Source organism: Peromyscus maniculatus, chromosome 1 (assembly GCF_049852395.1).
Source record: "Peromyscus maniculatus bairdii isolate BWxNUB_F1_BW_parent chromosome 1, HU_Pman_BW_mat_3.1, whole genome shotgun sequence".
Lineage (NCBI taxonomy): Eukaryota > Metazoa > Chordata > Mammalia > Rodentia > Cricetidae > Peromyscus > Peromyscus maniculatus.
In genome coordinates, this window is record NC_134852.1 from 202,492,711 (window position 1) to 202,564,799 (window position 72,089).

The window sequence follows — 72,089 nt, forward strand, 5'->3', positions numbered from 1 at the left end:
TTCTATTGGTGGTTTTTATAAAATATACAAAGCAAACATTCCTAAAAAAATAAATACTAAGGTTACTTTCTGCCTTCACAATTTGCTTATTCAACTCGTGCTTAATCAAACTCAGTTATTAATATTCAGATATATAGGTTCTAAAACAACACAAAGTTAACTCTATTTTTTGGGAGAAGATAGTTTTGGATAAAACAGAGCTTCAGTATTTTTTTGTTAATGGGAGCATCTTGTTCATTATTCTTGTGATGTAACTGCAATGTTGAAATGGAATGCATCATGGTTCTGGAGATAGCTAGCTTGAGGCCAGTTTTATACTCTATAAAACATGTACTGTACTTGACTACAAAATGGTCAATTGAAAAAAATAAAAGTTTAAAAAATAATTTCTTAATTAATATTAGAATTACCATTTACATATATCAGTGTCCAATATTTGCTTCCCGCAGAGTCTTTGTTTTCCTCTTAACATTCAGCAGCTTTGATTTTTTTTCTCAGTGGAAAATATTTGAGTGCAAAGAATTTTCAGTAATTATAAATAAGTCAATGCCATTGTGGTTTATGTCCTATTTTGTGCATCATAAAAGGAGAATAAATAAACTCAGATGAACTTTCCCCTCAAATTGAGATGAAAAACTCTCGCAACTTTGTATAGCTATTTGTCCTATAAATATGCCTTAGTGTTTGTCCCTGATACGTGTGCTCCAGGTCCTCTCACTCCTGGGTAAGCACATAAAAACATTGGAGAAGCTGCTTTGGTTAAGATGAATATTTCAGTCATCTTGCTACTTCCTCTCCATCTCTGTACATCTCTTCCGTGAAGTGATCCTTCATCTCTTCACAGTCATCAATCTCTTTCCATTTAAATCCTGAATAATTTTGCCTACATAATTAAACCCTTAATTACATAATGTCATGCTTGCCCTCTAATGGTTTTACATGTGTTACTGTGATTTTTCCACTATCATTATGAATAGTGATTACATGCTTAGCTTTTCCTAAGTCTTTCTAAAGATTCATCATATGCCCCAATGACTAATGATTCATAAATATTTTGAAGTCATGGTTAGGAGGAATTTGAAGCATGGCAGGCCTTTAGTGGAGGTCTTCTCTGTAGAATACCAGTATGCATTTAAATTACCATGTGTAGTCAGATGTTAGAGATATAAAATATGTTGTCAAGAAGTCTATATGGAGACAATAACAGCATGCAAGAGTGAATAAACACTGAGGGGCCACCCTTGAGAAGGAGAGGATATTCTGTGCAGAAGGGGCCTAGAATAGAGAATGCTGCTAGGTTATTTGAAAAATCATGTACTCAGGGCAGCAGAAATGCTTATGAGTAGGTGAGCCTTGTGTTGCCATTGCAGAAGATAGTATTTAAATTCAGGTTGTAAAGAATGGATTTTTGTCTTGAAAAATAACTGACATCAAGCTACATAGATTTATCTATTTTAATCTTCCTCTCTTGTTCCTTCAAATGCTACCAATGAAGTTCCTCTTCTGGTGTTCTGCTCAAGGTTACTATTGCTACAATGCAACACTAATACCAAAAGCAAATTGAGGAAGAAAGGGTTTATTTGGCTTACACTTCCACTGAACTGTTCATCAAAGGAAGTCAGAACAGGAACTCAGACGGGGAAGGAACTTGGAGGCCGGAACTGATGCAGAAGCTGTGGAGAGGTGCTGCTTATTGGCTTGCTCCTTATGGCTTGCTTGCTTGGCCTACTTTCTTTTAGAAACTAAACCACCAGCCCAGGTGTGCTACCACCCATAATGGGTTGGATCCAGCCACATCGATCACTAATTAAGAAAATGCTTTATAAGCTTAACTACAACCCAATCTTTTGGAGGTATTTTCTCAACTGAGGTTCCCATCTCTCAGATGACTATGGTTTGTGTCAAGTTGACATAAAACTAGCACATATAACTTAAGTGAAATATACGGATAACCATCTATATAACTAGTCTAAGTTTCTACATAAATTATAACTTGGCGTGGTGGAGTGAAATCAGTTCACTTTACATGAAGACTACTTGTGGTTTCCTAGTTCATGTCAACTTGAGAACAGTCCCTTTGAAAGCATCCACAGCAAGAGGACCCTGGCCTAGGTATTCTGTGTCATGTAATTCCCTCACGATAAGATAGTCAAATACAACTTTCCCAGACTGCCAAAGTTATTTTAAATTTATTTGGAGGAGCATATGGGTGCCACTGTGTGAAAGTCAGAAGAAAATTTGTGGGAGTCAGTTCTCTCTTTCCAGTATGTTTGCCCCAGGAATAAAACTCTGGCTTCAGACTTTGCAGACCAGCATTTTTACCTCCTGCTGAGCCATCTCACCTGCACACCAAAGATGTTTTACTCCTTGTAGATTACTGTTTTGAAAGTCCTTACAATCTTACAGTCACAATAATATGCAAGAGTACCAAGTCTAACTCTCTTCTGAGAGTCTGGGTAATGTCAAAAGGCTGTATATTTCCAATACCAATGCTATATCTCTCTGCTTCCTGACTACAATTGCTCAAGTGTCCATGAGTTCATCGTGGTCAGGAAGATGTGGTGGTGACAGTGAGTCTAGCTGTGATTGCAGACATGTGAGTCACACTGCAATGGCAGCAGGAAGCAGAAAGACGAATGCTAGTGTCCAGTCTGCTTTCTTCTCCCCTTTTATTCATCTTGGGATCCTGGACCATGGAAAGCTGACATACATATTTATTCTGAATCTTCTACCCTCTGTCAGACTTCTCTGGAGATCGCCTTAAGCATAATCTTCAGATGTGTGTCTCCTAGGTGGTTAAAAGTCCAGTAGATTTGACAATAAAGGTTAACTATTACATACTACAGTAAATAAAATATTGAAGCCACAAGAACCCTTGATCCAAACTGAAAAAAAAATGGTGGTATGAAGGACTAAAATCTTAATTCTGAGCTGAACGGTGGTAGCACACACCTTTAATCCCAGCACTTGGGAGGCAGAGGCAGGTGGATCTCTGTAAGTTCGAGGCCAGCCTGGGCTACAGAGTGAGTTCCAGGACAGGCTCCAAAGATACACAGATAAATCCTGTCTCGAGAAACAAAAACAAACAAACAAAAATCTTAGTTCTGAAGTATGCTAGGAGGCTGAAATAATTTCTTGTGTGGTCATCCACAGAAGAATGTGTTTGATAGACAGGAAAGAGAACCCTCCCGGAGTCCCAGAGTCACTGGGCCCAGTCACATCTTTCACCAGGACCCATAAACTGAATCGGCAAGCCAGTGAAGATTCTTCTAAGAACAGAGTAATGATTGATTTTTTCTTTTTAAAAATATATCATTTGTTTGTGATAGAAAATTTTGAAAACTAAAAAAAAACCTACAAAAAATATTTTAAAAAATCTTATGGCCACATAATTTGGAATTATATTACATGATGCTGTTTGAAACTGGACTTTTTCTATTAACTAATAGTTTTGGAGAGCTTTCTGCCATGCACACTTTTCAAAAGAAGTTTCCTGTCTTGAAAATATTGCCTGTATGGTATGATGTTGTATTAATGCACCATATCATTCTCAATGGACTGGGACCACTTTTAAATATCTCTGGCTTTGCAACAAAGAGTAAACCACTGTGTTCTCTAAATCTGGCTACACTGAAGGTCATTATTAATCGAAAAATATCAAAAACTACTTAGCCAAATCATGAGTGAACCTCAAGCTCCTTGAAAGTTAATGGAAAATATTTATATATAATTCTTTGTTTTTTCCATTTGTATTCCAAAGCATCCACAAACAAATTACATAATTAGAACATGAGTTGACATATGTGTCCTTCTGCACTGAAAAAAAAAAAACCTGTTAATTCAGTTTCTTTCAAAGGCAATGTAATGCTCAGTCTTACTGGTAAGAGACAAAATCTAGAATCATCTGGCATACACATACCTCGGCATGCCTGTGGGAAATACTAGAAGAACCACTGCCATTGGAGGCAGGACCATTCCCTGGGCAGACTGTGTGAAATAGAGAAAATGAGCTGAACACTAGCAAGCATGCTTCTCACACTCTCTGTTTCCCAACTCTGAGTACAATGAGATTAGCTCCCTCAGATTTCTGCTGCTGGGATTCCCTTGCCATGATGGACTGTGTGTACCCTGGAACTGTGAGCTAGAGAAACCCTTTTGCCCTTACATTGCTTTTGTCAAAATTTTTACTATAGCAACATGGAAAAGAAATAAACTAAGACTGACAAGCAGTTTAAAGCATAAACTTTCTTAAAGAGGCAGTAACTTATTTTGTATAAATTACTAGCTGTATTTCCATAGTGGATGGCAGTGTTGCAGGAAAATAAAGTCACCAGACTCTGACAAACCTTTCTTAGTGACGTCAATCTCCCTCATTTTCATTTTCTTTGCTAAAAAGAAGCACATTTTAGAGTTGTGGGGTAGGTAGCATCACCCAATGCTGAGGTCTATTGCATATGTAGGTTTCTTAAGTTATGCTTTGGTCTCACATAAATCCAAGCTAGGCATGGTAATATATGCTTGTGATACTAGGCAGAGGCATCAGGATGGCTGGCTTGGACTACAAAGCCAGTTTATGTCTTGAAAGGGGAAAAAGTAGTCCTGGTGACAATTTATCAAATGTGGATAATATCCATGTTGAATAATTAATATGGGTTTCCCAAAGTAGTAGTGATAGTATCATCAACAACTCACCCTTAAAATTAATGAGGGAAACATAACAATATATTATTCTAGAATACAATGTTAGCAATGTGATGTGCTTGATTCATATACTTTAAGTGGAATAAAATATTATTTCTATCTGCAAGTGGAGAATTACAAAGCATATTTGTAGATAGAATAGGTCAATAAAAGGCCACATGAAGATCTAACCAGAAATTTACTCATATAATAGAATTTATGACTCATTTAAAGTTCTAAGTTGTAATCCTCTATATCTTATAAAGATATATAAATATAGATATAAACATATAGATATAGACACAACTATAAAAAATTGAGTGTGTTGTCACAAGCCAAAAAATGTACTGTTTCATGTGCATTTTGCTCATTTAATTTAGTAACCCAAGGAACATTCCTCTATCTTTCCTTCTTTGTTGAAGAACCAAGGATTGTCATTGATATTATGTATAGCCAGCCTACCTAAAACTAGAGTATGCATGCACTGAAGTGTCATGGCTGATGCTGTTAGTGGCAGCACTGATACTGTATCTACCCCCATCACTCTATCATCACCATTTATTACATATTAACATCTACGTTCTGAGTGTATTATTTATGTTGTATGTACACACACACACACACACACACTATATATATATATATATATATATATATATATATATACATATACATATATATATATATATAAACATACTTCATTTCTGTGGCACCATGAGACTGATATAATGAGAATCTTTTAATCTTTTATTTAATTGTTGATGTTTAATTAATTTTTTTCTTTATGTTGAGAGTTTCTTGGTCTATAAAACACATTTCATGTGGAACTGCCAATCAAAGTTTCCTGGTATTCTTTATACAAGAATAGAAATGAGACCAAAAATAGCACAATATTCTCTCTCTAAGGAATACAAATCTTAATAACATACATAAAAGAAGCACACTTGAATATAGTTGGAATTGAAGCATTTGCTGAGGAATGTCCAATTCTTTTATGGCAATTAGTGTTCCCCAAACGCACATTTGCTCAATTGTCTCCTTTGATGCTGTGAAATACAATATAATTATTTTGCATTGCATCTTTTAAACAAAATTATTTTCAAATATCAATTAGTTATTCTGATATGTGTTGCTTGATTTGTTGTACTATCCTCCAGTTAACAGATAAAGTAACTAAGATTCAGAACTAAAATCACTGTAGCAGAACTTAAGTAAGAAAATTACAAATATTCACTTACATGTGGCTCTCCTAACTTCATCTCTAGTCTTCTTCTGGAAGTCCATCACAGAACCCAAGAATTTGTACGTTTGGGAGACCAGTGAACTCTGTAGCTGTGCCCTATTTGTATTAGAAACAAGTCTAATGTAATCTTTAGAATCAGTTCATGTGACCATAACTGCTGTCATATATATAGATATAGATATAGTATAGATACAGATAGATAGATAGATAGATAGATAGATAGATAGATAGATAGATAGATAGATAGATGCTGTAACAGAGGTTTAAAGACCATTTATAGGACTTGTCGCAAACAGGGACCTAGGGAAACCAATAGATTACAGGAAAAAGCCCAGATGGTCAGGGTGACTTGAAATTAGGAGATTCCAGAAATGAGAATAAACCAATCACTGTGGAAATGATTATTTAAATTTATTTTTAAACCTCAATTCTGGCTATTTTAGTACATATTGGTATTAAAAAATGGTGTTTTAAAGTATATTTACCAGAAGAATGATACTGAAGCACACCAGACTAGGGTGAATAAGAACTTGTACTCACATGCACAAAGGAAGATGTATACAATCCTATCTCTTCGTTCCTATAATTGTCAGAGAGCACATGAGAGGCAGCATGGTAGAGCCTCTACCAGTGTTCTGAGCACCAAGTCTGTATTCTGTTCCACACTTTGATTGGAATGGTGTGAAAATCTACAGAAAGGTCTTTGTCATTGTGAAACAATGGGTTCAAAGCTGTTAAAAGAAAGAAAATGCCACACTAATTTTCCAATGACTAAATATAAGCACACCCACTCCACTGGATCATGTTTGTGCCTGCGATTACAGCAAATTTTATTGATAAAAGATCTGGCCAAGGAGAGAAATCTTTGCCCCATGAAGGATAGCCCTGGATAGACTCACCTAAGCCTTTTTTTCCAGGGGTGGATTTATGGTAGGGAAGAGGCCCATGAGGGTGGGTAGAAACTTCCAGAGTCATTTCTTCCTGAAACACTTCTGTCATAAGAAACAGAATATACTGTTTGGGACAATCCCAGGAACTGGAGAGATGGTTCATTTGCTAAGTGCTTGCAGCACAAACATGGAAACCCCAGCATGGTCCCTAGCACTGGCACAACCATGTAATTCTACTGTGGCAAGGAAGAGACAGGCAAATTCCTGGAGCTTAAGGACCAGTAAGTCTCTGGATGAATTGGTGAGTTTAAGGTTAGGTGAAAGACCCAGTCTCACATAAATAGGGTAGCAACCAATTGAGAAAGATACTGGAAGTAAACTCCTAGTTTACACACACACATGTGCACATGGACTTGTTCACACACAGAAACGTGTACATAACACATACAACACACAGGGAAAAAAAGAAAATATGTCTTCCTAAGAATATCTGCATCTTTTCTGTTTCACAGATCCTTGGTAAAAGAAAGCACATTTATGTTTGCATTCTGCATGTACATGGTTACATAACGTAAGGTACCTTCTAGTGTCTGCATCCTGTGTGGCATATGCTGAGTTCCTCCATGCCTAATTAAAGCAGAAAAGGCAGATTTGCATCCCCTTTCTCCTCCTCACCAATTTCTCTCTTGGAAATAATAAATGTCTTGTTCTTCCATGAGGCTCTGCATGAGTTCCCACTATTACATGTGATTTACTTCCATAAAATTAACAAGAGTCAGAGAATCAAGAAGATGAACGGAACCTGAGGGGACAGCATACAACAAGATGTGTGTCCAGACAACTTCATTGCTTTAATTACTTAAAACTACAAATAGTGTGGCAGAGTACAAATCTCATTCCTCAGCCTAAAACATAATAGCAGCTGGGCAAGGTAATCTGGATCCTGTCACTTACAGGTTACCCTGATTTTTCTCTATGAATAGAGTCAAACCCACTGATCTTTATGTGTATATATTACATGCCCTTGAAGTCTGCCTTTAATCCACTAATGAGTTGGGAATGAATATTAGTTACTAGCGGGAGACTATGTGCCACTTTTTCCATCCCGTGAACAGTTTTCAGATATGTACTATATGTGTGATGGGCTTTTCTAGACAACAAACTATCATAATAAGAAACCAAAACCTTGCTTTCCTGTTAGAACCTTGCATAGAACTGGCAAAGGAGAACATAATCAAAAACAATTCCAAGAACACAGTATTTCTAAATGTTCATACAGAGAGATCTATAGTGAAATGGGGCACAGCAGTCCAAGGAGATAAACGAGAATGCAAAAATGTCCTCAACACTGCATTTTGATAGCTTTTGGCTTTATGTAATGATCTTCATTTGTCACAAAGAGATGTTTCCATGATGAGGGGGAGGACTGCACTAAAATCCGAGCATAAGGACAAATATTTAGAGAGGATTTAGGGGTTAGCTAGTTTAGTTAAGTGGTGATTGTGTGTTCTACCCATAAAGTCTCATCAACATGACTGCCTAAACATGATCGAAACAAAGACAACAACAATAGACATGCCAAAGTGGATCAGGGAAAGCTGACAAAGCCTCAACCCTATGTGAAGATCTACTTTCTGTCATTTAAACCAAAATAAATGATACAGTCTTTGATATTGTCATTGATTTGCGACATCTCACAACATCTATGATACACAACTTTCCAAAGTGATCCTTTAGTCTCTTCATGTATTTTTCCTCCCTCCCTCCCTCCCTCCCTCCCTCCCTCCCTCCCTCCCTCCCTCCCTCTCTCCCTCCCTCCCTCCCTCCCTCTTTTCTTTTCTCTCCTCTTCACTCCTTTTCTTTTCTGAGGTAGGGTCTTACTATACAGCTCAGGCTGACCTAGAACTCTAGGTACTCCAGACTTAGCTTCTCAGGTGTTAGGATTATAGGTGTAACTCCTGAAAGGATTACCTGAGGTAGAAGATCCTCACCCAGAGTGGACAGCACCTTCCAGCAGTAGTCCAAATATAGAGTCTTGGGGGAGAAATAAGTACATTTTGCCTGCCCACCTTTGCCTGCTCACCATTGCTTCTTGCTGGTGAGTACATGTTCTCTGTGTCTGCCACTGCTGCTGTCTCCCTCTGACAAAGGATTCCAGCCTTTTTTGACTTTCCGATGTGGACTAAAGGAATTCTCCCTGTTTTCAGTGTTTCAGTGGTCCTCTTGATGCGTCTAGTGTCATGGCCTTAGAAGATGTCACGTTCTCAGCATCCCCAACATGCAGACAGCCATTTTTCAGTTTCTGTCATGCAAGCCATTTGAATTCACTTTTACAATGTATACACATTCTGTTACTCTAGGAACCCTAACTCACACACTTGGCTTATTGCCATTTTAACATACTTATTTCAAAATATTTCACTAAAATATTTATTTTTTAATTAAGTGTATGTGTGAGAGAGAACATGCATGTGTATGTGTTGTACTTGTGTATGCATATGCCTATAGGTGCCAGAAGAAGGTGTTCTATATCCTGGAACTAGATTACTGGCAGTTGTAAGCTACCAGACATGGGTGGGGGGCAACTTAACTTTGGTTCTATGGAAGAACTGTACTTGTTCTTAACTACCGAGTAATCTCCTCAGCCTTCTGAAAGTTTTTATGCATATAAAAATACTGTTCTTCACTAACAGTCTTCACAGTAAACATTAATAATATTAGAAATCTTGTTCTCATCTGAGACTTCAGCCAGACTCTTAAATGATGAGCTCCCCTCCCCCAATGTCCTCAGGATTTCCATGTCTTTCTATTCTTCCTCATAGTTAGGTCTCTGGCTGGTTGCAGGTCTTGAGTTGTAGATCTCTCAATACTATATTCTCCATGACACTTACCTAAGTAAGTCTGATTTGAATGCTCAATAAATGTTTTTTCACTCAGTGGATAAATTTTAAAAAGTTAAGGTTTCAGGTATATGCAGGTTATGAGTACAGTGATGCTTGATAGAGGGGACCTGAAAAACCATATCTTGTTCAGTCAGTACCTGTCTCATCAACGTGATATAGCCATAAGCAGAAGGACATGCCAATTAGAGAGCTAGATCTTTTTCGATTTTACTGGGGCATTTGCAAAAAGGGGTTGTCTATCTCATCTATTTTTCACCAGCTAAATGATAAAATATTTATCTAGACTCACAATTAATCCTTATAAGCAGACGGAACTTTTAATTATTCAGTCACATCTCTCTGTGGTCTTGTTTGTTCCATCCCCATGGCCAGCTACAACTGCTTTCTGAAAAAGATGGAGACTACTTCTACCCGAGTGCATCAGCTCAGCCTCCTATAATTACAAATCACGGCAAATATTAGCTCACTCTAAGTGCTTAGTCTCCCTCCCACAGCACTTCTGAAGCAGAGGATAGGCCACTCTTCTCCCTCCATGCTCTCTTGGAATCTGTTTTCTTTTGTACGTTCATCAGATACTTTCTTATTTTGATTTCTAATTAGCTCTGACACTGCTTGAGTTACAAAATACACAATAGCTTTGAGGATTGAGATGTAACCTGATGTGCAGATAGTCTCTCACTGCACAAGAAGCACACAGAGTGACAGAAGCTCAGCCTCTGTCATCACCTGTTTGGAGAAACAATGGCTCCCTATTGGGCCCCAATTTCCTAATTTCAAAATGTTGGACCCTTCAAGAAGCTTTCAATTTCAATAACTAAACTGCTTGATTCCAAGTCCTTTTGTTCTACTCTTTCAGCCATTTAAGTCTGAAATTCATTGCAAATACGTTGAAAAGTAATAGAAACAATAAGTTAACACAAAAATGGTCTCATTTTTGTATTATAGAAATGAGGCTCAATATGAGGCTGTCACATTCCTGTTGGCTTAATGATTTCTCAGATCTGGTGTTTGTTTCTAATGTTAATAAATTCTTGTCCATGCCATGGGTGCTCATGTAATCACATGGGCGACATTTCTTTCAATTGAGTTGATAATCTATGTATTTTGCTGACAGGATCCATGGGGAAAAGAGCACACAGCATGGCTTAATCCTTCATGTATACAATCTTTACCCAAGATTGATGATTACAGAATAGGGTCTTGGCAGGAATATGAGGAATGATTTTAAATAAGGACTTTAGACTTGAGTTTAAAATGTACTGTAAATGAAGCAGATAGAATTTTCTGTCTTTCCCCCTCCAAGTTTCTTGAAAGTTCTGTGGTTTCTTTACTTCTTTCCCCTATTTTATTATTTGTTTTCATTCATTGGTTCCTCTCTCCTATTCTCATATAGATTCTAAATTCCATGCGATAACTTATGGTCATGATGCAGTAACACCTAAGTCTGAGTCCTCCTTGGTTACTAAGATTATCAGAATTCAACTGCAACTCAACTTCAATGTCAACATGCACTTATAAACTGAAAGTCTTCAGTCTTACTTTCACAATTGCCTTAATCCATTACATGTACTGATAGTCCTGATATTTTTGCTCTTTTTTCTTGTAAAGTATAAATTATAATTTTCAATAAGTAATCTCAAATACATTTTGAGTTCTTAGTATTATGTTATTGTGAGACATTTCCTTAGGTAATCTATAGCATTAAGTAATACATTTAGGAAAAATTCACATGGGAAAAGATAAAGGCTCAGACACAGTCATTGTGCCTGTTAACTTCCTGGAAAAGATACCAACATATTTAAGCAATAATCATGGGCACATCATATTTAAAATGCCAAAAAGAATTGTCATTGCAGTGTATCATTTTAAATCTGTAACACATACCAAAATGGAAGGAAAAAACGCTTACTTTTACAATGAAAAGGAACGGGGGTGGTTATCTCTCTAGTCTTACACAATGGTCCAGAAGTAGACACTATGATGGTTATTTGTGCCTCTCTCTCACTTACACTATAATTCATATATTAACATCTAAGCCTGTGTTTCATGGTATTTAAAAACGACACTTCGTGAAACATTACTAGAGCTACAAGGAAAAACAGCCATGAATATGATTAGCACCATAATAAAACAGACCCCAGAAAAGTCCTTCATTCCTTCTGTCAATTGACGGTACAGTGAGAAGCCTGGCATCTATAAATAAAAAATGGGGTCTTCACCTGTTATCATATTTGCTTGTGCTATGACATTGGACTTTCCAGCTTCCAGAACTGTGCAGAATGAATTGCTGTATTCAGAAGTCACCCACTCTGTGATATCTTGTTGTAAAAGATCAGATGAATGAAGACATGAAGGTTTAAAGACTGGATCTCATACTTCTTTGCTTCTTCAAGTTTTCTCAAATAATGTTTCATAATAATTTCTGTAGTCTAGTGATCATACTATCTAGTATGTCTGTCTCTTGAGAAGTAAGCTAAGATTAAATAATCCAGCCTGGAGTTCTGCCACCTAAACTTTTCATGAATCCTATTCCTCTCCTGTCCACCTGGAATGTCCCCTTGCCCTATAGCACTCAGTAACCACTGAGCAGAAGTCTTGGCATAGCAGCTAGAGGTACTGACATGGACTGTGGACAGAGTATTGTGAATTATAAGACTGTAGGGTCTGGAGCACAAAGTTAGAGACATGCTTAGCATGTGAATGTTTGTGGATTAATTTTCTAGCAATGTAAATGATGATGATGATGATGATATGTCTATGGGAGGTGGAAGCATGACTCAGAGGTTAAGAATACTTCTGTTTTTGCTAAGGACCCAGCTTCAATCCCCAGCTGCTACATGGTGGCACACAGCCATCTGTAACTCCATTTTTACAGGGTCTGAGCCCTTTTCTGGCCTCTGTGAGCACTGCAGACCTGTGGTAAAGAGACATTCATGCAGATAAAACACCAATACCAATGATATAAAAAATAAAATAAAAATCCTGGGAAAAAGAATACATGGCTTTTGTCTTCTAGGAAAAAAAGAAATAATATTTATAAGATGTTTAAGTGGTAGCTTGAATATCTTTCTGAAGAACTAACTAGCCCAGTAGTCTTGGATATAAAATATTGCTTCAGTAATACATGTCTGTGGTCAACTCATTCTGGATGTTACATAATCCCTGAACTTTTTTTTTTTTTTTTTTAGCAAAATAAGGATAATGGAGCTGGGGAGAAAAAAAACGGTTGCACAAGCATAAGAATATAAGTTTGAAAAGAGTCCATGTAAATCTGATGACAAACAGAAACAGGATAATCTCTGGAATCACATAGGCCAGGCAGTGTGCATATGCCATGGTGAACAACAAGAGACACTATTTTAAACAACATTTGAAGAGAAGGAACACTGAAGGTAGTCCTCTGACTCCATATGTATATAGATATGTATACACACACACACACACACACACACACACACACACACACACACACACACAAATGAAGATGATAGATTTCTTATGCAATTGCTCCAAAAGCTAAAAGAAAAGCTTGACAGAAAAATGCCTGACATGGATTATTAATTGGGTTATTATTATTGTTATCCTTATTTCCATCTGCAGTGGCCTCTGCCATATTGGCACTTACATAGGCATTAATGCCTTCTGCAAGAATTATTGGTGCTTGTTTTGTTCATGATGACAAATGAAGGTCATTGATCTTTTCACAAAACTTCCCAAATTCTTGTCAGCCCTTCATCCAGCACTGACCTTCTCAGCAGTTGCCACATTGACCTTGCAAATGGTAAGAGATGGATAATTAGCCATGCCCTTAACTCATTCCAATCATCCCACCAGTCACATTAATGTGGGGTGATAAAATTTGTAATTTTTATGAGGCTTACCCTGCAGATCCAAACTATAAAACATGTGTGGAAAGATAGTGGATAGCTGGAAAAGTACTACCTGAGGTTTATAAAATATGACACGAACAAATGCAGATTAATCTCGCTAGCCGTGCTTCAGAATCAAGGAGAATGGGCATCTTCAACAATTATAGCATGTTCAGGAAGACGTCTTCTCCTTTTCCCTTTAGACACTTCTATTTTAAAACCTGGCTCTTATCAATAATTGTAAATATCATTGGGATCTGTCACTCTGTGTTCTGTAAAACAGTGTATACACAATGAACTGTTTAGTATCAATAATATATAGAGTCTATCATCAAATTAAATCAGCTTTTCAAAAATATTGATTTTGTTTCTCTGTCTTTCTGTCCCTGTCTCTCTGTCTCTTTTTCTCTGTTTATCTGTCTGACTATCCATCTTGGTGTGTGTGTGTGTGTGTGTGTGTGTGTGTGTGTGTCTGCATGTGGGCATGTGCACAAAACTTCAGGTTCCTGATGATTCCAGTAGGAGGCATCAGATCCTTCTAGAATTACAGTTACAAACTGTTATGAGCCACTCTATATGAGCATTGGGAATAGAATGTAGTCCTCTGGAAGTGCAGTGATCATTTCAACTCATGAGATATCTCTACAGAACCCTTAGAACAGCTTTTATGAGGGTGGGCTAAAGCAAAGAACCAAGACACCTAAATATTCTATAGTTACATTTTCTGGAATTTTCAGTTTTCAAGTCAAACTCTCCTCTACCATCATACAGAGTTTTCATTCATCTGTACACAATTACAATCACTGGGTTGATTTGTCCTATTGCCATCTCTGTATCATCTGGAGATTAAAATTCACCCCAGTTATGCTTCATCCTGTGATACTCTCCTATAAGGAGTGTATTATTCATTAAAATCACATCAGCAGCTATGCTTCAGGAAGACAAAGGTAAACTAAATACTGCAGAGGAGTTAGAAAGCTATCTGTAAAAGAATGTACTTATCCAAATTCTACTTTTTTTCTAGTTTATTTTTTTTAATTTAAGAAAATTTTTATTCATTTTACATACAAACCACAGATCCTCCATTCATCCCTCCTCTGGCTCCCCTCCAGCCTTCCCCTCCTCCAACTCTCACCTCAGAAAGGATAAGGTCTCCCATGAGGAGTCAGCAAAGCCTGGTACATTCAGTTGAGGAAGAACCAAGCCCTTCTCCCTGCATCAAGGCTGAGCAAGACATCTCACCATAGGTAATGGGCTTCAAAAAGCCAAATCATGCACCAGGGATAGATCCTAATCTCACTGCCAGGGGCCCTTCAAACAGATCAAGCTACACAACTGTCTCCTGTATGCAGAGGGCTAGTCCAGTCCCATGCAGGTTCCACAGCTGTTGGTCTAAAGTTCCATAACCAAGCACCAGGCTGATCCCGCAAGTCCAGTCAAAGAGAGGGAAGAAGGATTATATGAGCAATAGGGGTCAAGATCATGATGGAGAAATCTACAGAGACAACTGAACCAAATTCTACTTCTCTATGAGAATTCTTTCTGTTCTTCTTGATAAAAGATGTATAAGTGCTGGAAATCTAAATGAACATTCAGGGTGATCTGGAGCGGTGTCTCAGATTTTCATGAGTATAGACTCCTTTCCAATTGATAGAACAAAGCAAACAAACACATAGATGCACTTGTTGGTTATTCAGCTATTAATTGCCTCTGAAGATAAATTCTTGTGTCTGCACAAATAAGCTCAAGGCAATTCCTAGATACAAAGTTAAGATAACTTTAATAACCACTCAACCAAGCCAGTGCTCCACCTTCTGGCAAAGAGGTGTTCTTTTCAAAAGACACATAACCTTTCTGTTGCATTTGGCTTTTGGCTCCCAGATTTGATAACATAAGACAATGATTCACAAAATGCATGCACTTTGAACACGTCGCTCTTTTTCTGAAGAAATCTTTCCTAATGTAGATCAACTCCTCCTGCTAAGAATTAGGACTATGATCCAAAAGCATCAGTATTACCTGAGAGTCTATGAGAACTTCAGAATTTCAAACTCCATCCCAGACAACTGAATCAAAATCTGAATCTTAAGAGCTCTGGATGAACTGTATAGACACTTGGAAATGCATATGAGGGCTGTTATACATCTTAGTCAGTAATACTTGCTTCCCAAACATGCAGACCTGGGTTTGATCTGTATAGCCAAGGTTAAAAAACAAATGCAAACTTTAGTATCTTGTGCTTGTAATCCCAGTGTGGGAATGGCAGAATAAAAAGAAATGTGGAGATAGCAAGCTTTACCTACTTGCTTGGATCCAGGACAGTGACAGACCCTGTCTCAAAAAACATGGTGGATGGCATTTAAAAAAACTGATACCCTGTGGTGGTAATCTAATTGTACTGAATTATTATTTTGATTGTATGTTAATAAATAAAGTTGTCTGGGAGTCAGAGCTATTAGAGCCATAGCAAGAGTGTGGCGGTGGTGGCACACGCCTTTAATCCCATAAGATCTCTGTGTGTTCAGGGATACAGTCAGCATTGGAGACATATGCCTTTAAGACCTAGGGGGCTGTATATTCAGACAGTGACGAGGCAGTCATGTGTTTGGGTTTGCAACCAATGAGAAGGCAGAACAACATACTATAAAAAAAAACGAACCGACAAGAAGTAGGTCTCTTTTCACGAAGCTGGGACAGCAGGAGGAAGGGTGAGATTTTAGCTCTGAGCTCTGACTTCTCGGCTCTCTCTTTTACATTGTTTCTGTGTTTCTTATTTAATAAGACGGTTGGTTACATCTACAATACCCTGGCTATATTCTGGCCTCTACATACATGTGTACACATATGCATTGAACTGTATACACACACACACACACACACACACACACACACACACACACACACACACACGAACACATACAAATTAAATCCACCCTCAAAAGAAGAATATATGGCTTGGTTCCATAATGAGAAAAATCTCTACTTTTTTGTGATGAGGCTTGGGTAGTGTTTCTCAAAGTCTTGTTCCTGGACAGGTGTCAGCATCACTCAGAATGGGAGATCCACAGTATTACATGAGATAATGCAGATAGCAATCTTCATTTAACAATTTAACAATGTGTATGTTTCATACCATCATCTGTACACTGTCAATGTGTGTGTGTGTGTGTGTGTGTGTGTGTGTGTGTGTGTGTATGAAAATACACAGTTTACTACACCATATATTCTGAATCAGAAAACTTGATGTGCATCTCACTAATATGGTTTTAACTATATGATGCAAGTTGCTGAGGCATGGTCTTTCTGTATGTTGTATATATATGTTGCTTCCATTGGTTAATAAAGAAGCTTCTTGGCCTATGGCAAGACAGGTTATAGCCAGGCGGGGAATCCAAGCAAAGATACAGGGAGAAGAAAGGAGGAGTGTGGGGGGGAATTCTGTGGGCTGCTGGGGGAGCAAGATATAATAGAACACAGGTAAAGCCACAAGACACATGGCAATACACAGATTAATAGAAATAGGTTAATTTAAGATTAAAGAACTAGTTAGCAATCAGCCTGAGCCATTGACCACACAGTCTGTAGTTAATATAAACCTCTGTGTGTTTATTTGTGACCAAGCAGCTGTGGGACAAAGGAAAACTTCAGGCTACAGAAAGTTATTCTGCTGATACTAAAAACTGAAAATACTTGCTCTGGAGACTAATCCAAATTCATCATTGCACTTATACTCTAACTCCTACAGCTTATGGGCCAGACTCAGCTAAGAGACAGCACCTATACAATTTAAAGCATCGGGGATATTGATGCATTAAGCAATTTACTGAAACAAAGATTTCTCTTGTCTGTATATGAGCCAAGAAATGTGCAGCACAGGAACAATGCCAACTTTCTGCCAACATTAGTGAGGCCAACTGAGAAGTTAAACTCTATTCTTCGTGGCATATGTGCCAGCTGTTCTGGAAGCATGCCTCACTTCCCCCTGTCTTGCATTTTCACAAGCTAATGAGCTCCCTTATAAGGTAATTTGAATAGGCTCAACTTCTTTGAAATGTATGAAGTTCTGGTGTTCAGGCACTGTGTGTGCTTGGTAGAAAACCAAATGATCATACTCTGATGGGACATTGCATGATATGTGTTTCCAAATTTCCAGGACTAGAATCCCACCTTTGTCAGTGACAACATTTTCCAACCTAGAAGATTATTATTAAAAATCTCCTACTTATATCAAGCTGAATCCAGAAAAGTTTCTATTTATAATTATCTCACATGCTGGATTTTCCCATCACATAACAACCCTGTGAATGTAAGAAAGTACATCTGGTGCAAATCCCCATTTCTCTTCTTTAAGTAAAGGTCTAGATAACACTGACATTATGAAATGACTCCTCACACCCTCTACATGCTGGTCACTTGGCCTAGAATGTTGGAACTGTATGAATTTCTCTTAATTCGTGCCTAAGAGATAGATTCTATATAGCTTCTGAATATATTCTATATTCTGATCCATGTAGAGAACACACCAAAATTACTTTTCCTTAAAATATTAGATTGAATAGACTTATTTAAAATACTCCCACAACTTTCCCTCCAATACAGATTAGTAAAACTACAAGTCTCAGTTGGTGAGAAGGGTTTTCAAAATCCTTGTGCAAGCATTGATTTTCTTCCCCCAATTTTATACGATGGCCTCAACACTTCGGATTGCTATTCTTGGACTGAACATCAAAGAACTTTTCATATATTGTATACCCTAGTTCTGACACTGAGAATCTTGTCAAACCAATTCATTACATATTCATTGTATGGTTATTAATAACTCTATAGAATGTTAACACAAATGATTCAGTTCTCTTATTTTTAGCTGCCCTACTCCTTAGCATCAGCTCTCTTTACCTATAGATACTACAACCCTTCTGTTTGTGAATGATATACATATTAATAATGTGGACATAAGATAATTAGTTTCAATGTCTGGTGTATATGCAATGCTCAATAAAATCTTGGCTTAAAATAATGATGATACACAGGATTTTCCTATTCTGACTGTATGTACATTACCTATCATCTGCTCTTTCTACCCCTTTATCCACATTTCAACCAGGTTTCATATCCACAAGATGCTGACTTTCTCTTGAGTGTGTGTGTGTGTGTGTGGGGGGGGTGTGTTTGTGTGTGTGTGTGTGTGTAACTGTGTGTTGTGTGCAGATGTACATTTAGTCTTATAGAGGCCAGAATTCAGCCTGATGTTATTGTTCCTTATATACTATCCACCTTGTTTCTTGTCAAGGTCACTCTGGCCTGGAACTCCCTTAATTACACTAGCCTGTCTGGACAGTGAGCCATACATATCTTTCTCTTCCTGTTATTCCACTGTGGGATTATTAATGGACCCCATCACACTCACACATTTACATAACTGCTTAAAAGGTAAGTACTTCATGGACTGAATTATTTTCCCAGCCTCAGATTTGCTCTTTGATGATATTGTTTACAGTCAAATGGAACATTATGGCTCCTTACACATATTTCCATCTATGACTTCCAAATTATATCCTTCTGCTACGTTACTATGCACAATAAGATAGTATTTTATAATCATCAAATTTTAATTTAGCATCATTATACAAAGTTAATTTTCTTCAGTATATTTAAAATTTTAAATTCTACATGTGTCAAACAATATATTCATGTTTTGCTTAGTCCTTAAGTATATCCCACTTAGGAAGAAATTTCTAATATGAAGAGACTTATACTCAAGGAAAATGATATAACTCGGGCAACAAATATTAGCATAACAACATACTAACAAGTTAGAGCAAAATATGAAAGGAAAAAAACATAAATATTAGGGTCAGTCATGGTAAATGGAAACCTAGGTAAAGGACTTGACAGGCAGGAAAATTTTCAGTGATTGGTTGGAAGAAACTATTTAGCCACAGTCATTATAAGCTAAGCGGTAAGAGCAATAAATAAATTTATATATGGATATGTTAAAATATATATGTAGGTTTAGAGACTGAGACAAGCACAATTTGTATCATGACACAAAATGGAAAATTTAAAGCTTCCAAGTCTCGCTCTCTCACACACATACACACACATATTTATGTTTGTATGTATGTATATATACATGTATGTACATATGTATATATATGAATATTTCCATTTGAGTTCTTGTGTGTTATCTAAAATTATCAGCTGATTCGAAACACACTTTAAATTCATGGATATTTTTTAGTATATGTTAATGATTTCAGAAATGTATGGCCAAGAATGAACATGTAATTGGTTCATGCTAGGAATTTACACACCAAAGAAATATACCAATACAATGGGGGAGCATTTTAGCCATATCTTTGAAGGTGGAAAAGGAGAGAATTAAACATAGTAAAAAAGACACTTACATGCTTTGCTTTTTGTGATTAATTTTCTCTGTATTGTATGAATACCCACAATATGCAGAGTACCATCTGGAAAACCAGCAGAGAAAGGCTGGAGGGCTAATGTTTTATGAATCTCCATATTCCAATATTTTCTGGTCTCCAAAGTATTATGAAATACATAGAGAACCAGAAAACTGTCTTTCCCAACTTTCTGACTCATATTAACTAGTTTCTGTTGTGAAACTCTGACAGTGTCTGTGGCTCACTGAAACACACTGCTGAAAATATTTAAGGTATTTTCTTAACATGCTGTAAATATGATAAATAATCTATTCATATGCAACATTTTTCCTTCCAGAAGTTTTATTATTCTCTCATACAATACATTCTGACCATTGCTTCCCACATCTGCCCTCCTAGTGTCCCTTACCACCCCACTCCTGCAGATCTATCCCCACTCCATTTCTCTTCAGAAAGGAGGAGGCCTTTCTGCTCAACAACCAAAACTGACAAGACAAGATACAAGACAAGACAAAAACCCTCATTTTGAGGCTAGACAAGGCAACCTAATGGGGGAAAAGAGTCTCAAGAGCAGGCAAAACAGTCAGAGATATACCTGCTCCCAAGGTTAGGAATCCCACAGAACTACTAGACTCACAGCCAGAGCATATACACAGAAGACCTGGTGCAGACCTATGTATGCAGGACTCATACTTGTCACTTTATCTTCTGCGGGTCCATATGAGCCCTGCTTTGTTGATTCAGGAGACCATGTTTTCCTGGTTCCCTCCATCCACTCTGACTTCTACAATCTTTCCTCCCCCTCTTCTGCAGAACTCTCCAAGCTCAGAGAGGAGGGACCAGTTTAGATTTTTTTTCTGTGTACAATGTCTGGCTGTGGATCTCTGTACCCACTTCCATCTGCTTCTCCAGGAAACCTCATTGATGAGAACCAGACAAGGAACTGATCCTATGTCTCTGGACTATCCAGTTCCTAGTTCCTGGCCATCCAGGCAGTGTAGGTTATGGGCCCCCTCATTTGGTGTGGGCCTCAAGTTAAACCAGACATTGGTTGACCAATCTCACAAGTTCTCAACCACCATTACCCCAGCACATCTTTCAAGAAGGACTGATTGTAGGTTGAAGGTTTTGTGGCTGAGTTGGTGTCCATTTCTCTTTCTGTAGCCTGGAGAGTGCCTTCCTACACTGTAGAGACTAGAACATAAGGGCGAAAGGTCCAAGCAGGCACCAACTTGACTTCTTCACATTCAATGAGCTGTGTAGATGATGTCCTCAGCAATGGGGACCTGCTGTCAGTTGTCAGATAGCTAACCTCTGTCCTATCATCAGTTTGGGTTGTTTGGAAATCTCCACAGGACCCCCTTGGCCAACAACTTGACATAATGCAACCATTGTTGAGCCCTGGAAGCTTTGCCTAGCTACAAAAGATAGCAGTTCAGACTCTACGCCTTCATTGCTAGGAGATTTCACTAGGATCACCCTCACAGATTCCAGGAAGTTTCTACTGTACCAGTTTTCCACACTGCTCCCAGACGCCCTGCAATTCCATATGTCTCTCCATGCACTCTCCCTTTCTATCTCTCTCCCCAACCTAATCCTCTGCTCTGGTCCCTACTAACCTCTTCCCACTGAATCCACCCACAAAATCTATTCTATTTCCCATTCCCAAGGAGATTAATGTGCATTCACCCACAGAACCCTCCTCTTTATTTAATCTTTCTGGATCTATGGACTATAGTTTGATTATCATTTACTTAGCAGCTAATATCCACTTATAAGTGAGTACATATGTTTGTCTTTCCGGGTCTGAACTACCTCACTCAAGATGACTTTCTAGTTGCATCCATTTGCCTACAAATTTTATGGTGTAACTCTTTTTAACAGCTGAATAATACTCCATTGTGTAAATGTATTACATTTTCTTTATCCATTCTTTGGTTGTGGGACACTAGATTGTTTCTGCTTTCTGGCTATTATAAATAAAGCCACTATGGCTGTAGTTGAGCTAATGACTTTGTGGTAGGATGGAGTGTCCTTTGGGTATATGCTCAAGAGTAGTATATCTGGATTTTGAGGTAGATTGATTCCCAATTTTCTGAGGAACCACCACATTTCCTTAGTGGTTGTATGAATTTGTAGTACAACTAGCAATGAAGGAGTGCTCCCCTTGTTCTACATCCTTGCCAGCATGAGCTGTCACTTGTATTATTGATCTTAGCCATTCTTACAAGTGTAAAATGCAATCTTATATTAGTAAGTTAGATTAGTATTTAGGATTTGCATTTGCCTGATGATGAACATTTCTTCAAGTGTTTCTCGGTCATTTTAGATTCCTCTATTGAGAATTCTCTGTTTATATCTCTACCCCAATTTTTTTAAATTGGATCATTTGAATTTTTGATATCTAGTTTTTGGAGTTCTTTGTGTATTTTGGATATTAGTCATCTATTAGATGTAGAGTTGGTAAAAATCTTTTCCCATTCTGTAGGCTGCCACCCTGATTGACAGTCTCTTTCTCTCACTAATTTGTCCAATATTGAGTAGCTGACATTAGAAATTCAATGTAGCTTTATCACAGGAGTTAGTGCTTTTTTTCTCAATTTTATGTGATGTCAGTATTTTCTTCTATTCTTTTACTTTAAAAAATAAATTAGCCATGTATTTTTATGTTTTGATAATTTCATGCACATATACAATGTATTTAGTACATTTTACTACTAACCAATGACTTCCCCAATACAATGTCATCTCATCTGCCAAGGACTTTTATTTTACATTATATTTCATGTCTTTTGTTTTTCTGTTTCTTTTTCATCATTTTTACAGTTATTTGCGCACACGCGCGCGCGTGTGTGTGTGTGTGTGTGTGTGTGTGTGTGTGTGTGTGTGTGTGTGTTATGTGGGGCATGACATTCTTCTTACTGAAAAACTATATTTTTCAGATCCTGAGTTGAAAGGAAGCAAATATGTTCAAAAGCTGCAGGATAACAAAAGTGAGGACAGGGCTGAGAGAGACTCCCAAATGTGGAGAAGCATCCTTTTACCCCTCTTAGATTTAGAGGACCTGGCAGCAAAGGAGAACATGCTTGTCAATTTGTCACCTTAGCAATTTGTCACCTGTAGTTGGAAGATTTGTCTGGTCCTGCCAGGCTCCTGCAGTCCTTTGGCCTGCTTATAAAGTAATCATTTAGAGGCTTATTATTTATACCTGCTTGGCCATTAGCTCAGGCTTATTATTGACTAGCTCTTACACTTAATTTAACCCATAATTCTTATCTACGTTTGGCCACATGGCTTGGTACCTTTCCTCAGTTCTGCCTTGTCATCTTGCTTCTTCTGTCTGTCTGGCGACTCTTGACTCCTCCCTTCCTCTTCCCAGAATTCTTCTAGTCTGCTAGCTTCGCCTATGCTTCCTGTCTGGCTACCAGCCAATCAGCATTTTATTAAACCAGTGTATATAAGCATTATCCCACAGCAGTCACCATAGCAATGCTAACTAACCAAAGCTTTTGCCTTCAAAGAACAAGGAAAAAGCAGGGGCCAACAGCCTGCAGACCAACAAACTGATTACATGTTTGTTTCACTTTGTTGCTCTTTACAATTCTATTTATTTTTGTCTGAATCATCAAGAAAATAAATAACAAATGACTGATCAGTGCAGCCCACAACACAGTCATGAGGTACTGTTTACCCTGTGTTTTGAAACAGGATCTCCTACAGACTTGGAGGGCTGAAGCTTGCTGGTTAGGCTGGGTAGCAGGCCTGAAAGCAACAGGGATACTTTCCTTTTCAGTACTGGAATTACAATAATACACCACTATGTACAGCCATTTTCTATGAGTTCTGGGCCTCAAACTCGGGTTCTCTTCTTGCAAGGGAAGCACATTACTGACAGAGCCATCTTATCACATCTTAATAATATGTTATTTAATCATTGGATTTCCTATTCTTCCATACTAAATTTAACAGTCATCTTTTGCAGACATAGAATTGCACTTTAAAATAAAATTTTCCTGAACTATCTATACTATTCTGTACATCCACTTGCTTAACCCCATTCTAATAATGGCATAAATATGAACGGAATTTTCTAGAAAGTACTAGTGTGACAGCATGTACATGATTTGTCACATTTGCCCATATTTTTGGTTATTACTCTTAATGATTTTCTTCCCTATATTTATTTCATTTAGTGAAACTGATAATAACGGGACTGATATTTTTTGACTTACCCCTAAGTAAGTGTCAGATGGAAATTTAATTCAAAGGATGTTTAAATAAGTATTTGTAAAAAATATCTGATAACAAATTATATATGTAAGTCTGGAGAGTAATGTCACTTTCAGGTGATTCATTTATACCACTTAATGAAATTTATTCTATTTATCCTAATCTTCTTTTACACAATTTTATAACATATTATCAAATCCTTTATATTAGGGAATATGTAGTTCTTACTAAATTCATTTCTCACTCTTTTATGGCCTTTTGTCATAATTGTGAGATTTTTTTGTATTTCCATTTTGATTTATTATATAAATAATGAGAATATTGTGATTTATATATTGGTTTTATAATTACATATTAAATTAGCTTATGAGTCCTTACATATTATTTCCAGAAGGGTATTTTTGAAAAAATGGGAAAATTATAATCAATATTTGGTTAATTCTATTTTTATCGTGTTGTGTCATGCTTTGAATTATATTACTTTAATTATATAATGTGTACTAAAAGGTTGATTAATATTGATGATGGTAATTATCCATGTTCTGATTTAGAGTTGTTTTCACAGTTTACATTTTAAAATGATATTTGCTACTTGTTTGGAACAAATAACAATTATAGTAAACTTCCTATTATAAGTATTAGTTATGTTGAATTTTACTCAAAATGAAATTTGTTTTCTTTAATTTGTTGATAAAAATCTTCATTCAGTATTTTTATATATTATTATTATTAATTATAAGACATCATATTTTGATGGATTAATGCTTAACGGGTTTAACATTCTTATTAAAAAATTTAATTTGTTTATGTTTCCTAAAAGTGGCCAATTCTTACTGGGTTTTTTAGGGTCTTAAAAGTAATAATTGATTCATTATTATAATTTTTTTAATTAAAAACAATCATACAAATATTCTGTTGGTTGTAGATTTAGCTTATGTTCATGTTTTACTGGTTTGTTACTTTTTCTCATAGCCAAATGATTTATAAAGATAGATTCAGATCTATCAATTAGGGTTTAAAAATGTTTAGATTTTTTTAATTCTTGAGTAAAATTTTGTTCATTTAAAAAAAATTGATTACTTAATTGTTTGCTTTTGTTATATAATCTAATTAGACTATATCAGAGACTTTAATAAGTGTCTAATATTTGAAGTTTAAATTTTCTTTTTTGATAATATGACTTTTTTAATTGGACTTTTTTGTAAATTTCATTAACTTAGAAAAACTGTGTGTGTGTGTGTGTGTGTGTGTGTGTTTGTGTGTGTGATCGCAATGGAAATAATTTTCCTCTTTGTCAAGATTAATAAAATATATCTTTGTTTGAGCTTTCTCTAGTAGATGTATCAAAGCTTATATAAAATATATGAATATTACATCTTATGTTTGGTTCAAGGTAATGTCTAGTATATTAGTTAGATTGTCCTATCTACAAAGATTTTTTAATGACAAAGTTGATATTTAATAAAATATTCATATAACAACAGATATTTTCTACTTGTATTTTATATAGTGAATACAAAAAATACATTACAAGTATATATGTATATGCATATACATATATAGTTCCTTTAATTTTTTAGATTTATTTAATTTATTTTATCTGTATTCATGTTTTGTCTGCATGTACACATGTGTAACATGTGTATCCCTGGTAAACTGAGGTTAGAAGATGGTGTAACATTTCCTGGAATTGAAGTCATAGCTGTCTGTGGTCTCCCATGTGTGTGATGAAAAGATGAAAGAGCAACAAGTATTCTAAGCTGTGAAACCCTCTCTCCAGTGCCCTTCAGTTCTTTTTATTTTCAATAAATTTTAAGTCAAGATATAATGTTCATTTTCTTAAAAATTGTTAGTTCTTTTAGAACTTTTCATAGTGTGCTTTGATCCCACTAACCTCCAGCTCCCACGAACTTTTCCCAGATCTACCTATCTCCCTATGCAACTAACTTTGTGTGTCTTAAAACAAGTAAGCAATCAAACAAACAAAAAAAATTAAGACCAATTTGTGCTACTCAAATATTCCTGGATGTATGGTCCTTTAGTGTAATGTGGTCAATTTACCAGAGACTACACTCATAGCAAAAAATGAATCTAACACACTGTTCTAACGACTGAAACATGTAAGCACGCATGGTTTTCTACATTTTTTAGGAAGGAATACTTCCACTACAGCACTGAGATGCAAAAAAATACAATATCCTCAGTATGAAACGACGCTTCTCTATGCCCCATACTAGTAACTCCCCAGTAACACTTTACATCCTCCCTGCTCCAGGAACCCTGTTTTCCTGGGCTTATGTCTTTGCATAATGCCCTTTGGTTATGGGCAGGGCTGGTAGCCTTTTTCTACCAATAGAGCACAGCCACTGTAATCTGCTGTTGCTATGTGTCTATTGTACATTATTTCATCTTGAGAGTGAGAGTCTAGACAGTCTTACCACTGGATTGATGAAGCAAATGACAATATTGTGGTAAACAACATGGTAAGAAATTCAATGCACCATTTAGATACTTATGGAGACATCAAGAGGTAGAGGGCAACCAGCAGGAAGCAGAGGCTCATTCCTGCACTCATCATGTCAATATGTTGTGTTAAAAACCTTCATGAATTTGGAAAGATAGCCTCAAAGCAATCTTCCAGATAACCGTGCAGCTGAGTTACACACCTCAATTGCTATTCTGTGAGTCTCTAAGCAGAGGCACTAGCTAAACTACACCTGACCTCTGACCTCACCAAAATGATGAGATAATAAATATGTTGTTCTAAGCACTAAACCTGTGGTGAGTTGTGGAGATATACAAATCTAATGAATCCCTATTCTGAGCTGCAGCTCCATATGTTTACCTATTTAGAACTTCGTACATATAGAAGCATTAAATGCCTAGCCATTGGATTTGGCTTCTGCAGCTTTTTTATTCCTTCATACATATAATTTTAAATTGTATGTTTTTTTTTTCTATTTTTTTTTTTGTGAGTGTCTTGGCATCTCCATCTGACTAGGCAACTATGACTAGCCAATTATGGTTATTTCATGAGTCACGGTGCCAAATAGGAGGCTGACAAAATGTGCAGATGAGCAAACCAAATTTAACACTCCATCTCTCCTTGCATCCCTTATCCTATCACTAAATTTTACTAAATAACAAAGTACACCTTTAATTTATAAGTTTTATTTAGGTTTGAAATTATGCAGACAAGTTTATCTCTAGTTCTCAATTTTAATATTTTTCTCAAGTTATTTCGGGAAAGTGCTGCTTAGAAGATCCTGCTTATAAAAAGTTTTATTTTGCCACTAGCTAATATGGAGTGTTCTCATAGAACTGCAAATGAGCTCAATATTCATTATGCAAATGAACACAACCAGACAAAATTAAATGGGTTCAGCTTGGTGGCATCATTTCAGGGATCTAATTTAGGGGTTTCAGGCCTCTGGCTGGAGAGAGCAATGGGAGCTACATTAAGATGCTCTTGATAAATAATAAAACATTTCAAAAAGAAATTACATTGGTAGGGGTATGACCTATGGGAGGCCAGAGGAAGCACTACAGGCAAATGGTGCCAGACAGAGGGGAGGTCCCGTGCCACACTGCACCTTGCTTTAATGTTACTGTAGCATTCTCTCTCATTTCAGTTAGTTCTGTGATCAACTTTCAGTCTCAAATATTTAAAGATTTATCTTGTTTATTGTTACCAGCATCTTTTTCTTTCATTAATTAATGTTTGTCATTTCAAAACACCAGTAGAGTCAAACAAATAAGGATATTTTCTTAATTTGTTACATACTATACTAAGTTTAAATGACTCAAAGGATACCTAAGTGTCTTAGGTAGATAACTTTAGCCTTGTAGGTCTATTTTTTATTGTTAAAAAAGTAATATAATTGTAATACAATGAGATGGATGAGGTGATCTAATAGAGACTATTAAATTAAAGGGGAGAGATCATTATTGACAACCTAAATAAGATATTGCCACCCCCCATGTATGAATCCTGCCTGCTTGTGTTGCTGCTCCTGTGTGAACTCACAGGTGGGTCATTTCAGTACACAGTAAAGTTATTAACATGTCACTCAGACTCAGTGATGCTGAATAAGGAAAAGTCATCTATGTTATGACAACTAACTAGCAACTAAATCCCAGTGTTTTTAAATTAAGTTTCCAAATTTTTTTGTTTTGTTTTCACTCTGGCACTAATGTTTAAGTATATTTATCATGTTTCAAATACACACACACACACACACACACACACACACACACACACACATATATATATATGATTTCATAGGGGAATGTAAGAAAGTCCAAAAGTATCTTCAAGATAATCATCAGTTGGCCTTCTTTTGTGGTAACTACCACATCTGAGCTGAATTACAGAAGCAACTTGTGTTCTCTGCACTTGGGAAACTGAGCTGGAACAATTAAAAAGTGTTCAAAGGCAGCTTCAACATCACAGTCATAGTAAGATTGAGGATAGCCTGGGATACATGAAACGCTGTCTCTAAAACTCTACCTAAACCAACCAAACTAAAACAAATTAAAAACAAAACTGCTTCTCTGTGGGTAAACTACAGAGTTTATCTCAACCAATAACACTGAACCATAAAGAGAGACTTTGTCCTCACTCTAAGTAAAACTGGAGGGATAGTTGTAACTGTATAGTTCTAGTGTCTAACAAAACTGAAAGCTTTTTTAATAAAGAGTGAGGGTTGGCCGACTCTGGAAAGTGAAATGAACTAGTAACATTTACTGAGCATGTATATAATTGCTTAAGAAACAAGAAAATGGGTAGAGCTTTTAAAAGAAATGAGGTTTCACTTTATCATTAAGAAAAAAATCTGTATATATGTATATATGTGCATATGTAATCATAGGATGATCTACTTATTAACCCCGGACAGTAGATACTATTATTATTACTGCCTGATATAACAATTTATCTGTATTTTTCAGGTAAGAATTTTACCTCAAATCTTGTCATAACACCAAGAAATGTAGGGCAGTCTCTATAATTGTTTCTGAATATCTAAGTAAGCCCAGCTCTTTACAGAGTTGTAATTATTTTGATGAAGTTGTCCAAACACCTAGCCATCTTGTCATTGCAAAATTAGATGTGAAAAAAGCAGGTATTTCATGTAAACCTCCTGCTAATCTTGAGGAAATATTTTCAAATGAGAGGAAAAAGTCACTATCAAAAGTCAGTCACCATCAAAAGTCACTTCCAAGCCATTTTTAAAATGTTAGTTTCAAAATATTTGCAATTTCAAATTGTTCAGAACTATACTTAGCAGAATGGTTGAATACTCATCTCCAATTCCACTGAAGTACTCAAACAATTTTCGTGCAGCTTGCACTTCCCCCTGCTATGGTCATACACCTCATTTCTCCTCATTCCCCCTATTGTTATAGGCATTGAGACTGTAAGATATCACTTAGCAAAGTGACCTCCTCACCAAAGCCACTATCGGGTCACCAAGGGAAGTCATTATCTTTCAGGCAGGGCACAATCCCACTTTCCTTAGATCTCCTTTCTGGACTAATCCTAGCAAAGAGCTATTTTCACTTCCCTGTGAGTGGAATAGCATCTACTATTGAGTAGCACCTATAACAGTGTTGATGGATGCTCCAACCTGTTTGTCTCAGTGTAACACAGTAGAGTCATTTTAATAAGAACTCTATCCACAGGACTTCAAGAGTACTTACAAGGGTTTTACATGAGAATCTTGGACAATAGTTTTTAAGATAAAACCAAACGAAATAAGCTCCTATACACCAGTGTCTATTCTAATGAACCATAAAGCAGAATATCTTATTTACCAGGAATAAGGAATAGAAAATAGTGACAAAGATTGCTCATCTCTAAGCATAAATGAGACGATTTCTATTCCAGAAATATTCTGATGGCTGAGGGCATATCAAAATGCATTTTCAAATGTTGATGTGGAGGAATGAAGTTCACTTCAGACACTGATTGTCAACACACAAGCAAGGAATCAGGCTAATATGGCTTAATGAAACCATTACTTATTTAGGATACTGTGGAGTTAGATGTTGCTTTTACTAAATTGGTAATTTGTTTTGACAAATTCCCACTGGATTCAGGTATACAAAATGTAGTATTCAGATAAATTCTAAATAAATTAGGCATTATCTTTTAACTCAGAGTAAAAATGGCCTAAATTTGGAAATGATAGCTGACTTCCTCAGATCTATACAGAAAAATGAGTATCACATGTGTGAAAAACATAAGTAAAATCCATCAAATAAAGCTTTTGATGTTCATAAACTCTTGGTTATGTAGACTTCACCCTTAAAAAAAAAACCTGCTATGTCTCTCTCTGCAGCTATCAGTTGCCAATATCTAGAGGTGGAACTTCTTGCCACATTCCCTGTTCTCCATGCGAGGAGTGATGTATCTGGGAAGAGTAGGGGAAAGGGTGAATATGGTCAAAATACATCATTTGGAATTCCCAAAGAACTAATAAAATAATTAATAAATATTCTGGAGTAGAATGGGTCATGGAGGAGAGAACCTGTCTGAAAATCTAGACATCTTACAGTTCTGGCCTACCACCAAAGTTCATCATCTTTTTTCTTCTCCTTTTTGCTGAGTGACATCCTACCATGGCGACACAAAAGATCTGTTAATGCTAAGACTTACTTCTGGGATCTTTTTTTTTTTTTTTATCAAGGCTCAACATCTCATTAGTCTATCAAGTTGGTTTATCACCTTCACTAATTAGGGAGTACCCACACACACTTTTCCCCTAAAAAATATCAGCCAACTCCTTATTTGCACTTATAAAAAAAGCTTTTGCTTAAAAGCCAGCTTGCTGTATGTGAAGTGTATGTATTTTTGAACCTGAGAGTTAATCATCACCCAATTATCATCTTAGGCATCACTTGAGAACTCTGTTTTTCTTGTTTTCTATGCACCTGATAGATCATAAGAAGAGATTATGTATGAGAATCAAGCAGCCATATATTTATCAAGATGGCTAAAAATGGTATCCAAATGGAATAGTGGAGGGATCAAAATAGACAGACGTTAAATACATTCACATTTATATTTGGAACTCTCAAGTCATTGAAAACCAAGTATGGAACACATTGTGAAAGGTCATGTCACCTCACATCTTCCCTGTCACTCAATCACTCTATTCTTTGATGTACTACTATCAGGAACTTGTCATTTGCAAGGGTATAGTTGCACTTTAAAATGTTTCTGGGTATGGTAGTGTTTTTATTATATTTTATTTTATTTTTGTGTCACCTACGCTGAATTGGAGATCTTACCAGATAAAGCTCACAGTCCTAGTTTCAGGATTTTTACTTATAAACACAATTCACAATTCAGAAGACATAGATGTTTTGACAGATTTGCAGTCTTTTCAGAGTTTACAAACTTTCTCGGGTCTCAACCTTTGCATCCCACTCTCTTTCTCAGGATATGTATCTATTGTCTATCTTAGAACTAGTAATAAGAAGTCATTAGGAACCAAAAATAAGTATAAATAAGCCTGAAAAGTAAATATAAAAGCCCATCAAAGTTTCAAGGATATAGCTAAGACCCATGATATCTCATGATACACAATATGAAACTTCCATCCAGCAATGTGGAACACTAGGGATTGAACCCAGGGCCCCCGTGATCACCATACAAGTATTCTACTAATAACTCTGCTTCTGACCCTTGAAATTTCCATTTATAATAAGCACAAAATTTTACTTGTGCCTTTAGTCTTTCAAATGAAAAGTACAAATGTCATCCACAACATAATCCCTATTTAAGGCAAAAAAAAATAATTTTTTTTATATCTAAAGAAACTTAGGCAAAGAGAACTAATGGAAAATGTCCTTCTACTTTGTCACAGCTTTTCCTGAGGTTGTATTTGGAATACATCAATTCTGGCTTCCATCATTTTATCCAAATCCCCTCATTCTTGGTCCAGCTGATCTGGGTGAACCTGAAAGATGTGAGCCATGCATTTATTCCTGACACATCTATACACTTAACTGGTTTACTCTTTTAGAGTCAAAATTTTATGTTTATTAACACATACCATAGATATAGAAACATGAGTTGGCTTAAAACCTAAAAGTAACCACAAAAGTAAAATGTAACTTCTAATGTTTTCTCACTTACACGGATTAAAGTGCCTCCCCCTACCCCTGCACCAGCTCCTTTTTTGCACTTATGAAAATTATGTTCTCTCCATGGTCTATGACCACTTCTTTGGCAAACGTCATGGAATGCAAAGAGCAAATTGTAGTAGGAGAACTATAAAGGTAAAGGAACTGGCTTTTCTGCTACCCCTTAGTATCACACTTGTTCATACTTCCTATTAGACACTGTTGATTCAGTAAACTGACTGCATCTTGATGATCGGTTGCTTGTTCTCTCAGGGCTTTGTGTCAAGTCCCTGCTTAGCAGAACCTCAACACTGCAATGTACTGTTTTGTAGACACAGCCCAGAAAGGTGTGTGTGTGTGTGTGTGTGTGTGTGTGTGTGTGTGTGTGTGTGTTCCATGCAATAATTATTATGTATAGTCATTTCACTGTAAAAGAATCTGCTTCCTGAAATAATGACATGTGTGATATCAAGAAAATGAAATGAGCATTTTACACATCCTTACATATTTATGGTGGAAACCATGAAGGTAGTAATTGAAAATCCATGGCAGTACTTGGAATCATTTCCTGCAAGAAGAAATTTTTATCCTTTCTTAATTGAAAGCACTCGATTTAACTGGCATGGCATTACACAGCCAGTTGATCTGCAGGTGCAACTTCATATACAGAGATCACATTCTTCAACCTGTGCTGTGGTGTCAGATGAGTCTCCATAACAGATGCTCCAGAAACTCTGAAGCTTTCTTTAAATCTGTGTTAATAGATGATCATGCTAAATACATCTTATCCTTATTTCAACAATTTCAATAAAATATAAAATAGCTATCATTTACCTTATTCCATTCAAACTCTCAGGCACTGCATATTCAGGGACCCATCCTCCACCTATAATTCATTCCTAAGATCCCCAACTGAAAGTCACAAGGGATATAATCACTCAACTTCTCTCCAGAAAAAGAACACTTACTGTCATTGGGTCAGAATAGCTCATGTCTGTCTCCTTTCTACAGCTACCTCTGCTATCAACTCTTTAATCCTGCCTACTCCACAAATAGTACACGTGAAATGTGAAGGTGTACAATATAGCTGCTGCTATATTCAGGGGTGCTATCCCCAGGAGCCTCACTGAGAGAAATAAACGTGAAATGAGAAGCAGGTCTCACAAGTATGATCAGTAAGTTGCAGGCTAAGTAGCAGACCCAAGGTCCCATGCCAACGCTAAAGAGCCAGCATAGTTGGCAGGACTTACATGGCTCTGTGAGAAGCAATGCTGCCAAGGAGAGTCTGGGCAAGGCTAACATGAGTTCAGCCCATGTGAAGCTAGTCAGAGTTCACACCTAGTATGTCACTGTAGCTTCCCTCAAAATAAGACTCAGGTGACAAAGAAGCTTTGAGCTGGGATATGTTTTATTGTAGAGCGCATGCCCTTCCTTCAACCCCTAAAATCTCCTGAAGAAGCTCTGAAATAGTGCATAAACAATGCTTGGTGTAACAAATTCTCCTGAAATAAATGAATGCATGTTTATGGTCTTTCTGACGGCCTGGAATAATTTGTCTTCATTAGCCCACTAATTTACGATGGTCTTCTACTTCAGCAACTGATTTGCTCTAAACTTCCTAGTGAGTGAGAAGGGCTATGAGGTCAGCTAATAGTTGCAAAGCCTACAAACTATAGGCAAAGTTCATCCCTAATCTGGCTTAAATAGAAAAGTAAGTTTCCTATTTATTGCCTGCAAAGATGTGCAAACACAGCAGAGAAACATAACCTATGCCTTATTTTGATTGCCCAAGCTGAGAATAATGAAAACAGCAAACTAATAGAAATTAGGAAATATAAATCCAATTTACAAAATTCTTTCAGGGCTAATAAAACAAGGTGGAAGATCACTTCCACAACCAGAAGACTGCTTTTTTATTGTCATTTTTACAGCATATAATTCTGACACTGACAACATTCACTTTTATGGGCTAGTTATATGAATATTCTATTCAATGTTTACATTTAAAAAGATGCAGAGTGGAAGCAAAGTGCACAGCTAGCTCTCCATGGCCAGAAATGTGACTCACTCAAGTAGATTACAAAATACCAATGAGCAACACTATTACATAGCAAAGAATTTCAAAGGCCATAGAATTACAGCAGACTGCAGCTCAGATAGCCTTCTTTCAAACTTAACAATTCTTGCTGCTTCCATCTAGTGTTTTATGCACATTCTAGGAATATGCTTTCCACAGATTACTGAACAGAAGAACCCGAGGGACTCTTTCCATAGTCTCGGTTCAAATAAAATAAACTTAAATTGTGGGTGGTCTTAACTACAAAAAGCATAATGGTAAGACATTCTTTTTGTTGGCACCTAAAAGTTAAAGTACATAAAATTATACACAAAAAGAATTTGAGGGCGAGAGGAAAAACTATATGTAGAAATTAAATCACACAAAGAGGATGCCAAAAGATTACTACCCATCCCTTCCCTAGAAGCCTTTCCTTTGTTTACCTCACTCCACAGCATAATTAAAGAAGTTGTAGCCATATATTAATATTCTATCTGTTAAGGATTTGTAATCTTGTTAAATTCTTGCCCAATATGCATCAAAAATCACTTCTTTGCAGCCCTTCTTCAAGGCTGACCCTTTCTCTCCATGTAGATAAATACCAAAGGGAAATCCATCAGTAGTTATAGAATTAAATTACAGTTGAATTTCAGAATGAAACAAAGTAGAGGTGGAGATAGAATTCTATGATCTTACAAAGACCTACTCCCTGATTCTAAACTGTGCCTGAAGTCCAGATACTATGAATAATAATTATGTCCATAAATTATTTTTAATGTTTAATCTGAGTTTAATAGGACCCTAATGCCTTAGAGCGAAGAAAGTGAAAAGCTCCAAGGATCTACTTACTACTCATGGCTAAAGGTTGTATCCCAGAAAACCCTAGACTTTGGCCCTTTGAAGGACACAATATGTTTGAAACTGCTTTATGAGCCTTTAGAGCAATCCTGTTTCTGTCTTCTCACAGGATGAGACTAATTTTAATATGGCCTCCACACTGCCACCTCATTATTCATGACTTACAGAAATCCCCACACCCTCAGTGTTGAGTCCTTGGACTTGAGTTTGGAATCATAAAATGTTTTGTAGACAGTTTTGAACCCTCAGAAACTCAGAAGTTGCTTCAATGTCAAATGTGTAATGAATCCTGGTTGTTTCTGGCAATGCTGTCCAGTTTTGCATTGGCTTCTTTGGAACCTTGTTTCTGAACACAAACTGCTCTGTGAATGCCAATTATGAGAACAGGAGATAGAAACTACCCAGGCTCTTTTAATGTAGAATACCTGAAAGTAAGTGATTTTTACTTTACTAAAGCCCAGAATGTCCCTAGCCTTGTGAGTAGTCTGTCCTTACCAATAGCTGGAGACTGAAAATGTTTAAGCCAAAATGTTCTTGGTTCTGTTCTAGCCAAAGGCCAGGCATGGCAGAAGGGAGGCCTATCTCTCCTTATCTCTCTTCTGCAAATGAGCATCCTTGTCTGGTATCTGTAAGTGAAGACACAAATGAAACTTGAGAGAAGGCAATGGGATGCCTAGTGATTGAGCCAACTGGACTAACCAGCCCATTCCACTTGTCTTATAAATTCTTAGACTTCTTGGAGTTCATAAGACAAGAAGTCCAAGACCACTGACTCAGGGGATGTTCTGTGTGGTCATGGGTGTCTGACACTCTAACTAATGAGTTAAAGCTCACCTGAGGATAGACGCAAAGTACCCTGGGAACCTAAAGCCATTCCACTTATCTCATGTCACCATCACATTAAATGGTACTGCACAGGCTTCCTGAAACACTTCAGTTCAGGGTCAAGTATGTTCTCAGTTGCAGTGCTTTCACAGTATATACAAAAATTTTCTGCTCTATGGAAACATAATACTTTATTTATAAAAAAACAAAGATTTAATATCTTTCTAGTCATCTCCCAGTATTTAGGCATCAAATTTGTACATATCTTTATGATATTTCATTGCAATGTTTGAGTTTTAAAATTGCTATTTTAGTTGCTGGCTTAAGTTGAATGATAAATTATAAATACAATTTGAAGTTACAATTTTTGAAATGATCATAAAAACATTACTTCCATCTTGTACTATGTGTCTGTGTGATGTGGTATTCTCAGCATTGGCAGTTATAAAATCAAAACATCAGCCAACCCTGAAAAGCATTGAAAATGCTCTATATCCTGCAGTATCTTTGAGATTTAATTATTTATGTAAAAATAAATAAGCACATCCATTTCATTAGTTATGCATTTGCTTTAATTTTTAATAAATGATAGAATTGTATGTTTACCAAATGATTATTTTAAAATAAATTCCTTTAGATTCAGCATAAGTAAATGTTTTATTTGCATACTCATTTTATGTTCCTATATGCCCAGTGTCATGTAAAAATTTCCCAGATGAATAGAGTAATGGGTTGGGAAAACTTCAAAAAGCTGCTATCTAACCAATGAATTTTCAAAGATGGTGGTGGTGATTTGTCCAAAAGTGATGAGCACCTATGTTGTTAGGCACTCTTCTCTTGTCCCTTGATTGTCTTAGAAAATTAAGCCAAATGTTTAAAGGAGCTAAGTGGAAGTGTCATGTGACAAAGATGTATAATTGGCCTGTGGAGGCAAAGGAGGCTCCTCACAAACATTCAGCAAGATGCCAGGGAGATACACCCTTCACTTTCAAGCTGATGAATTGTGTCAACAACCAGAATGTACTGCAAAGTAGTTTTTTTCTCCAAGTCTGCCTCAAACTGACATGGATTTTGTTACATGCTGATAGGCTTATGGACCTTGATCTGAGTATCTAGCCAAGTTTTCCCAGTAGTCTGAAGCCAGAGAAATGGAAGGTATTAATGTATGCTACTTTAAGATTTTGTGCATTTACAAAAATGTTATCAGCAATAGAAAACATACATAGGAAGAGACTAACCTTCAAACTATAGAATCTGAATATATCTATGACTGAGATTCTGAGAAGAGAATGGGGGTTTAACTTCAAGATTCAGCCTAACCCAGTTTCTCAGAAAATTGGGAATCATCTAAATTGAGACTCAACTATACCACTTCTGGGCATATACTCAAAGGATACTCCATCCTACCACAAGAACACTTGCTCAACTATGTTCATGACAGTTTTATTCACAATAGCCAGAAACTGGAAACAATCTAGATGTTCCTCAACTGAAGAATGGATAAAGAAATAGATGTGGTACATTTACACAACGGAATATTACTCAGTTATTAAAAAGTAGCATGAAATTTACAGGCAAATGAATGGAACTAAAGAAAATCATCCTGAGTGAGGTAACCCAGAACCAGAAAGACAAACATGGCATGTACTCACTTATAAGTGGACACTAGGTGTAATGTGAAAGATAATCGTGCTACAATCCACATACCTAGAGAGGCTAAATAGAAGCATGGCTCAAGGGTTAGGGGGTGGGGGACGACATGAATCTCCCTGGAAAGGGAAAGTAGAATAGATTTAGAGGGTGGACTGGGGACAGGGTGGATGGAGAGACAACTGGAATTGGGGGCAGGTGTTAGAAACCTAGGGAAATGGAAACTCCCAGGTATCCATGATGGTGACCCTAGGGCAGATTCCTAGTAGTGGTGGTTATGGAGCCTGAACAAGCCATCCTCTGTAACCAGGCAAGGTTTCTAGTGGGAGGGACTGAGGCAATGATCAAGCCACAAAACCTTCGACCTACAATTTGTTCTTCTTTCAAGATATATTGGGGTGAAGGTAGCACAGAACTTGTGTGAGTGGCCAACCAATGACTGGTCCAACTTGAGACCCATGCCACAAGAAGGAGGGCCAGGATAGCCCATTGACCTAGAATAGAACCAAACATGATCTGCAAACAAACAATAAAACAAAAAATCCTAATGAAACTGCTATTCTCCTAGACCAGAGCCTAGCATAATTGTCATCAGAGAGGATTCACTCAGTGATTGCTGGGAACAGCTGCAGAAAAGCAAAGCCAAACATTAGATGGAGCTCAGCGAATCCTGCAGAAGAAGGGAAAGAAGGATTATAGAAGCCAGAGGGGTCAAGGACACCACAAGAAAATGGCCCACAGAAGCAACTAATCAGAACTCATAGGGGCTCACAGACTGAGCCGACAACCAGGGAACCTGCATGGATCTGACCTAGGTCCTCTGCATATGTTATTGCTTGGTCTGCTTGTGGGACTGCTAACAGTGTGAGCAGGGGCTGTCTCTGACTCTTTTGCCTGCCTTTGGGCCCTTTTCATTCTATCAGGTTACCTCATTCAAACTTAATCTGAGGTCATGTGCCTAGTCATATTATAACTTGCTGTGCCATGTTTGGTTGATATCCCTGAGAAGCCTGCTCTTCTCTGAAGGGAACAGAGGAGTGGATCTGAGGGAGAGGGGACAAGGGGACTTGGAGTAGTAGAGTTAGTGGAAACTGCTGTCTTGTTGTAATATATGAGAGAATTAAAAAAAAAGACTTGGCCTATCCTTGATCTACTCCTTATAGTAATTCCAAAGCCATCTTTTAATAATGGAGATATGGAGATTTTGAGATATAGGAACTCTCTATAGAAGGAGACTTTCCCTCATCTTAATGTTGTCAGGGTTTTTTCCGCACTGTGAAGTCACTGAAAAGTGTGAATTTATTTTCACTAAAGGATAAAATGATAGAATCTTAATCAATAACTAATTTGAAAATGAAATTGATAGGCCTGATCTGAAAAATTGCAAAAAGCATCAGTGAGGGAGCAAGAAATGAAGCATGCTGTCCAAGTAAGGTGTCATTCCTTCAGCTGACTGATTCCCTTGGGGTCACCTTTGGTCTATCAGAAGTGGAAGTATTTCAAATTATCCTTAAACCTTTATGACTTCTTTGGCGGAACACAATGAAAATGACCTGTTTCAGGCAACTCCATTTTACAAGAAGATGAAGTGGTACAATAGCTCCCTTTGTGGGCTTCTTATTACAAGTGGCACTAGAGTCCCACTAATGGCTTCCATTCCAGTTCCGCCCTTTTTAACTCATACAACTGAGTGAGCCATGTGATTTATTTTAGTTCCTAATAAACCTATCGTGGTGATAGGGACACTTAGGTGGTGATCTTGTGATAAAGCTTGAAGTAAGGCTATATATTGGTTGTGATCAGAAGTTTTGACATTCAACAACTCTCTCTGTTTGATTTAAAGCTTCACCAGCTGTTAGTTCTATTGGTGAATTGCTACTTTCACCCACTAAGCCTTGACTACTTGTGTATAACAAGGGCACTAGACTATCTAGTGCTTTCTGTGCTTATTGATTAACATAATATGCATTTTCAACTCATATACTAATTGTTCAATGGAAGTTACCCACTAATATCACCTGAAAATATCTAGTGTATCATATATTTACTATATAATTCTTTCCCCCATTTACTTTTCTCATGCTTTTCTGTGTAACATTACTATGTTTTGATCAGATGTGGTTTTTTGAATGATATGGCCTCCAGAGCTCATATATTTGAATGTTTTTTCCAGATGGTGGAACTGTTTGGGAAGGATTAGGAGGTGTAGTCTTGTTGGAGGAAATCACTGTAGGTGGGCTTTGAGATTTCAAAATCACTACCAGGTTACATCTCTTTCTCCTGGCCTTCTGATTGTAGATTAGATGTAAGCTTTCACCTACTGCTTCAGCTCCTGGTGCCTGCTAACTACATTCCTGCCTGCCTGCCTGCTGTCATATCACTCACCATGATAGTCATTGACTCTTCCTCTGAAAATGTAGTCAAACCCTCAATTAAATGCTTTTTATGTATATAAGTTGCCTTTGTCATGGTGTGTCTTCTCAGTAATAGAACAGTGACTAACAGACAATTCTAAAATTTCTACCATGGTGGAGAAATTAGCTCTTACAAGGCTAGAGAGCTGGTTCAGTGGTTAGGAGCACTTGATGTTCTTGCAGAAGACTTGAGTTTAGTTTCTGGCATCCACATGATAGCTCCGACTCTGCAATTTCAATTACAAGGGATCTGATGTCCTCTTTTGGTCTCTGTAGACACTGTACATATGTGATGTACATATATACATGCCAAATAATAAAATAAATGAATAAATATAAAATAAATAAGATGTTGAATCAAACAGTTTCAGAAAAAGCAATTATACTGAAAAGGAAATGATCAAAATTTAGATGTTGTTGGATAAATGAACCATAGCCTTTCAGTTTCATGTTAGATCCTCTCTAGACTATATAAATAGTTGGGCTTGAATCTACAATAAGTGTGTGTAATGTATAGGTCCTTACCAAAGTAAGATCTGAAGACTTTTAAATGCAAGCCACTTAATTCCATTAATGTGATTTGTAATTTAGGTTAACAAGACCTATGCTCTTTGTCTCAATTGAATTAATGAAGGCACAGCAAAATTAAGGATAGCTAGACTAATCATTACCTTTAATGTTTAGTCTGCTTGTTTTTCTTCAAAATTAGGAATTATAGCTGGATAGTGGTGGCACACGCCTTTAATCCCAGCACTTGGGAGGCAGAGCCAGTTGGATCTCTGTGAGTACCAGGCAGCCTGGTTTACAGAGCAATATCCAGGACAGGGACCAAAACTACACAGAGAAACTCTGTCTCAAACAAAACAAAACAAAAATTAGAAATTATGAAATTTATCGACACATAAAAAAATACATGGGCTTGTAGCAGGAATCCTAAAAGTTCTCACCAGTTCCTCAGCTGGTCCTGTTTCCTCAGACTGTAGGCCTCTGAGTCCTCATCCGGAATGGGTCTCAGCTGAATTACTGCTCAAAAGCCTGAATGCTTAACCAGCCAAAATGCCTCTAGTTTCTGGTCCTCACGCCTTATATACATTTATGCTTTCTACCATCACTCCCTAGGATTAAAGCCTTGCTTCCTGGGATTAAAGGCGTGAGTCACCATGCCTGGCTGTTTCCAATGTGGCCTTGAACTCACAGAGATCCAGAGGGATTTCTATCTTTGGAATGCTAGGATTAAAGGTGTGAGTGCCATCATTTCCTAGCCTTTGTATCTAGTGGCTGTCTGTTCTCTGACCCCAGATAAATTTATTAGAGTACACAATATTTTGGGGAACACAATACCACCACATGGGCTTCCTTTTTTTTTTTTTACAGTATTTTGAGTCAAATAGGTAATATGAAGCAGAAATAAACTGTTCTGTTATAAATGGAAAAAAAATGAAAAATTACAGGACATTTTTTAAAGATTTATAATAGGAAAATAGAAATAGTCTTTATATTAATGAAAATAGAAGCAAGTGTCAATATTTTATTTAGATAATTTGGTGAATTCTGAATAGTTGATTGAGAAACATATTATCACTAGCCTCTTGCCTTTAATCCAGGTGAAAAATAACAAGAACCAAAATAGCAGGGCACATTTTGAATGGATCATAGGGCATTAGTGATAGCAGTTTTTTATTCATCAAGATAGAAGACACAGAAATTTATTCCTAAAAATTAGAAAAACCTCAATACAGTATTGGACACCTATGAAATTTATAACATTTTAAAACAGTAATAATTTAAATTTATATATCATCATATCTGGGAAGGTTGAAAATGTAAGTAATAAAGGAAGAAACAAGGCAAAGAAACATACCATCAAGCCTTTAGGTAGCTAGTTGGCTTTCTTGAATCATGGTGTCATGTTCTGAGGATGAAATGTCTCTCACAGGCTTATGGTATTGAACTGTTGGTCCCCAATAGATAGCAACATTTGGAAGGTTATGGAACCTTTGGGAGGTGAGGTCAAGCTGGAAGAGATGAATCCCTAGGAGCCAGCTGTGAGACTTATAGCCTAGTTTCACTTCCCGTGTTCTCTCTGCTTTTTGGTCACCAGAGATAAGAGCAAGCAGCTGCCAAATGCTTTTATTACCACCGAGGCACCAGCTGTTATTCCTTCTCTTTCACGATGGACCATATTGTATCAAAACATGAGCCAAAATACACTTCTCCTTCAGTTGTTTGTCTGATGTTTGATTATAACACAATAAAAGTAAATGATCTTTTGATATTTGGAGCACAGTTTGTAAGTAGAGTATTTGCTTGTAAATCTAGGCTATGCTAATCTTAAGATGTATTATCCATAGGCAAGATGTCTGAAACAGTATCCTCACCTGTAACACATGATAATAGGCCTATATGATGTGGTCATTATGAGAATTAGACCAGTTACTATTATCTGAAAAGGGTGGTCAGTCTCAGGTTAATCTTCTACTCTTTTTCCTCCATGGTGCCTGCAAGGAATTTTGTGCATCTTCAAGACTAAACATCCTCTGTTTGTTAGATGGAAGATTTTTGAAGTAGGTAGATATAAAAGATAAACTTGAGGTTCTCCCTTATAAACTCTCTATTAGGCTACAAATAGGTGATGTTGCAATCATTTACCCAAAGCCAAGTTGGTATCAAGTGTCAATCTTCCAGATGTACACATTGGCCAAGTTTAGTTATTATCTTAGTTAGGGTTTCTAATACTGTGAGGAGACACCATGACCATGGCAACTCTTATAAAGGAAAAACATTTAATTGGGGTTGCTTACATTTTCAGAGGTTTAGTCCATTATCATCACGGTGTGACATGGTGGTGTGCAGGCAGATATGATGCTGGAGAAGTAGTCAAGTGTCTTACATCTTGGCTTGCAAGCAAGAGGAAGTGATGTAAGACACTAGGATTGGTTTGAGCACATATGAAACCTCAAAGCCCACTTCCACAGTGACACACTTCTTCCAAAAAGACCATACCCATTCCAACAAAGCCACACCTCCTAATAGTGCCACTGCTTTTGGGGGCCATTTTCTTTCAAACCACCACAGTCACCCTCTCCCATATTTTCCCCTAATATCTCAGAGATAGTAAGGCCTACTATAAACAGCTCAGGTGCTTTACTGTCTTCTGGTGGATTACCTCAATTTGTAAGTCGTCACTTGCTTAAACTCATGGCCAACCATTGTTTTTAATGTGCTATTTCTTTCCCATTGGGCTTTTACATGCTCAGAAAAGTATTACACAAAAATAGCTCAAACAAACATTATATATCCTCGAAATCACAAAGATAGACACAACAAAAATAAACACAAACTCTTTAGGAGCTAAATTACAATTCAAGAATCAAGAGGTCCAGCTTGCTGCTGCATTTTAGAAACAGCATCGGGAGACTACTGCTTTTAACAAGAAAGGAAAGGGAGAACTATCAAGATAAACAGCAAATGAGAAATTTGAAGACTTGTTAGTAATAAGAATAAATATCTCATTATATTAAGAAAATACTATATTCACTTATTTTAAAACCATGAAACACATGAGGAGGAAAATACAGTCTAACTGTGAAATTAAGGATTGTTTTAAAAATATTCTAAAAGTAGATACACTATAAAAGGCCTAATTCTTTTTATTTATTTTCTAACTACCGTAACACAAACTATTACATATCCCTCTCTGTAAGTTTTTAGTAGTCTTAGGTGAGATACAAAATGCCAAGGTGGTTTGAAATCTATTCTCATCCCCTGGGGAGAATATGTCAAATAACACTGAGAACATACTGAGAGGGATTATAGAAATGAGGGGATGCTGAGCTTTCATTCTTCTTATTAAGAATTTTAAAATGAATAATAACACTGTTATTTGTGGGGAAAATAAATGATCATGAAAACAACAGATAATTCAGCTGCCAGCTTCAGCCTGCATTCTATGCATTTAAATGAGCAAGCCATTGCATATGGTAGTATACATATTAGAATTTTTCTTTATTAGCATTTTCCTTTTTTATAAACACAGAAGATGCAAATCCTTTAACATTCTTGTCATCTATTTTCATAAGTGATACTGGATGTTACCAGGCACTGGCTTGAAAAAAAATTGTATAAGTAGAAGTAAATGCCAGACCAAACATCAATGCTGGTTTGTTTCTGTAAGTCTGCCAGAAAGGAAAGCATATTTACAAATAGAAAACATTCTATTATTAGGTTTTAGTGTTGCTGCAGTACTGCAGTAATGTTCCATTTAATAGGAGAAAAGAGACTAACACCTCCCCATTCCCAAAGAACAAATTCTTAAGGGTGGGAGAACAAAAAGAATATGCCCCTCTCAGCAAAAATCCCTGTCAGGATAAGCAGGTAAGATATTTCACTTCCCATGCAGTTACAATTTTAAAAATATTATTTTCTTTTCATTTATTTTCACAATTACACATCACCTTGCCAACTCCCCTGCATTGGTCAGATGTCATTGTTGTTATTTCTCCTGCTAAAGCTGAAGGATGCTCCTGTTTGCTTTCAGTCTTTATTATGAGACACACACACACACAAACACACACACACACACACACACACACACACACTCAGAATAAACAGAGAGAGAGAGAGAGAGAAAGAGAGAGAGAGAGAGAGAGAATGTCTCTGTTTAATCAAATCAAGTTTAAAGTCAAATAGCGACAAGGTTCTATATCCTTAGGCAATGGGAATTAGCCAAATGGAATAGATAAAGGGATGCATTTATACTTACACTGACTGATGTTTATTAGGATAGTTCAATGAACTGACAAGCCATCTGTGTGCTGAGAATTCTTTGGACTCAAGTAGCCTGTTCCTCTTATACATAGTTGTGGGAGAGATGAAGAACTACATACTCAATGCTAACTATGTAATATATCTTAATACAATCTTCTGCTAAGTACTGAATTTATGTATTAGGTATTGATGGGAAAAAACTGCAGCATTCTAAGTTGTTGATCCATTTTAATAAAGTAGGGGAAAGAAGCAGTTGGCAGAGTATTAGTGGAGAAACTGTGTTTTGTCTGTCTGGCTGATAGTTCTCTGTAACCAATCTCCACTTCATTGGATTTGGCTCATCCTCCCTACAACTGATAGTGGAGCTGAGCTTGGACTCAGCATAATGAAGTAAAGAAAGAGATGAAGTTCAAGATTCCTTCATGAAAGCTGGATTGTATTTCCTGTGTAAAAAATTACAATAAAAGGTGACAAGTAACCTCATGTGACATTAATCAGTAGGCTTGAGTCTGAACAGTTTGCAAGAACAGACGGAGATAAAGAGTTTGATAATAGACTCATGCATCTTAATACAAAGAAAGTAGTGATTAGAAATTCTGTTTGTCGTTAAGCACGTTGTGTCTCTGTCTTATCAATAGAGACAGTATACAGTGGATGTGAGGCTCAGTGTCTTATACCATCCAAAACTGAACTGGAGTATCATTGGACAATTCTCCCTCTACTAGATTTGTAATCCCTGTATTCCAAAATTTCTTTCCTCCCACTTCTCCAAAGGAGTGGAATTCTTTTAATTGAAACCTTGCTATAATATCCTATCCCATATAAGAACACTGCTATAGAATTAAAATTGCCAGGGAAATAGTTATAACGAAGACTTTCTCAACTCCCTCCTATCCTCCAAATCCATTCCCCAAATCTGATCCCTCCTTCTGCACCCTTACATCTCCTGTATATCCCAGAAACTTTCCTCTCCTAACTTCCTGTGCCCAACTTGCTGCTCTATCCCAGTGCTCAACTTGATCAGGCATCTCGTGCTAACCCACAAGCAACACCTACCAGGGAACCAAGTAGGTGGACTGCACATCTTCATCTCTCAGTCAGCTCCTCCAGAACTAATCCCTCAATTTCATGTCCAGCTCTACAGCAGAGCACCTGCTGCAGCCTTCCCAGCATCCTCCCCTTTCTATTGTTCCCGCAGATCTTCCCCTACTATTCCCCTCTCCCTCTCTGTTGCTTTATCCCAGCCCCCAGCTCCATCAGGTAACCCTGCTAACCCAAAGGCCACCCTTGCCAGGGAAGCAGATAGTGTGATAGTTATTCATCTCTCCTTCTGCCCCTCCAATTCTAATCTCCCAAGCCCCATTCCCAATACTGTAGCAGAACACCTACTGTGGTCTTCCTTTCCTCTTTCTCACCCCATCCCCAAAAGATCACAAAGATTTTCTCCTCCAAACTTCCTTCCCTCAAGGCGTCCATGATACCAGCCTCTAACACTAGCAGGCATTCACTGAGAACACACCAGCTGAGCAGGCCAGGAAAACAAGTAAGCTAACTGAAGACTGTTGTGGGAATTCTTTCTTCCAGTGGGCTGGAAGGTAAAAACCCTAGGGCATGGCTTTCTGTTTTGGTTTTTTTTTTTTTTTTTTTTTTTTTGCATTTTATAATATAAAGCATATTGCAGGTATACCACACTATCCTACAGGACAAGCAGTATTAGAAAGATCTAATCATACTTTAAAAGAAATGCTTAATAAACAGAAAGGGGGAACTAAAACCTCCAAAGATAGATTGCACAATGCTTTATTAACCTTGAATTTTCTTAATGCTAATGAAAAAAGAACAATAGCTTCGGAGAGACATTGGACAATAAAAAAAATTATTGAATTAAATCAGCCTGTGTATGTTAAAATCTGTTGACATCAGAATGTAATCCGGGATATATGTTATATTAGGGAAAGGATTTTGCCTTTGTTTCTACAGGACAAGAAAAGCTATGGATATCATAAAAATTAATAAAGGTTCAATTCGAACAGGAGAAATCTCTTGATAAGGAGAAATGATAGCTTATTCACCAATGAGGCAAGTCTACAAGTTACAAGGAAAACTCACCAAACAAGGGTCAGGACAGGGTCCTGTTTTTGTCTTTACAGGAAAATAAAGATACCCATCTTGAAGAAATTGAAAGACATTGTGCATCTAGACATCTAAAGAAGGAAAAACTCCCATAAAAATTATCAAGCAAAGAAAACTCTGACCTAATGGTACCAATATTCTCTACAGGGTAAAATCTCACTACACAAACATCAATATCTCTTTACTACTAAGAAAAGTTGTAGTCCTGAATTGAGGAAAGGTTTTTGTTTTTGTCTTTTAGGAGAATGAAGGCTAAGGAATCTAAAGAACACTGGACAAAAGAGACAACTGAAAAAAAAGGACAAATCATCTAAAAAAATGTCCCAAGAAAAAGAGTAAAATGGCCTATTGGTATATCATATATAAAATTTTATAAGTCTTCCTAAATGTTTGTTTCTGTTCTTCTCTAAAGATATTTAACACTATTGGTCTTCTTGTAGTCCCAGTTCAATTAAAAATTTAAAGCTAGTTTGGAGTTGGAGAATGGCTCTCTCCTTTTTTAAACCCAAGCATATTGTTAAAAGAAAAATGCAAACTCCCTGTATCATGCCAGAAGAAAGACCCTTCTTCTGATATGGGACAGAAGAAAAAACAAAAAACAAAAACAAACAAAATTTTAGGAACTATTCTATTATTACTAATAATCTCAATTCTTTGATTCTATTTTGATTCTTTAAACTTTTCTTAAATTGTGAATTTTATATCAAAATTTACAAGATATATATATATATATATATATATATATATATATATATTAAACTTTTTAAGATATGAATGGTCATATAGAGTACTAACTAATTCTAGAAAAAAGGCTTCAATTAGCTGCCTATACATGTCTTTGTGTTTGAGTCTTTATCAGTTTTCTGCAGGAAATCATGGCCAGGCTGCTGTGGATATCGCTCTATATAAATAAAACACTGATGGCCAGTGACCAGACAGGAAGTATAGGCTGGACAAGGAGAGAGGAAATTTGGGGAAACAGGAAAAAGAAGGGAGAGACGCTGCAGCCACTGCCAGGACAAGCAGCATGTAAAGACTCTGGTAAGCCACCAGCCACGTGGCAAGGTATAGTTTTATAAAAATGGGTTAATTTAGGATATAAGAACAGTTAACAAGAAGTTTGCCACGAACATACAGTTTATAAGTAATATAAGTGTCTGAGTGATTATTTTATACATTGATTGTGGGACTGCGGGGCTTGGTGGAACCTGGAGAGAAGCCCTCCGGCAACACCAGGCCTAACATCAAATTTGAAGTTTCCAGGAAGAAGATGGGCCCCCACAACAATAACAATTCCACATAGACAATAATAATACCACTAAGCTGACAAACATCATCTACAGATCAGCTTTGGACTACAAACTGCTCAGAGCAATTTTGAGATGGCTAGCTGAGATGATCCAGTTTCACAGACTACTTGAATAAGGACTTGAAATAAGCCCCAAACTTTGGCATTATGCACAGTCTGAACAACAAAGGATATAGCTATCTTTCCTAGAATTTGACAATTAACCCAAAATTTTTCTTTTCAGAATAAAGATACCTTTGGCCATATCCAGCAGGAAGCAATTTTAAGAACACAATGCCCACATTCCCAAAGAGGTGGTGTGGGGAATGTGAAATTTTGGACTTTTAATGGGTTTTGGGTATGGGATAATTTTTTTGTTTAGGAGGGTTGGTTACAAGTTGTTAAGTGTTAGGAAAAGGGCTAAGCAAAAGAGATTAGATTTTAGTTTATTGTTTAAAAAATAATAAAATAAATCAGTAAATAATAAATTTTTAAAATGATATATAGAAATGATAGAATAGAGGATAGATTATTGAATCTACTCAGAAAAATAAAGAGAAGATATAGATACGATATAGATAAAAAGACAAATTATTGAATTCACTTTTAAAAGACAATTACTAGTTTTAAATACTTTACATTGGATTGAATTTTGTGTATTATATACAAATTATATATGAGACTGATATTGTTAGAAAATGCTATACATATATTTCTAATCTTAATCAAGATATTGTACTTATACCGTTCATTTAACAATGTAATGCAATTTGCTAATCCTTGAATGTTATTATTACCAACTATTAGGATATAAAGAAATGAAAGTTAGTATTTAGACATTACACTCGAACTGATAGTCATTTTAGGTATGATTTCAAGATTGATCAGATATATTTTAGATAGACAGGTTATCTTCAAACCCTTTGGAGATCTACAGAATATGACATATAAAATATTTTAATAACTTAGAAATTTTTAATGACTATGAGACATGTCAGCTCCTGGCAGTACCAATCTACTTCAGAGAAAATATGGGCGTTGAAGAAACTGCATATGGAGTTAACTTTCATTGTGGCAAAAGTTAGTCACTGGACAACAAAGTGTCCTCGAATTGACTGCTGACAAACAGGACAAAATTAACAGGACATGAAACAAAGGACTATCGATTCTTTCCAAGACAAGTGTGGTTGTGGCTTTAGCAACAGGCATCCTCTGAGCCTAGGACATGTGACACCATCCCTGAAGTGGCCTTTGCAATCTGGAAAAGGTACAGAGCCCCTTTTCTTCAAAGGCAGCTGAACAGGCAGTGGACCGATGTCTTCTGATGTGCAGTGGAACAGCAGCTAAAACAGTTATTCTTGAGAGAGTAACTAAGCTGACACAGTCTAACTTCTCAATGGTAGACTGGCATTTAATAGAGTGATGCAGAGAAGAATGGGATGCCCAGAAAAAGCTACACACACAAGTCAAGAAGAATAGACATCTGAATTAAAAAAAAAAAAAACATAAACAATTTCCAGAGTTTAAAATCCTGAATAATGACAGGACACTAGTGGAATTCAGGTGTTTTTGGTTCATGGACTACTCTCACCAAATATGAGGTCGAACTGTTGGCCTTGAGTACATTCTACTTCACAAATGAGTCTATCAGATATGCTAAGCCTATAAGCTGAAGATGATGCCCCAACGTTGCAGAGAAATCTCAGATGACTGTCCAGGCAGCTCGCTGTTTCTGTCAACTCACATTTTTTTTTTTTTGGAAGATGCTTGCATGCACTTCCTGTTTTTAATTTTTTAGGTAATATTATTTGCTTATTAGGTCTCTGAGGGAGTTGAAGATTAGATAGTTATAGTCATAGTTAAAGATTAGATAGTTATAGTTATAGTTTTTCTTGTTAAGAATTTCAGAAAAGAAACTCACCAAAGAGGTGTAAGTGTATAAATTTTCAAAACATAAAATAGTACTGTTAGTAACTATAAGTTAGGATAGAAAGTGAATCAGGTACATTTTGGACTTACCAAAATAGGATAGATAATGGAATTATTTTCTCTGAGTTTGTCAAATGTAAATGGATTAAATAATTAAGTATTTATTGCTTGTATATATTGTATATAGTATTACACTTATTGTATATAGTTTTTCTTATATTAGTTATAACTTTTTTCCTTTTTTCTTTTTATATTTTTTATTTTTATAGAAAGGGGGAAATATTGTGATATTTTATTTTTATTTGTGCTGAAATGTGATTTTATTTGTATGTTAATAAATAAAGTTGCCTAGGTGTCAGAGCTAACAGCAATCCATTTAGCAGAAGTCTGGCAGTGGTAGCACACACCCTTAATCCAATCACATGGCAGGCAAAGTCTGTGTGTTTAAGGACACAGCCAGCATGGAGACACATGCCTTTAATCCAAGTACCAACCATAGTGACCTGGAGGTCTGTATAGACAGGCAGTGATGAAAGAGTCATGTAGTTGGGTTTAGAACCAATGAGAAGGCAGAACAGAAAGTCAATAACAATACAGACACACAGGAAGTAGGTCTCTTTCTCAGGGGAAGGATGGAAGGGGCTGGTAAGCTAAAGGCTATTCACTGGTGCTCTGACCTCTTGGGCTTTTAACTCTTTATTTGGCTCTGTGTTTCTTATTTAATAAGACTGTTTAAAATTACATCTACATCCTGACTCAATTATAATCAAAGCTGGCTTGGGAGTTGGCGCATGGCTCTCTCCTTCTCTAAATTCCAAGCATGTTGTTAAAAGAAAAAATTAAGAGTTTCTATTTCATATCAGAAGAAGCACTTGGTGTGAACAGAAGAAAACCAAAAATCTAGGGAATATTGTTGTCAAAATTCTATTTCTCCCCATACTTATTTTTGACTCTTTAAAACCTTTTTTAAAATATAGTGCTACCCTAAAATTTAAACTCTCCATTTTGATATTAATAATGTTTAAATTTTCCACAGTGAACAATAAGTTTTCCTAACAGCAATTTCTGGAACCTCCAGCAGGAAGATGGGGCACCACCACAACAATCGTACATGGTTCATAATAATGCAATTGAACTAATAAATACCACACAAAAATTGGCTTTGGATTGCAAACTGTTCAGGACAGTTCCCAGGTGGCTGTCTGAGATGGTCCACCATCTTACACCTCTCACCAGAACTTCAGATAAACCTCATCCATTACTCTGAAACTGGCTAAAGCTAGTCCTCATGAGACTTAACTATTGTGTTAGTTTTTTACAGGATCCCACAGAGATACCATTGCCCCCTAAGTAGCAGGAACCAATTTTAAAAGAAAAAAAAATGGCACCCCCTCTCCCAACAGGTTTTGTTTTCTCAGGGTTATGAATAATTATCACCTCTTAAGGGTTGGTTATAAGTTGTAATAGGGTTGCAGGTGGCACAATAAAGTTTATACTCAGCAATCTCCTTTGGAAAAGAAAAAAGGGGATAGATGGGATAGGATAATAAGGCAGACTATTGTATCTATTTATAAACTAATTTATTAACTATCAGCTTTAGATAATTTCCATTGGTATGGATGCATGTATATTGATAGAAATTTAAAATTATTTTTCTCCTTCTGTTCAAGATAATTTACATATTGATACAAATATGAAAATATACTTGTCATATTCTACATGTATTTCTACTCCTGTTTAAAATATTTTTGTGTATTGATACAAATGTAAAATTATATTTGTCATATTGTATGCATATTCTACTTCTGTTTAGGATATTTTGTATAATGATATAAATTAAGGATATTGTCATATTGCACTATATATTTCTACCTCTGATTTAGATATTTTTGCATATTGTCACAAATTCAAGATCATTGTGCTTATATTGTACATCTGTTTACAGATTATTCGTTTTTATAATGTGAAGCCATAGTCTTTAAGCTATTTAGATTCATAAGAATTACAGGTCAATAGTCACCCATACTTGTCATATTTACAATCATGTTAGTTAGGTTTTCTAGATATACAGAGATATATGTCAGATGGATAGATACTCTTCAAATACTTCATAGACCTATAGAATATGGCATTTAAATGTTTTAATAACTTATAATTCTGTTGACATAACACACAATTGCCCCTGGCAGTACTGTTCTAATCCCGAGAGGCTGTTGGGCCTTGAAGACACTCCTAATGGAATTTGTTTTCTTCTTGGTATAAGTGGCCTATTGGACAAATAACTGCTTTTGCCTTGACTGCTGACAGTAAGCACATTGTCCGATCCAGATGAGCAGGACAAGGGAAAAGCAACTGATGCACCTTGCCAAGACAGGGTAAGATGGTTTTTCAAATTTTCCTGCCTCTGAAAATGATCTATCAGATATTCTAGGCCTGCAACCAAAAGTAGATGCCCCAACATTGTAGAGAAACATTGGGTGACTGTCTAGGCAACCAGGTGTCTCTGTCAGTTCTTGCACATTTCAGTAGTTGCTTGCTTACACTTTCTGTTCACTAGGTAATATTACTTTCCTTCTCAGGTCTTTGATGGGTTGGAGACTAGATGGATACAGTTACAATCCTCTCATATCTTAGCTAGAGTTAGATTCTTGAGGATAAGTCTTCTATTGGAGTAATCTCTGTAATTTGCCATTTACCTATGGTCTGGGCATTTAGTATGTGTTTCTTGCTTGATGTCATTCTTTTGGTTGTATTTCCATTTTTGTTTATGTTATCACCCTTTCTTTTTCCTGGATGATACTTGATAATTGTTTCTATTGTATATAGTTTTTTATTAGGTTTAGAGCCTTCTTATTTAAACAAAAAAGGGGAGATGCTGTGGCAATTCATTCTGCCAATGGGTTTGAGAGTACAAACCCTGAGGTGTGGCTTCCTGTCTGAGTATGTGACCCCTTAAGAGAGGAGAGGTTGAGTGTGCTCTCTCTCTCTCTCTCTCTCTCAGGGTGTTCGGAGACTAGACAGCCAGATCTATTCACTCCTGGCCTGAAAGAAAGATAGAGGTCCTTAAAGAGTAAATGAAAAAAGTACTTTAAAGAAATCCAGGGCCGGGCGGTGGTGGCGCACGCCTTTAATCACAGCACTCGGGAGGCAGAGCCAGGCGGATCTCTGTGAGTTCGAGGCCAGCCTGGGCTACCAAGTGAGCTCCAGGAAAGGCGCAAAGCTACACAGAGAAACCCTGTCTCGAAAAACCAAAAAAAAAAAAAAAAAAAAAAAAAAAAAGAAATCCAGGAAACCTCAAACAATGGAAAGAAATTAATAAAACTATTCCTGAAAAATGGAAATAGAATCAATAAAGAAAAAAACAAATGACGGAATTCTGTAAATAAAATATTTAGGAATTCTAATAGGTACTGTAGAGGCAATCTTCACCAACAGAATACATGAGTTGAAAAAGAGAATCTCAGGCACTGAAGACACAATAGAAGAAATGGATGGTTAAAAAAAAGTTAAATCTCAAGACCTTCTGACAAGAAACATGCAGGAAATCTGGGACACTGTGAAAAGACCAAGTCTAAGAATAAGAAGAAATAGGAGAAGAATCTAAGTTCAAAGGCCCAGAAAATATTTTCAACAAAATCATAGAAGAAAATTTTTCTAACCTAAAGAAGGAGATGCCTATAAAGATACAAAAGGTATTCAGAACACCAAACACATTGAACCAGAAAAGAAAGTCTCCCTGCCACATAATCATCAGAACATTAAATATACAAAACAAAGAAAGAATATGGAAAGCTGCAAGGGAAAAAGACCAAGTAAGATATAAATGTATATCTAATACAATTACACCTGCCTTCTCAGTGGAGACACTAAAAGCCAGAAGGACCTGGAAAGATGTGCTATACATGCTAAGAGATCACAGATGCCAGCCCAGATTTCTATACCCAGCAAAACTTTCAATCATCATAGATAGAGAAAATAAGGTATTCTACAATAAACCCGAATTTAAACAATATATGTCCACAAACCTAGCCCTACAGAAGGTACTAGAAGGAAAACTTCAACTTAAGAAAATTAACTATGCCCATGAAAACAAAGAAAAGAAATAATCTGGTATCAGCAATATCAAAAGAATCTCTCTCTCTCTCTCTCTCTCTCTCTCTCTCTGTGTGTGTGTGTGTGTGTGTGTGTGTGTTTGTGTTTCTACACACATACATACCCACACCACTGCCACCCATTACTACCACAATAATAGAAATCAACAATTATTGGTCATTGAAAATGCTCAGTATCAATGGGCTCAATTCCCTGATAAAAAGGCACAGAATAACAGAATGGAAGCAAAACAGGATCCATCCTACTGCTGAATCCAAGAAACATACCTCAACATCAAGGATAGAAATTACCTCAGAGTAAAGGGTTAGAAAAATATATTCCAAGCAAATGGAAATAAGAAGCAAGCTGGTATAACCACTTTAATATCTAACAAAATGGACTTCAAACCAAAGCTAATAAAAAGACATAGGGAAAGACATTACATACTCATCAAAGGAAAAACCCACCAAGATAGCATTTCACTTCTTAACATCTATGCCCCCAAACACAAGGACACCTAAATTTGTAAAAGAAACACTGCTATAGGTTAAATCACATTTTGATCCTCACACAACAGTGTGGGACTTTGATACCCCATTATCACTTATGAGCAGGTCATCCAGACAAAAATTAAATAGAAAATATTGGAGCTAACATGTTATAAATCAAATGGATGTAATAGATATTTACAGAACATTTCACACAAATACAAAAGAATATACATTCCTCTCTGCACCTCATGGAACTTTCTCCAAAACTGACACAAAGCAAGTCTCAACAGACACAAGAAACTTTAAATCACTCCTTGTATGATATAAGACCACTACATTATATGGATGTCAATAACAACAGAAACTCACTTGTCTTAGGGTTTCTATTGCTGTGAAGAGACACCATGACCATAGTAACTTTCATAAAGGAAAGCATTTAATTATGTTTTTTTTCTTATAGTTCAGAGGTTCAGTCCATTATCATCAGTGTGGGAAATGGTGGTGTGCAGGTGTACATGGTGCTGGAGAGGTAGCAGAGAGTTCTACATGCTTCAGGCAACAGGAAGTAAACTGTCTCACTAGGCATGGCTTAAGCATATATAAGACCTCAAAGCCCACTTCCACAGTCACATACTTCCTTTACCAAGACCATACCTCTTCCAACAAGGCCACACTTCCTGGTAGTGCTACTCCTTGTGGAGGCCATTGTAACATGAATTGCTAAATGGTCTTATTAATAATGATAAAAAAAACCAACAAAAAGCCAGAGCCAAATACAGGGATTAAAATGATCAGAGGAATGATCTGAATGATCAGAGGAGTAGGAAAAGGCACAGCTAAAGTCACCTCACTAACTCTTCAGCTTCCCAAGAGACCTATTTCCTCTAAACCCACAACTATATGCCTTTATGTTCAGCCATCTCATTTCCTCTCTCTGCCCAGCTACATCCCTTCCTCTGTCTGTAAAGACCTCCAGACCTTTATGGTTAACTAGTGTTGGAATTTAAGATATGTGCCACCACGCCTGGCTCTGTTCCCAGTGTGGCCTTGAACTCACAGAGATCCACCTTCCTCTGCCTCCCAAGTGATAGGATTAAAGGTGTGTACTACCATTGCCTGACCTCTATGTTTGCTATAGTGTCTGGCTTTTTTTCCCTCTGATTCTCAGATAAACTTTATTAGAGTGCACAATATATTTGGATAAACAATATATTACCACAGGCCATTTTCTTTCAAAACATCACATTCTACTCCCTGATCCCAAAATGCTTGTAGCCATATCATAATGCAAAAAAAAAAATGCATTCAGTCCAACTTCAAAAGTTCCCATAGTTTATAACAGTCTCAAACTTATTTAAAAGTCTAAAGTTCAAAGTCTTTTATGAAATTCATGCAATATCTTAAGTGTAATCATCTGTAAAATTAAAAAGCAGATCACATACTTCCAATATATAATGGCACAGGATATATATTACCATTCCAAAACATAGGGAAGGAAGCACATTGGGGAAACACTGGACCAAAGCAAAACCAAAAACTATTTGGGCAAACTCCAAACTCTGCATCTCCATGTCTGATGTCAAAACACTCTGCATATCTTCAACTCCTTTCAGCTCTGCCGCACACTTCTTTCCCTTGGGCTGGTTCCACTCCCTGTTAGTAGCTCTCCTGGGCAGATATCTCACAGCTCTGGCATCTTTAATTTCTTGGGATCCCCTAGGCAATCCAGGCTTCAGTTTCACAGGGACACCTCTGACACATGCCTGGCCTCAGTGGCTTTCCTTAGTCACTCCTTGACTCTAAAGCCAGAGCCATGTGGCCAAAACTGCCAACTTCTGCTGCTCACTGGGGCTGAAACCTGGCCCCCTTTATTCAATTACATCTTCACCAGCTTTCTGTTTCTCTTCACTGTCTAGTCTTGGCTGTCCTAAAACTTGCTTTGTAGACTAGGCTGGCCTCAATCTCAGAGATCTTGCTAACCTCTCCCTCTGTATTGCTAGGATTAGATTAAAGGTGTGTATCACCACACTTGGATCTGAGCTTTTCTTTAATTTCTTTTTATAAATTGGGAACTTACCTGGGTGAGATAATGTCATGAGGTCATCACTTCCTTTGTTCTATTTTAATCTATTTATCTCCTTGAACACAGGACTTAGCTCCATTCTACTTCCTGATGTTCCTTTTCTACTCAAATTTTACATTTTGTAATTTACTCTGCTCAGCTTGCTCTTTTTCATTATAAATCTTCATTAGCATTATCACTAATAAGCATATGAGAGATTCTGTGCTAGGGTGTTTTGAGATTTCCTCTGCCAATGAAATTAATCCAAATCTCTTTCTTCACTTTAGCCTAAGGCAGATTCTTTGGACAAGGGCAAAAAAAACAGCCATATTCTTTACCAAAATAACACAAGATTGGTCTCTAAGCCACATACTAACATTCTTCTCCTCTGAAAACCTCATGAACCAGGCACCCACAGTTCACATCACACTCAGTACCACTGTCTTCCATGTTCCAACTAGTATGACCCATTAAGCAATACTTAAAGCTTTCCAAACCCAAAGTACCAAAGCCCAAATTTCTCCAAACAAAAACATGGTGAGGCCTATCACAGCAATACATCAGTTATTGGTACCAACTTCTGTCCCAGGGTTTCTATTCCTGTGAAGAGACACCATTATCACAGCAATTCTTATAAAGAAAAACATTTAATTGTGGTATCTTGCTTACAGTTCAGAGTTTAATCCATTATCATCATGGTGGCATATGTTGGTATGCAGGAAGACATGGTGCTGGAGAGGTAGCAGAGTTCTACATCTTGCAGGCAACAGGAAGTAAACTGTCTCACTGGGATGACTTGAGCATACATGAGACCACAAAGACCACCTCCACAGTGACACACTTCCTCTAACAACATCAAACCTATTCCAAAAGGGCCACATATCCCATTGGTGTCACTCTCTTTGGGGGCCATTTTCTTAAAAACCGCCACACTTATGGAAACTGAACAAAATTCTATTGAATGAAAAATGGGTAAAGAAAAAAATATTAAGGCTTTACAGAATTCAATGAAAATGAGTTCAGAGCATACCCTAATTCATGGGACACAATGAAATTGGTTCTAATAGGCAAGTTCATAGGACTAAGTTCATACATGAAAAAAAACTGGAGAGATCTCATACTAGCAACTTAACAACATACCTGAAAGTTCTAGAACAAAAAGAAATAATTACACCCTTAACTCTTAGAGGTTCCAAGGAAGACATTAAGGTGTAATGGTTCCTAAATATTTCTCTTGCAACAGTCATTTATAAAATCCTGAGCTTGGCCTCTCCAACTTTCTGGTTGGCAGCATGATCTCAGTCTCTCACAAGTCATCAAACCAGGATGACATTCTCCATGAGGCAATCATCGGAGCTTCAACCATGAGGTTGTCTGTACTTGGACTTCCAGTCCCCAAAATTATGGGTTAAATAAATGTATTTTAATTCTGTTTGTATCTTTTTTTTTTTTTTTGCTTTGAGACTTAATCTCACTATGTAGATCCAGGTTACCTTGAACTTACTATGTCATCTGTGTTGAACTCAACTCATGATGATACTCCTATATCAACCTTGTGAGTGCCAGAAGTTCAGGTACTAGCTACTGTTGCTGTTTCAAACATCTTTTCTTTATATGTAACCACCTTTAAGCATTTCATTATAAGTGAAGAATGACCAATATAATCACAGTTTCCCTTAAGAGTTAAAGGGCTCCCAGCACTCAGGAGTCAGAGGCAGGTGGTTTTCTGTGAGTTCGAGGTCAGCCTGCTCTACAAAGCAAGTTTCAGAACAGCCAGGACTGTTCCAGTCTCAAAGAAGAAGAAGAAGAAGAAGAAGAAGAAGAAGAAGAAGAAGAAGAAGAAGAAGAAGAAGAAGAACAACAACAACAACAACAACAACAACAAGAACAAGAACAAGAAGAACAAGAACAAGAAAAACAAGAAGAAGGAGAAGGAGGAGAAAAGGAGGAGGAGAGGGAGGAGGAGGAGATTGAAAGGGCTTATATATAAGTCCTATAGGATGAAGAGAATTAAAAGCTGTTAATAATGAACTAAATATGAATAGCACTGAACAGGATATGGATTACTTCACAATTTTCCCTTTTGCTTAAACTTCCAATACAGGAAGCTTAGCTTCAAAGGAAATATAATTGGCCCATGAGATGATTATCTTAATTGGATAAGAGTTTTTTGTTAACATGGCCTATAGGTTGGTAATGGTAAGAAAGGGAAATGAGATGGAGAATATAGCCTTGAAAGAAGAGAAATATTCACTTGATATTCAATATGGCCACTAATGGGTCAGGTAATGAACTTTGAAAAGAGAGACAGCATCAAGATGGACACATATTTCCTCTCATGGATCTTTCATTCAATTGAGAAGAGATATACAATGAACCAACTAAGATGGTAGCCTAGACAGTTGTTGCAATATCTGCCTCTCCTTTACTGGAGAGACAGAGACAAGAAGACCATGATTTAAGATTGTGGGCTATATAGTCTTCCCTGTCACAGACATATACAGAAAGAAAGGCATTGTCTGGTAATGATAACTGCTAAGAAGTAAATGCTATAATATGGAAGGATGTGGGTGGTATGAAATAGAGGAAAATCCCCTAGACCAATTGTCAGATATGATGTGTCTGATGGGAAAATATTTGAACTGAGACTTGAGATCGGAGAACTATAGTAGCAATTAATGAGGCAATTCCACATAGTTTATCTGGTAATTAAAAGAGGTTTATTTCAGGGGTAATTTACAACCAATAAGAGGTCAATTATAGGATCCAGAAGAGACGAGGTACAGTAATGCATAGTTCTCTGGGGAACTCTGATGTGGTCTGCAAATCTAGCCTCCAGGAGCATGAGGAGCTAAGAGAGTGAACACATACGCATCTCAGGTCTTAAGGGGTCTTCTCTTGGTCACACACCAGATGCAGGTCATAGGCAGGTGTGGCAGTTACTTGCTGGCAAACTAGGGACAATGTTTCAAGGTCAAAACTGGAACAGCTGCCCACTACATCTCCCCCCTTTTGTCTAAATAAGAAACCTAATGCAAAACTATATACAATAGGAAATATTATCAAATATTGTCTAGGAGGAATTAGGGGTAATGACCTAGACAAGATGAAATTACAACCAACAAGAACAACACCAAACAAGAAACACATACTAAAATCTAGGAGAGTCTGGAGCATAGGTAAATGGCACATTACAGAGCTCATTGTAAAAGGTGTTTTATCCTGAAGAACCTGGATCTAATAGTTAATATGTTTTAGCTAAGATACAAGAAGATTGTAATTATAACTGTTAGCCTTCAGTCCCATCAAAGACCTAAGAAGGAATAAAATAACACCTGAGAAATGGGAGAAGGATACAAGCAACTTTCAGGAATCTTGCAAGAGTAGACAAAGACAGCTGGCAGCCTGGACAGTCACCTAGAGTTTCTTAGTATTGTTGGTGCATTCAAATTGGCTTCAGGCCTAGAGTAGCTATCAGACCATTTTCAGAAGCAGATTGTTTGAAAGACTATCTTACCCTGTCTTGGCAGAGTTCAATAGTCACTTTTCCTTGTGTCCTGCTCATTCATAAGGGATAGTATTTGTATTGTCAGCTGATGAGGCAAGGGCAGTTCTTAGCCCAGTAGGCCATTTTTTTCCAAGAGGAAGACAATCTTCCACAACAGAGAACTCAGCCTTGCAAACTACTAGCAAAAGAAATTTGTGGTGGTAATCTAATTGTACTGAAATGTGATTTTGATTGTATGTCAATAAATAAAGTTGCCCGGGGGTCAGAGCTATTAGAGCCATAGCAAGAGTGTGGTGGTGGTGGTGGCACACGCCTTTAATCCCATAGATCTCTGTGTGTTCAGGGATATAGCCAGCATTGGAGACATATGCCTTTAAGACCTAGGGGGCTGTACATTCAGACAGTGACGAGGCATTCACGTGTTTGGGTTTACAACCAATGAGAAGGCAGAACAAAATACTATAAAAAGATGAACAGACAGGATATAGCTCTTTTTCGGGAAGCTGGGACACCGCAGGAGGAAGGGTGAGATTTTAGCTCTGAGCTCTGATCTCTCGGCTTTCTCTTTTACATTGTTTCTGTGTTTCTTATTTAATAAGACTGTTGGATACATCTACAGAAATTTCTCATGTAAAAACAGATTGCAGGTACAGAAGTCAGTGGAGAGGTAATAGCATCAGAATATGACTCAGCAATAAGTTTGGACAGACAGTTTAGGTTAGGTACAGGGGTTCAGAAATCCTGTTATGATGGTTGGATTCTAGATTTTATTTATTTATTTTTGTAAATATTTTTATTTTGTAATTAATTTAATTTTACATGTCAGCCACATATTCCCCTGTCCTCCCTCCTCCCAACCCCACATTCCTACCTCCTCTAAGGCAAGGTCTTCCCTGGGGAGTCAGCCCAGCCTGGTAGATTCAGTTGAGGCAAGTCCAGTCCCCTCTTCCCTGACCAAGGCTGAGCAAAGTGTCTCAGCATAGGCCCTAGGTTCCAAAAAACCGGCTCATGCATCAAGGACAGGTCCTGGTCCCACTGCCAGGGGGCCTCCTAAACAGTTAAAGCTCATCAACTGTCTCACTAATTTTAAAAGAAGCAAATGGGAACAAGAGATAGTAACAGAATGTATGCAGCATAAAATCAGATGAAATTTCCATCAATATAGGAGACCAATGAGGGTAGGATAGTGGGAAGATGAGTAACAAAAAGGTGTGTGTGTGTGTGTGTGTGTGTGTGTGAGAGAGAGAGAGAGAGAGAGAGAGAGAGACAGAGAGAGAGAGAGAGAGACAGAGAGAGAGAGAGAGAGAGAGAGAGAGAGAGAGAGAGAGAGAGAGAGAGAGAGAGAGAGAGAGGATTTTGGATGGTGGAGTTATAGTGATGTATCAAGTATTACCTTACTGTACTTTCTATGAGTGTCTTTTTTAAAACCTCTGTGTTGATAAAAGTTCATAGTAGATCTGAAAGTCAAAGCTTAGTACAAATGAAAACCCTAGATGTACTCCAACAACAACAAAATCACAGCATAGTTCTGTGAGGTTTTCTTTCTGTCTTCTTTTAAAGATTACAAGGTCATTAGATTTTCATTGCAATAAATTCCAAGAAAGCCATTTTTGGATCATCAGTATCTATGTGAACATTGTAAAATCCTCATTGATCATAAAGGTCCTGCCTCCCAAATGAGGCAGTTTGCTGTTATGTTTTGTTAGCCCAGAAGAAGTGATTTGTTGACTAGGACTCATTTGCCATGGAGTTTTCAGAAATGACCTCTCACACAAATGTTTGTTAGCTAGTCAAACAAAAATTTGTGTATTTGCTCTGTCCTTTCTAAGGATGTGATTATTTTCAAGGCACATACTACTCTCTCTGTTGTTCCAGAAATCACAGGGGACATACAAGTACTTTTATTTAGGGAATCCTTCAAAAGAAAGAAAATCACTCCCATCAACAGTTTTCTCCATATAAACCCTTCATTTAAACCACAACACCAATTATCTTGGCTTCTTAAGATACTTAGAGAGAGTGCAGTTCCTCAAGTCTCATCAGAAGCTTTGGACTGACTCCTGCAAGTTCTCAGTTGTTGGTCTGAAAAGCCCCTTTGCAAATGAAGTAACTCATACTTAGACCCATGATGAAACTGAGTCTAAACATTCATAGGGTGAGAAACATTTCTGCAATGGCATGTAGCACACGGTAATGGTAGGACTGAGCATAGACTTAGTTGGAAGCAGGGTTTATGTGCTATTTGTATTTCGTAGTATTGGTGATTCATTACTTTACAGTTTAAAATCAAGATGTTTTCTATAAAAAGAGCTTCTACCTGATCAGTGAGCAATTACAGAGGGACTTCACACAAACCAGATAAAATGCTGGTTTAAATGTAGCTGTTATTAGTATAATTATTAGTATTATAATTCATATTTCAGCAAGTAGTTATTCTGTTTTTCTTTTTAAGACACTCTGAACTTTTCCAGAGACATATTAGTAAATAAAACAAAACTGTTCCTTCCTGGATTTCTGTCAAAGGAGATTAAGGAAAGTTAAGTAAAACAGCGAATTTGTGAGCTTGCTATAGTTAATCAATAGCAGTAAGAAAGGTAGAGACAGTGAGGAACTGAGAGAGACTGAAACGACCATGTAGTCATCTGCTTTACCCAGGATGTTCATATAAAGCTCTTTGCCTTGGGTAGATTTAAGCAGAGACTTAAGAGATGAGCAAACTTGGGGAGAAATTCTAGGAAAAAAGTTACCTGACAAAAAGAATATTTCTCAAAGCAGGAATGAATTGTGTGTTTTTAGAACCACAATAAGGTAAGATTTGCTAGAATAGAGATTTAAGTAGACTTATATGTAACCATTGCAAAAGGTAGCAAGGGCATCCAACTATCTATGGCCTGGCTTTGATTCAGTTTTAAATACACTTCCAACTTCGTTTGGTAGTCAGTAATAACAGATCACACAACAGAAACTTAGAGATAGTGTGTGACCATGTGGAAAAATGACGTTGCTTTAAAACCATAAGCATCTGTCCTTCACTGAGTCTTATAATGGCAAATGTAGGGACTCTCTCATTCACCACTACAGCCATAGAACACAGCAGATGACCTGGCACAAACACATGCTTGAATAAATATTGCCTGAATGATCAATTGAAAGAATACATACCATCAACATTGCATAGCAGCTAATTCTTTACCAATGGGATTTGATACTCTTATATTTGATGTTTTCCCAAATTCATTAGCTGTATGTCCTTGTATAAATATATGATTTCCATGAAGGTCAGAATTATTTTGGATTGATTGGTTCCTTGAAGTAGACTTAGGTCTACTCTAGAAGACTAAATTCAGGTAACCAATCATCTTTCATGGAGGTCATGGATCATACTGGAGCTAAAGGCCACAGAGATCGTATTTAGAGAAATCCAAAGCTCCTGAAATAATGAGAGGTATAATAACTGCTATCTTAGCCAATATGTAGGCTATTGCTCCTGGTTGTGTTTAGGAAAGGGGCTAGTCCCTTTACCGACTCTGAACACTGAGTTGTAAGAAGAATGCTTGGAGGCCATTAGTTCAAAACATTACAAGAGTCAAATGCCACTTTTAACAGGGAGACTGGTGTTTTCTCAACCATGCAGCTGAAAATTCCAACAACACAGAGATAGGCCCCTTTGCACATCTGGCATCTGACTAAAGCTCATCTGGCATCTGATTGAAGCTAAATCCTTGTGCACTACCTAAAGCACAACAGGGAGCAAGACTTGTGTTTGTTTTGAGCAAAATTCCCTACAAACATTTTTTGTACCTTTGGGGTAGAAGCAGAGGCAGACCATTTGATCTTCAATGCCATAAGCCTCAGGTTCTTACCAAGAACATGCATATTAGTGCCAGCTTTATACAGCAGACTGAAGAGTAATCTAGAAAATTAATGCAAAGAACTTAGTGTATAGTACTGAATTACTTAATTTTTAAATATTTTCTCATTTTGGTTCTTACGTATTCATACTGACTTTCCAAATATTGCTTTAAGATATTCCCATCAATAGGCTTTAGGATTTTCCTAAATTTTGCTTCATAATGAAGCACCTTACTTAGTTTATTTTAGGTCAATTATGAAGTATCTAATCTATAATAAACACCAAATAAATATCACATATCTTCTCTATTGCTATTATGTTATTATTTTATTAATGCCATTCTACTAGATCTCTCTCTCTCTCTCTCTCTCTCTCTCTCTCTCTCTCTCTCTCTCTCTCTCTCTCTCCTCTCTATTTCCTGTCTCTCCTCTCTTCTTTATTTCATATAGATATATGTGCTCATGCAAGGATTAAAAAGCTTTTACTACAATTTCATACTTACTGATATATGTCATAGCATGGTTTTGGGAAATAAAGAATACACAGATTATTTACTTTAGGTACCCTTTTAATTTGTATCAGTCCATATTCCCATACATAACCCACATTACTTGTTAAAGGATTTAATGCTGGGATTGCAGTGGATAAGGACTTTATCTGTCACACACACATAATGCTGTTCTGTGACAGTTCCATCTAATCTGATCAACAAGTTTAAAATTGTCCCTTGGGAAACATGCACAGATTTAACTCTGCACAGCTGACTTCAATTCCTAGTGTCTAAAGGTACGAGAACAAGGTACCAGGCTCTGATCTCTATTGGCAGAGATCATTTACAGGGTACAACCTGGGGGAAAAAAAGACACACAACTAACATTTGCATTTAAAACATGTAGAGTGAGAAAATAGTCAGCTACTTGTCACTAAGCAATTTTATTAATATTTCCTACACTTGAAACATGTGATTTAATGGCTATAAGCTTTGCCTACATTCATATTACATTTGCATCCTGATGTTTCTGCTGTGTTCCATACCCAATTCTTCGCAGCAGGGCGATTGCAAGAGCAAAAAAAGAAGTCAGTCGGGAAAGAAATTGAGAAAAGTTGGAAGGGATGATAAAAGAATGTGAATTCCACAGTCCTGCTCATAAGCAACATAACATTCAAGTGGAGCTCTAAGGCCTGAAAGCCAGTTTGGGTTTTACAGACAATGAAGTTCATTCTGAGATAAATAAAGTAAAACAAATGAAATGTGAAATCCATACTCAAAATGTGATCTTGTCTGGGTATTTGTACTTCCTGATAAAAATTGAACGTAAAGTTTGCACAGTGATTGAAGGCAGAGCATGAATATTGTCAGAGATCTGTTGTTGTTTTAAGTAAGGAAGAATTAGGAATTAAGCAAACAAGACATGGTACAATTTCATCCAAATAAACTTTCACAAGCAGGAAGCAGGAGCTGTGCTCATAATGGAAAAACACTCTGATCATCTTAAAGTAGGTGTTGTCTTGAGAGTGGATGGAATTTATGGAGTCCCTGGTTGAATGCTTTAAAAGTATATCTTTCTATTATCATGGGCTATAGAATTGGAGAATACCAGAAGAGAGAGAGGCTTTCATGAATGATTAAATAATCAAAGAAAATAAAATGAAGAAGAGCTGCAAGCAAACCCAGGAGAGCAATATTATGGACATAATAAAAGTGACTTGATATAAAATCCTCAGGAGGATTTGCATTTGGGTTTACACATAAGCAGGGGAAGAATTGATGTGATTGTTTTGGCAACTGGTTTTGTCTGGACTCTGCAGAAGTGCAGTCTCTCTGAAGAGGATTCCCTCTATATGTACTTTGGGTATATTCAGAAACGCTCTTTGTTCCTGGTACGCTTAAATCTCTCTAAAATTAATGAGAATTCAGTATTCCAAACACAGAGTTGATTTCGAATAGTTTGAACATAGGAAGGTTAAGGTTCATTTTGTAATTAATAAAGATATATTTGTTGATAAACACAAGGAAACACTTTGGGTGTATATTAGAATAGAAAGTTAAGTCTAATAGTTTGGATAGTTTTGAAATACAGTTTTCAGTTGGATATTCTAGTAAAATCAAAAGCCATTTAAGGCCAAACCATTTCGTTTTTCCTCTAAATACTGAAATGGATAATATTTTACAATAAAATTGGGTATTTTATGTAACCTACATTACTAGGATGTTTGTACTGCAAATGCTTGTGAGACCTAGAAAATCTCCAAATTCACTAGTGAATACACCAATGTCCACCATTCAAGAAAATCCTGCCTTTAAATCATTATGTACAATGTAATGGAAAAAGAACCATTCATTGCTTTTACTGAGGTTTCCTGAGCATACATCTAGTTAGTCACTAAATCTAGAGCCCAGTTATTAGTTAGACACTAAAAATCAAAACTCCATTTTTGTCATAAATATCAAAACATTCTTCACCTGTTTTTTACGATCTGCCTTTGTTAGTCTGTGTTCTTGAGGTGGCATCTTTCTGGGTAAAAGCCTCAGCTATCCTTGTATTCATGGTCTTCCCGTCTCAGCCTCTGGAGTGCTGCTCTTACAGCCATGTGCCATCAGGCCCAACAAACCTAATTCTACAAATGCACTTTCGTGGAAGATAGATATTGATTGATTTTTCAGTTTAAAAAGAAGAAAAAAACAATAAAACAAAATAAAATACAGAGACAGTCCAGACTTCAAGACAAGCTGGAAAATGCTGGGGCTTGATATCCACAGACAAGATTACCCATTCATTTGGAGAGAGCACTATTCTGAGCCCTTGATGAACAGTGTTATGATACTGCTTTCAGAGACAGGGCTGTAGAGCATATTTTTCTCTATACAGGTCTGAAAACATGTTCTTGGGAATCAAAGACCTTTTTAAAGGATACTTGGGACCAAGTGGCACTTGGCATTATTAGTGTGATGGAATAATTCTAGGAGAGATAATTATTATTACTTCATTACTTTTATTTCCTGAGGCCTTCAGGTGACATGAAAATGGATAAGTCAGTCAACAGATCAGATTGATCTGTTAGATATGCTGAGATATCCAGAGAATTTTCTAGGTTAAAAGAAATAAAATATGCATTTTCCTGTAATAATTCCAAGGTACAGGAAAAGGCAAAATGTGAAGAGGTAAATATTATTTCCTCTACATCTATCTAAGAAGTTGGGTTTCTGCAACATGGACACACACTAAACAAGCAGTAATACAGAACTCAGCACAATAGTAAGAAGACAATATGGATGGTATATGCTAACCAAGTGGACTTTAATCAGAGACACCCATGTTCTGAAAGAACTTAAGGACGCTCATCAACATCTTCTTAGGAGATTGGGGGGTGTTACGCAAATGGAAGCACGACACAATTTCACAGTATTTGTCTGAGCAACTACAACTCCCAGATTGAATAACTCCAGATGAGAAGTCATTCAGAATCTCCATGGAGGAAATCCAAAGGAAAGGTTTTAAGCAACTGAGCATGGAAATAAAGCAAAGAAATATGTGTGATTGGTCACAACTACAGGTACATTATTTGATCAATCCTTCTAGAAAATCTTCACTTATATAACTATACGTTTGTCAAAAGTTTCTGGTTGGTGGAACCTAATTTTTGTAAAGAAATGTTAGATGTTTTTGTAAATCAAACAGAATTAAGATCATTTATGAAATCTAAATAGATTTCTCTCTTCAACATTTTTCAGGTCTGTTGTCCTTAAAAATAATTTTGAGAGCAAGAAATAATAAAATGAAGTAATATAGAAGCAATGACCTTGGAAGTGGGGTTGGTTGTAGTTCAGTTGGCAATAGTATGTGCTAAAATGCACAAAGCCCAAACTAGAGTGTGCAACTATAATCCCGGCCAGCATTTGGAATATGGAGGCAGGACCATCAGAACTTCAAGAGCAGTTTTGGCTACATTGCAAGTTCCCAGTCATCCTGGGATACATTTAACCTTTTCTTTTTTGAAAAAAAAAAGTAGTTGCTGATTTTTTTTTAACAAGTCTAGTACTTACAACTAAAATTTTCTTTCCTCAACTGGTTCAAAGTTTGTTTTGTGGTGTTAGATTTTAGTCAGTCTGAAGAATTGAATTCATGGCATTGCACAGAAAATGTCATTATTACTTGTGATACCATTGGACTTTTAAGTAAAACATTATCCTGGCATTCAAAGCCTTGGGAAAGCATTCCACCTGTATTTTTACTCTTGGTTTCCTTCTTACTGGACCAGTGTGCTTCCCCACCTAGTATTTAACCCACTATCCCTTAATTTGTATTGTATGTTGCCCACTATTGTATATTGCCCACTCTTTGACATATGTTCTAACATAGCTTCTTATGAAGGAAAAAAAATAAACCACATAATGTCACACCAACATTTTTCTTCTTTACCAAGTTCTTTGTGACCTCTAGAAGAGATTACATAATAGAGACAGAGTAGCCCTGTTTACAGAGAGTCTGTGTGTTGTACTTCCAAGTATCTTATATAAAGAATTACAAATTATCTACTGACAGATGAAGAAACTATTCCACAGAGATTAACCCATAGCCTGCTGAATGGTACAGCAAGTAGAAGTAGAAGAAAGACAAAATTTGTGTTTGTTTGTTAAAGACAAAGACCTTGTTTTCCTCCATGCGCTGTACCTTTCAGAGTTGACACAGGGTATAGCACATTTTGTGTTATTTAAGAAATATTATCATTGTACAAGTCTTTCACTTACTTAGATTTGTTCCAAGAGATTTTTTATTTTATTTTAAATGGGATGTGCCCCTTATTTATTTCTCTGTATGTTTGTTACTGCTATATAGAATAGCTACTGATTTCTGTCTATTAATGCTGTACAGTAATATTTTGCTAAATATATTTATCTGATATAGAAACTCTGGTGGAATATATTCCGTCTTTTATGTCCTATGATCTGCAGATAAGTTTACATTGACTTTTTCTTTTGCTATTTCTACTCCCATTGTTTCCTACACTTACGTTACTGCTATATCAAAGATTTCAAGCATTGCATTGAACAAGAGGGAGCTCACAGCCTTTTTTCCTGTTTCTGATTTTAGTAGACATGCTTTGAATTTTTCTTTTAGAATTATTTTGGCTGTGGACTCACTGCGCTATTGCCTTTATTACAGTTGTATATGGTCCTTATATCACTATTCTCTTCAAGACTTTTATCAGGAAAGATGCTGTAATTTTTCAAAGGCCTTTTCTGCATTAATTACACCATCATTTGGTTTCTGTCTTTACATCTATTTTATGTATTGTATTACATTTATCGACTTATATATGCTGACCAATCCCTGTATTTCTTGGATGAAGCCAAATTGATAGTGGTCATGTATTTCTTAATTCAAGTATTTTATAAGCATTTTTTGAGAATTTTTGCATTTATATTCATCAAAGCAATTGGCTTATAATTTTCTCTTTTGTTGTTGGATTTTTGTCTGGCTTTGGTATCAGGGTGACATGAGGTTCATAAAAAATTGTGAATATTCATGTTTTCTCTTTTACTAACTAATTTGATCAACATGGGTGTTCTTCTTTGACAGTTAATGATAGAATTCAATGCTGAATCAATCTAGCCCTGAGCTTTATATTTGGGAAATTTTGCCTAGCAGCTTCAGTGACTAGTTGTTATGGGTCCATATAAATTACTTACTTCATCTTTATTTAACTTTGGTAGTTCAGTTATGTCCAAAAATCCATCCATTTCTTTTAGTTTCCCAGTTTAAAGTAATATAGATTTTGAAGGCACATCTCAGTGATTCTTTAAATTTCCTTAGTTTCTGTTGGTATTGCTCCCTTTTCATCTCTAATTTTATTAATATAGGTCTGTTTTCTTTCTTTTGCTTAATATTGCTTGGGATTGTCAATTTTTTCAAAGGATCAATCCATGGTTTAATTTTTTTAATTTTTTTAATTTCTACTTCTTTAATTTCTTCCGGGTCTAGTGTTTAGGGTATTGTTTGCTCTTTTCCATTCTCAAGAACTCCAAGTACATCATTAAGTTATTTATTTGAGATCTTTCAAATTTTTTTTGATGTAGGTATATAGTGCTATAAGCTTTCTCTTAGGAGGACTACCTTCATTGTGTACCCTAGATTTTGGTATAGAAGGGACATCATCATTAAGCTATTAGTTTGTTATGTCTCAAATGTTTTGGTCTGTGTAAATAGTGCTATAGACTTTGCTCTTAGACCTGGTTTTATGCCACAGATTTTGGCATGTTTTATTGACACTTTCTTTCAATTCTAGGCATTTTCCATCCAACCTTCTTGATTTCTTTCTTAATCCAGTTATCATTCAGTGCTGTGTTGGTTGTTTTCATGAATTTGTGGACTTCCTCTTATTACTGATATCCAACTTTATTCCATTGTTACCATAAAGAATTCAAGAAGAAGTATTCACTATGATATGGTTTATATTCTTTCTTCTGTGTTATAACTCTGGACTTATAATAGATGGGTATGTAGTTTGGTGGTAGGAACATTTGCCTGGGATGCATGCCTGAGTCTCTTTATACTGCCAAAGAAGTTAGATTTATCAATAGCTCTTATCTATCTATCTATCTATCTATCTATCTATCTATCTATCTATCTATCATCTATCTATCTATCTATCATCATCATCATCATCTATCTATCATCTATCTATCTATCTATCTATCATCTATCTACCTATGGATATAGATAGTATGTATACATGATATAAATGTATTTATTACATAAACTATTTAGAACAACTGGGTTTCCTGAAAAACTTTGGGCAGGTTTGACACTATTCTAATACTTCATTGCATCCTATACTCTGTTTTTTCAGTGTGCCTACTTGCAACATCAGCATTCTGACATGCTCACATTTTATTAATAAATTGGTCATACATCAGTGGGTTTAATTAACTTTTTAAAATAGCACTAAATTTTTCTTCCCTGGGACAGAGCACTGCTCCTAGTAGCCCAATGCAAAATCAGTGCCTAAGCTTGAATCCTTTTCCAAATACACAGCCCTAACTTTGTCTTTTAGTAAGTGATGCAAATGATTTCCTTTAGGCCTTTAATCATCTTAGGATAATAGAACCTCTTAATCTTGTCTTTCTGAGTTCTGCACAGTTCTGATAACTAAGGAAAATGATTGTAAAATGGATTTATCCCCATGAGGAAAGTATAACATCTTTCTTATATTAAGAAGACAATATAGTAGATATAAGGAGATGACAAACCAATTATTAAGTGCATAGTACATACTGTATATGTTGTTACCTAAGGTTTATATCCAGATTTTAAGTTTACTGTGGAAATATGTTATCTTGGCAATACCCAGTCTCTCAGATAAGGTGAGAAAGCTTCACAGTATATTTCATAGTCAAATTTGCAGGTCTGCAATATGAACTCTCAAGAAACCATTTACCTTCTGTCATCTACAGTCACTGGGAAGGGTGTATCTTGCCTTCCCCTTTTGAAAATTCTAATTGCTCAAATAATTGCTTGGTGAATCTCACAATTTCTTCTGCATACCATGTCTTCACCAGGAATGCTGCATTTTATGTCCTCAAATCTGTAAATCTAGTTTCACTAGATCATTACTGGTTATGATGGAGATGATGAAAACAATCATCTTGCTCTGAATGGGCAATCATATGAGAGTCCTTGTTAATATCCCTTGTGTTAACTATGGTTAACATATGATTTACAAAAAGTCAAGAAAACGATGGAGAAAGGCAAAAAAGCTTCACTAATCTACACTGTAAATAAGTGTTAGAGCTTAGAGCATACCTTAAG